Source organism: Pseudorca crassidens, chromosome 14, assembly GCF_039906515.1.
Source record: "Pseudorca crassidens isolate mPseCra1 chromosome 14, mPseCra1.hap1, whole genome shotgun sequence".
Taxonomy (NCBI): Eukaryota; Metazoa; Chordata; class Mammalia; order Artiodactyla; family Delphinidae; genus Pseudorca; species Pseudorca crassidens.
Window position 1 is genome coordinate 11,938,753 of NC_090309.1, and position 60,759 is coordinate 11,999,511.

At 49.4% G+C, this 60,759-nt stretch overlaps 1 protein-coding gene across 1 annotated transcript; it reads left to right on the forward strand.

Annotated features, from left to right (window-relative positions):
• The first annotated feature begins 754 nt into the window (after positions 1-754).
• Positions 755-49,663, forward strand: FBLN7 (fibulin 7). The gene is made up of 8 exons (XM_067704383.1): positions 755-1,252; positions 23,365-23,524; positions 28,152-28,322; positions 40,451-40,576; positions 42,634-42,771; positions 43,782-43,919; positions 44,649-44,787; positions 46,195-49,663. Exons 1-8 carry the CDS (start codon positions 770-772, stop codon positions 46,565-46,567), a joined length of 1,728 nt encoding a protein of 575 aa, XP_067560484.1. The 5' UTR covers positions 755-769; the 3' UTR covers positions 46,568-49,663.
• Positions 49,664-60,759: the final 11,096 nt, after the last annotated feature.

The window sequence follows — 60,759 nt, forward strand, 5'->3', positions numbered from 1 at the left end:
GGCTGAGGCCATCTGGTTCCTCCCACAGCCCCTGGATGCTCAGACTGCTCATGTCTGCCCTTCCCAGCGGCATTTCCCACCCGACCTTAGCAAAGCATCCAGTGTTCCCATAACCCGGCCTCCAGTCCAAACTGAGTTTCTCCTTCCGTTTGGGGAGTGGAGGACAGCAAATGAGGAGGGCTGTCGATTCTGAGTCACCGTGCGTGTGTGTTCTTGTACCCCGATAGCATTGTTTAAAAAGACACTAGTCTGGGCTTCCCTGGTGGCGCAGTGGTTGAGAGTCCGCCTGCCGGTGCAGGGGACGCGGGTTCGTGCCCCGGTCCGGGAGGGTCCCGCCTGCCGCGGGGCGGCTGGGCCCATGAGCCATGGCCGCTGAGCCTGCGCGTCCGGAGCCTGCGCGTCCGGAGCCTGTGCTTCGCAACGGGAGAGGCCACAGCAGTGAGAGGCCCGCGTACCGCAAAAAACAAAAAACAAACAAAAAAAAGACACTAGTCTACTCGGGTGGAGAACTTGGTCTGAGTTCATGAAGCCCATCTCCTGGCCAATCTAGTCCTGTCTTCCGAGGGCCGTGGAGGAAGATGTCCTCACGTGAGCTCTGAAGTTGGACACACCTGGGTTTGAAGCTCCACTTTCTGCTGGGTGATGTCAGCCTCAGTATCCCCAGCCGGGAAAGGGGCGGGTCAGGAGCGGCCCGGCGCGGGGTGGGCTCCCGGGATCCCGCACGCACGTGCGCGCCGCCTCGGCTGCCTCCCCCGCCAGGGCGCTGAAGATGCCCGCGCTCGTCCTCGGCGTCGCGCCCGGCCTCCTCGGGGAGCCGCGCGGGTTGGGCGCGCTCCCAGGCGCATTCCTGGCCGGGCAGCCCCTCCTCCTCGGCCTTGGCCAAGGGACTGGCGCCTCCCCGCCTCGCTGCGATTGTCTCGTGCGGGCGGCTGCGGACGCTCCTGGACGCTGCGGCTGCAGGTCTGCGCGCGGCGCACCTGGACCCGGGACTGCGCCTCCCGAGCGCGGCGGGCCCGGCTGCGCTCCGGGGCTCCCGCCTCCCTCCCTGCCCGAGCCGCTCGGGGCCGCGCGGAGCCCCGCTCCCCGCAGGGGCGGCTGCGGCATCGGCTTGGGACAACCTCGGCAGGGAAGGCAAAGTTATTTCCCCTTCCCAAGCAGAAAGGTTCCGATTGGCAAGATGGTGCCCAACTGTCCCCGCGCGCTCTTCCTCCTGCTGCTTTTCCTCGCCTGCCCCGAATCGCGGGCTTCCCAGGTCAGTGTCCCTCCCGCCCCTCCCCTGTCCCGCTTGCAGGGGAGGCCACGCCAAGGCCGGAGGACCTGGGCTCGCCACATTCCACCGGAATGCTCGGGCTGGGGGCTTGGAGCGAGGCTGGAGCTGGGGTTCAGTTTTAAGAGGGAAGCGTGAGATCCCCCCCATCTGTCATCGGATGCATCGCGGGCCGGGCGTCTGGGAGAACCCGGGCTGGTCTAGCCGAGCAGTTTGTGCGAAAGCCTCGGTCCGCTGGGGGGAGGGAGAGAGAGGGCTCCGCGTGAGAACCGTGCCTTGCAGAAAGATTGCCCTGGGATTTATGAGACATTGGTCTTCCTCAGGTCTCCAGAAGAGTTCCCTGCTCGCCCAATTAGGGTAGAGGTTGTCCCCTCCCCTCCAACTTCCAACATTTAAATTTCTAACTGAAATATCATTCTTACCACCACCAACTTTTAAATTTATTTATTTAATTTATTTTTGGCTGCGTTGGGTCTTCGTTGCTGCGCACGGGCTTTCTCTAGTTGTGGCGAGCAGGGGCTACTCTTCGTTGCGGTGCGCAGGCTTCTCATTGCGGTGGCTTCTCTTGTTGCGGAGCACGGGCTCTAGGCGCACGGGCTTCAGTAGATGCGGCGGTGGGCTCAGTAGTTGTGGCTCACGGGCTGTATAGCGCAGGCTCAGTAGTTGTGGCTCACGGGCTTAGGTGCTCCCTCGGCATGCGGGATCGTCCCAGACCAGGGCTCGAACCCGTGTCCCCTGCATTGGCAGGCGGATTCTAAACCACTGCGCCACCGGGGAAGCCCCACCACCAACTTTTAAAGGCTCAGAACTTTCTTAGCAGTTCGCCGCGTTTCCCAGGCAGACAGGTGGGAGGGTTCTGAAGCAGCCTCACCTGAGCCTAGGGGACCTTAGATTTGGGACTGCATTTCTTTCCCACACTTGCAGGCAGCTCGCCGTTTAATTTTTCTCTCCCTGACGTTTGTGTCTGTTGGAGTCCCACTGGATTTATGTGCTTGACCAGGTTCATTTTACATTAAGCAGTAAAAACTCATGGTTAAAATTAAGATAAGAATGCAGATAAAAATGTGTCTTCCAAAGGTGAGACTGGAATTGCTCGATTCAGAACCAGCTATCACCAGACTGGCTCTGGAAACTGGAGACCCCTCCCTCTGCGATGGCGTGTCCCGTGGGCTGTGGGGCAGCTACCCCAAGAATACCGTCCATAACAATAATAGTAACGGCAGACGGAAAGAAAGCTCACTGAGTGATGAGTGCTGTATTCTTTGCTAAGCATCTTGCAGGCTCTTTATTCTCAGAGCAGCGCTGTGAGTCGGGAACTATTGTCATCCCCATTTTGCAGATGAGGGAGCTGAGACCCAGGGAGATTCTGACTTACTCAAGTTTCACATGGCCAGGAAGGAGTGGAGTAAATTTAATCTCTCTCCTTGGTCTCCAAGCCTTTTCCCTTCCCCACAGACTCTCACCTATGGACTGAATACCTGACAGGCACAACCGTGGCCACCTAGAAGCCCTTGGGGCACAGGAAGGGGTTCCAGGCAGGGAGAACTCAGTTCAGACCAAACACGGCCCGTGTGAGTGCAGAATGCGGTGAGTTGCCACTGCAGGAAGTCACTCAGCCACCAGGCAGCAGAAGCCTGGTCTAGGGCCACAATCAACCCACCCAACAGAACAGTGGGGTGCCCCACCCACGATGCAGGTTACATAACAGAACCTGAGGCCCAGAGCTCAAAGCCAGAAGCACAGGTAGGTGCATCCCTAAGCCGGCTCCCCACCCAGGCCAGGAGAGGGGGCAGGGTGGATAGGAAGTACCAGAGGAAGCTGAGGGGCTCTGCACTGCCATTATCCGATCTCTGACGGTTACCTGGAAAAGTGGTGACACCTTGGCAGTTCTCAGATGTCTGCAGCTGCTGTTCAAGCAGGGAAGTAAGCTCTCTCAGGCTCTGTTCCTGGGGGAGATCTGGGTCCCATGCCTGCCCTGCCACGTCCAGGCTTTCTCAAATTCCTTCTCCTCTAAACCTTGGTTTCTTTACCTGCGAGAGCACCTGCCTCACTGGGCTTTGTGAAGGGGAAAGGGAGCAGAAGGGATTCTCCATAGAAGTTAGTTTAAAAATTCTAGTGAAACTGTCCTTCACCCAAAGTCCTATGTAGTCGGGGGAATCTCACCCCTAATCCTTGTCTGACTTTTCAGCACATCTGTCCTGGGTCACTTTGCAAGATTTCTGTGACCTGCTGTTGGAGAGCCAGTGGTCCTGGGGAAGGAGGGGAGGTTGAGCAATGTGGGGATCCCGTAAGTGGGAGCCCTTTCCCAACACTACTGCCCACTCTGTGTGGCCTTCCCCCAGGAAAAGAAACAGCCTTGCTGGGGAGACAGGAAAGGGAGAACATTTAACACACCCCACGCCTCACCCTCTTCCCCCACAATGGCTCTCGGCCTCCTCGTTGCCTGTGGGGAGGGGGGGCTATGGTATTTCAGAACGTTTCCCCTTCTCCAAAACCTCTCCTTGTGATCACATGTCACAGGGTTCCAAATTCCACCATTAGAGATTCATTCTTTTGGTTGTCTACTCCCAGTTGATACATTGCTTTTTACAGTGTAATAGGAAAGAAATGTTTTTGGTGTACATTTCCATGATTTTAACCATAGAACTATGTTCTATATGTGGTACTCACCACCACAGTCAGGAGACAGAAGAGTTCCACCACCCCAAAATGACATCATCATGCCCTATGTAGTCACACCCTCGGGCACCCTAGCGCCTGGCAACACTGATCCGTTCTTCATCATTATGGTTTTTTCATCTTCACAGTGTAATATAAATGGAAGCAAAAAGTACATAGACTTTTGACTCTTCTTTAACTTAGCATAAAGCATTTAAGATTCTTCCATGTCGTTCTGGGGATGCACAGTTCCTTCCTATTGCTGGGTAGTATTCCATTGTGTGGACGTATCACAGCTTTTTTTTTAATCAATTCAGCCACTGAACTGAATGACACCCATGGTATCAGTTCCAGTTTTTGGTGATTATGACTAGAGCTGCCGTAAACATTCCCATACAGCTTTTGTGTGAGTGTAAAAACACTCATTTCTCTTGGGTAAATATCTAGGAGTGGGATTGCTGGGTTATATGGTAAGTGTATCTTTAACTTTGTCAGAAGCAGCCAAACTGTATTCCATATCAGTTGTATCATTTTGCATTCCCACCAGCAATACATAAAAGACCCAGTTGCCCTGCATCCTCACCAGCACTTAATATTATCGGGTTTGTCTGTTTGTTTCTAAGTCACTCTAATAAGTATGGAATGGTATCTCATTGTGGTTTTAATTTCCATTTCTCTAATAACTGATAATATTGACATCTTTTCATGTGCTTATTTGCCATTTGAATAGTTTACTGGGTGAAGTGTCTGTTCAGGCCCTCTGCCCATTTTCCAAATGGGTGATTTGTTTTCTTATTGTTAAGTTTTGAGTATTCTTTATACATTCTAAATAGAAATCCCTTATCAGATGTGTGAGTTGCCAATATTTTCTCCCTATCTGCAGCTTGTCTTTAAAAAAGTTTTTTTTATTTTATATTGGAGTATAGTTGATTTACAATGTTGTGTTAGTTTCAGGTGTACAGCAAAGTGAGTTAGTTATACATATTCCTATATCTATTCTTTTTCAGATTCTTTTCCCATATAGGTTATTACAGAGTATTGAGTATAGTTCCCTGTGCTCTACAGTAGATCCTTGTTGATTATCTATTTTATATATAGTAGTGTGTATATGTTAATCCCAAACTTGTAATTTATTCTTCTCCCTACCCCACCTTTCCCCTTTGGTAACCATAAATTTGTTTTCTAAGCCTGTGAGTCTATTTCTGTTTTGTAAATAGGTTCATTTGTATCATTATTTTTTAGATTCCACATAAGTGATGTCATATGATGTTTGTCTTTCTCTGACTTACTTTGACTATCTCCAGGTCCATCCACGTGGCTGCAAATGGCAGGATTTCACTCACTGCAGCTTGTCTAAGCAGTGTCTTTCCCAGACCAAAGATTTTAAATTTTGATGAAGTCCAATTGATCGATTTTTTATTTTTATAGATCGTGGTTTTGGTGTCAAGTCTAAGAACTCTTTGACCCCAGATCATGAAAATTTTCTTGTATGTTTTCTTCTAAAATTTTTGTAGTTTTGCATTTTTGCATTTTGATCTGTAATTTATTTTGAGTTAATTTTTGTGTGAAGTGTGAGGTTTATGTTGAGATAAACACTTTGCATGTAGATATCCACTTGTTCCAACAGCATTTGTAGAAAAGACTGTTGAATTGCCGTTGAATTGTCTGAGCAACTTTGTCAAAAATCAGTGCGTCATATGGGTTTATTTCTGCCAGTAACACACTATCTTGATTACTGTAATTTTATTTATTTATTTAGTTAGTTAGTTATTTGGCTGCATTGGGTCTTCGTTGCACACGGGCTTTCTCTAGTTGTGGCGAGCAGGCGTCTACTCTTTGTTACCATGCACGGGCTTCTCATTGCAGTGGCCTTTCGTTGCAGAGCACGAGCTCTAGGTGCACGGGCTTCAGTGGTTGTAGTGCGCGGGCTCAGTAGTTGTGGTTTGCGGGCTCTAGAGCGCAGACTCAGCAGTTGTGGCACACGGGCTTAGTTGCTCCAGAGGCATGTGGGATCTTCCCAGACCAGGGATCGAACCCGTGTCCCCTGCATTGGCAGGCGGATTCTTAACCACTGCACCACCAGGGAAGTCCCGTTACTGTAATTTTATATAAGACTTAAAATTGGATAGATTTTGAGACTTTATTATTCTTTTTCAAAATTGTTTCGGTTATTATAGCTTGTATTTCCATTAAAATTTTAGAATCGGCTTGTCCCTATCCACAGAATTCCACTGGAATTTTGATTGGAACTGCATTAAACCTACTGATCAATTAGGGGCGAATTGGCATCTTAACAATATTGAGTCTTCCAATCTGTGAAAACAATATGTCTTTCCATTTATTTAGATCTTCCTTGATTTCCCTCATCAGCATTTTTTAGTTACCAACAGAAACATGTTTTGTTAGATTTATATCTAAGTATTTCATTTTTGGAGCTATTTTAAGTGGTATTAGGTTTTAAATTTTTTCATTTCCAATGCTATATTCCTTGTATATGGAAATTCAGTGGGCTTTTCTGTGTTGACATGGTGTCCTATGACTTTGTGGAACACACTTATTAGTTATAGGGCTTTTTTTTTTTTGTAGATTCCCTCAGATTTTTTTTACATAAACAATCATGTTATCTGTGAATAGGGGCAATTTTATTTCTTCCTTTCTAATCCATGCGCCATTTATTTATTTATTTAGCCTTATTACACTTATTAAAACTTCCAGTACTGTGTTGAGTAAGAGAGTGGACATTCTTGCCTTGTTCTAGAACTTGCGAAGAATGCATTCCGTTTTTTAATATTAAGTGGGATGCTAGGTTGTGGGTTTTTGCAGATGCCATTTGTCAGGTTAAGGTTCTCTTCTAGCCATAGTTTGATGGAGCATTCATTATGAATGGATGTTGAATTTTATCACATGCTTTTTCTGCTTTCATTGATGTGATCCTGTGGTTTTTCTTCAGTCTGTTATTAAAGTGGATGACTTTGACTGAATTTTTAAATTTAATTTTTTAGAATTGAAGTACAGTTGATTTACAATGCTGTGTGATTGATTTTCTAATTTTGAAACCAGCCTTGCATTCCCAGATAAACCCTAATTGATTATGGCATCGTATACGTCATCTATATTTCTGGATTCTACTTGCTGTTTTGTGAGAATTCTTGTATCTTGTTCATGAGGGATATTGGTGTATAGCAGGGGTCAGCAAACTATGGTCCGTGACCCACATCCAGTACACTGCTGGTCAAATCTGTCCACACTGATTACTTACATGTCATCCATACCTGCCTTTTGCACTGCAATTGCGGAGGTGAGCAGTTGCAACAGAGACCCTATGGGCTGCAAAGATGAAAAATTTGACTCTCTGGCCCTCTTTCTACAGACACAGTTTGCTATCCCTCATTTATGGATTTCTTCTACTGTCTTTACTTGGTTTTGTTACCAGGGTAATACTGGCTTCCTAAAATGAGTTGTGAGCTGTCCCCTTCTCTTCTGTTTTCTGGATGAAACTGTGTAGAGGTGGTGTCAGTTCCCCTTATAATGTTTGGTAGAATTGACCAGCGAAACCCTGTGGGCTTGGAGATTTCTTTTCTGGAAGGTTTTTAACTATGAATTCAATTTCTCTGACAGATACAGAACTACTTAGGGTAGCCTTTTTCCTTTGGGTGACTTTTGGTAGCTTGTGGCTTTCAAGAAATTGTTCCACAGTCCTCACTGTCTCTTGAGGTAACTGATTTTAAATGCCCTGGAAATTACTCCCCATTTCTCAACAATTGATCTCCTGTAACGACAGATGAGTACTTTGTTCCATTGTTCACTGCAGAGCCAAATAGTCTACTATGATTAATTTCCTTTCTTGTGTAACTTTTTGGTTTTCCTCAAGATTTTTCACTTTTGCCCGGTTCGTCCTCTACATAAGCACAGTTGTTTCCAATAATCTCTTTCCTAGTCCATATTCTGTCGGGCTGCTTTCCCCCTGGATCCCAGTCATGCTGACCTTCTCTGGGCTCATGGCCCTGTGGCTACCCAGGGACTTTGGCCTGCGCTGGAGTTTATGTTTTCTAGATCATATGTCTTCCTCTTTCTTGGCTTATTCCCTTGTTTTTTTGAACACGTTCTCAGGAAAAATGATGTTTTAATCTGCGATCCTTAGCCCTTCCCAGATCACTTTCCTATTGTAGATGTCACCATTTTTCTACCCTGAAACTTTAAAGCAGGCAACGGTAGCACCATTATCCCCACGCTGGAGATGGGGAGCCTGATGTGCCTGAGGAAGTGGCAGCTGAATCCTCATACTGGGAACAAAGCCAGAGGAAGGAGCGGGGGGGGGGGGGGAAATGCCCCCATCCAGTGTCCCCCCAACTGACTGAGTCGGGAGGGAAGGAGGTGGAGAGGGTTTGAGACCTATTCCCTGGTCTGAGAACAAATGAGATGAAGAAGGGTGGAAATATGAAAACCCAAGTATGTTCCTTGCCGGTGTAGTATCGTCAGCTTATCGATGTCAATTCTACTGCCAGTTTCGATGGAGTGGCTGGACTCCAGGTTGAGATGGATTGCTGTTTGCTTGAGAACTCAGCACAAAAGGATACCATGCTCGATTAAAGGTATCTGCCGTGCTCGCAGCACCAGGAGTATTTGCTACCCTGCAGCAGGGTTTTATACACCGGCGCCTGTATTATAAGAATACATGGGGGTGAGCGGAAGCTACGGGGACATGGGAATCATCCATTTTGAAAATGGGGCATTTCATCAAACAAATATTTGCTGACTGCCATGGCCCAGGCCGGGAACAAAACAGACAAGGACCGTGCATTTGGTTTTGAAAGGGCCGCTCTAGATCTGGAGTTGGCTGATCAGGGTGGCAGTCTGAGCTGGGCTCAGCTCGACTGTTCTGCTCAATGGCTCCAGGCTCCGCTTTTCGGGTCTGGGCTCCTCTTCACCTGTGGACGGCTGCCAGGTTAGCTGCGGCTGGTTGGTCCAGGGTGGCTCTGCTCCATGCAGCCTCTCATCCTCCAGCAGGCTAGCTGGGTTTTTCACATGGTAGAAAGTGGTCAAGGGCCAGGACGAGCAGAATGCCCAAGACTTCTTGAGATGCTGTTCTAAAATGAAGCTGGGATTTTGGCGTCCTCCAAGTGTGGTGAGGCCAACAGATCAGGAGACACTGCCGGAAAAGATAGTGTGTTACTCCCACTATCGAGGAGGGAGACTGTCATACCAAGTTGGGCTACAGAGAGAACAGCAGGCAGGAAGAGAGGGAGGGAAACTTCTGGAAAGCCTTTACTGGAGGTTTTGAGGGAAGAAATGGGTGAGACAGGTTAAGGGGACTAACCGGGTTAAGATTGGCTAGTTGGGATAATTGTAGCAGGATGGTGGTATAGGGCTGCCCCTAGTCGTCTGATGCCGAACCCCAGGTTTGTTGGTGGGGACTGGGCGGGTGTTAGTGTCTCACAAGCTTCGGAGCCAGATAAGCAGGCGGATGGGCTCTGGTTCAGTTGGTTTGCTACCAAAGGTGTGCTGGGCATGGGCAGGGAGGGTGTTGTGTTGTTTGCTGTCTCTAGGAATTTGCTGGCCCTGCCACAGAGGGGCAGTCTGTGCCAAGTCAGCGTGGCCCCAGATGTCAAAACATCACATACAGAAACTAGACAATGTGGTTAATCCAGAGCCAGCCTTGGAACTGGTATATCGCTTCCAGTGCATTCTGTTGGCCAAAGCAAGTCACAAGACCCGCCCATATCCGGAGATGGGAAAACAGACCTCCCTCTGGATGGGAAGACTGGCAGAGCCTCCTTGCAGATGGCGTGGGTGTGGGGAGGAAGAGATTGCCATTCTGCAAACCTTCATCAGTAGTGATCCAGGGCTTTACTGCCCCCAGAGACAGTGTTCAGATGGATGGGTGGGGTCAGGGTGAGGATGGGTGACCGGGAAGCTGTGTGGCATCTTCCACTTTCTCCAGCAGCCTCCACCTTTCCCTGGCAACTTCAGGAGGGGGACTCTTTCCAAGTCCTGTCGAGGACGGCCCTGATTACAGAGAAGAGTGGAGACCCCTTTGCTCCGTGGGGCAGTTTCTGGCCCCCGGGGGCGTTGGGCAACGAGTGCTGAGGGTGTGGACTGGATGTGAACAGCTGGGGAAGGAGGCAGTGCCCTGGGTTCTCGGGTTGGCCTGGAGTCTTTCAGGCAGGAACTGATGCCCTCCCAGGCCTGCTCCCCCCTGGAGGATTCTGTTTGACACTGGACTTGATTCCAGGCAGACCAAGCCAGATGCCTGTGGAGCTGCTCACCCCACCATCTGGGCACCGGCCCCTCCCTCCATGCGCCCACCTCCACCTGCCTCCCAGCCAGCTGCCCCAGGAGGAGTGTCCATCCCCTGACTGTTGACAGAGGCCTGACGGTGCCCCCGATCTATAGGGGCAATGGTGGGCTGCCATGCTTCTACCAACTTTCCCAAGGCTTGTGCAGCCCTGGGGCCCTGGGGACAACGGGGCAGACTCCCTGAGTGGGCAGAACTTTCTATGTCCTCTCAAACCCTCTACCTGAGTCTTCCCTGCTTCTCTGGAGTTGCCTGGCACCTAAAATAAGGATGTCACAGACATCTTCATTTAAGAAAACAATAGGCACCTACAATTTGACAGGACCCAAACCTACCCATTTCAGTAAGTAAACCTCTATCTCGAGGAAGTAACCATTGATTTTCCCTGTATGCGGGAAAACACGTGTCCCTCTGGCAGTCTGGGCGCCAGACTCTGCAGAGGGAAGCAGCTTAAATGGGAAGCAAAGCCCAGGGAGCTCACCTTGGGGCTGCGTTTCCAGGTAAGACTGAGACGTGACATCATTCACATCAAAGACTGGAGGTGTGGGGGTGGGATGGCAACTCCAGGGACTCAGGAGACCCTAGGCTGCCCCCTGACCTCGCCGTTGTCACCTGGTTGGCTCCTGACTCAGACATGTCTCTTTATGCCGGGGATCAGGTTACCTCTAGATCCTCAACAGAAGGGGCGCGCTGCCGGCTCAGGAGATGCCCTTCCCTCTGCTCCCCTAGGCTGGGCTTCTCGTCTCTGCGGGAGGGGTTGGGGGCAGAGTGTGATCAGTAACTGGGTGCGCGGCCCAGGGAGCCGAGAGAATCAGAGGATTCTTGACTGATCTGAAGAAAGGGAAAGCGCCGGGGGTGTCTGTAGGCAAAAAAAGACAAAAAGAAAAGCTTCTTCCAGGGAAGCATCAGACACCATCAGTCATTTACACTGTGGTGTGAAAAACATACAGACTTGTTGGTATTACCTCCCAGCGCCTTCTCTGATGGCATAATTAAAGATTTTATCTTCCCAGAAGGAATCTAACTAGCAAGGTTAGATTCTACAACTATTCTGCAACTATGTCCTGAGAGCCTTTCCTGCCAGGTGATTCTCTGGGTCTGGTGAGGCAGCAGGGCCCGAGGCAGTGTAGCAAGTGGAGCAGACCCTGAGTGCCTGGTCTGTGTTCCGGCTCTGATGCTTCCCGGCTGAGTGACCCGGGGCAAGTTCCTGCCTCTGTGAGTCAGTCTCCTCCTCTGAGATGCCTGTCTCGTGGGGTTGTAGGAAGGAGAAGATGAGTGACATTCAGAGAACAGGTCCAAAATAAGGGCTCAGTACGTGTTAGGGTAGAGAACGATGAGGTGGACACAGACCCTGTTGTCACGTGGCTCACCAAGCAGGCAGAGAAAAACAAGACAAACCTGAACGTATCTGGAGGCAGAGCGTGGAAGTGGGGTGTTGTGTTGGAGGGTGGCCAGGAGGCTGCTTAGTACTCAGTAGGCAGGTAAGGGCTCTTTGAGAAGGGGTTTTCTAAATGAAAATGGAAAGACAAGAGCCTGGCTTTCAAGGACCAGGGGCAGAATCTGGGCAGAGGAAACAGCCAGTGCAAAGGCCCTGAGGTAGAAGTAATCTTGCTGAGGTGTGTGGAGAAACACAGAGGAGGTCTGAATATTGGGACACAGAAGGTGCCTGATCTGGACACAGTTGGAGGTGGCAGGGCTTGATCACATACGGCTCTGTAAGCAGAATAATGCCCTCCGCCCAAAGATATCTATGTTCTTATCCCAGAAACCTGAGACTCTTACCCTGATTTTAGCCCAGTGTGTCCTGTGTTGGGGTTCTGACCTCTGTCTTTTGGGAAGCTTCGATTGCAGGAGGGCCCGGGAGGATGCAGGGAGAGCAGGTGGCACGCAGGTGCAGGTGCAGGACAGGGTAGTTCCTGTCGCACCGTTGCCTGCTCACGGAGAAACGCTTGGGATTTGTCGCTAGAGAAGGTAGGAAGATCTGAAAGTGTACCACGTGTGTCATTCAGCCTTCACAACCATCCAGGTGAGTTACTTTAAGAGTAAGGACTCACAAGGCTCCACCTCTCATGCATGGCCATGCCTACCGCACTCACCTCATCAGTCCCCTTCATTCCGCCCACGCTGCCCGCCAGGACCGGGCCCCCCAGCGCCCTCCGCCTCCTTGGCGTCAGCCCCAGGAGACCCGGTCAGATCCAGATGTCCACTTTCACAAGTCGCAGAAATCTTGGATCATGTGTGAATGTGCACACGTGTGGGCTGACGTTCCCTGAAGGGTCCATGCGTGTGTTGGGGGGGACAGTGGGGGGACTGAGAGGGTCGGCTAGCAAACTGGGGCCTCTGAGCCCCTCATCCTGGTTCCCTCGGGCTGAAGAGAGAAGAAGAATGTACTTTCCCAGTGGGTGGACTGGGCACAGTGTGAGTGGTAAGGTAGCCTTGCCATTGACCAACCAGATGCCCTGAGCCTCAGTTTCTCTAGCTGTGAAATGGGGATAACCATGCCTGCCTAGGGGGGCTGCAAGGAGGACTAAATGAGATAATGATGGCTCCGTTTCTTACGTCAGTACCTGGCACAAAGTAGGATGCTTAGTGAATATTTGTGGAATAATGAATAAATGAATGAATTATGGAATCATTCTGTTGTACATGTGAAACTAACAGAATGTTGTATGTCGATTATACCGCAATAAAAAATGTAATATAAAAAAGAAGAAAAATCAAACAAAAAATGAGTAAGTGAGGAGAAGATGCGATATACTAAGTTTCTTTTTCCTCTTCTTTTCCTCTTTATTTTCTCAACTTCCTCTCTCCTTCTCTACTCATATTGGGTCAAGTCCCAAAAGGAAGTAAGCAAAACATGCCCCATTTCTGCAGCCAGGAGGTCCTCAAGTTATGGAGAGAGGTGAGGGGAAGGCCCAGTACCAGGGGGCTCCACAGGGGACTGTGGCTGGTTTTATATGTGTGTGTGTATGTGTGTATGTGGTATGTATATGTGTATTGTGTGTATGTGGTATGTGTGTGTGTATATGTGTATTGTGTATGTGTGTGTGTGCACGGAGCTCCCCACTGGGCTGGGCATTAGGGGAGATATTTGCTGGACGTAAAGTGATAGTGTTAAGGGCACAACCAAGTCTGCAGGTGAATGTGGCCACGGGAAGCTTGGCTGGGCAGCAAGCAGGTGAAAGAATATGGTGGATTTGGGGAGTAAGATGAGGAAGACTGCCCTGGGCTCACACTTACATCTTCCTTCGCTCCTCATTCATCTGTTTTGTTGGTTCGCTCAAATGAGCATCTCGTGTGTACTCAGGTCCTGTCCTCAGTGATGAGGATTCCAAGTTGCCTGTAACTTGTTCTCCGCCCTCAGGCATGCAAAGGGGCCAGGAGAGAGGTGACCAGAGCTGCCTGTCAAGGGGGTGCTAGAAAAGGAGAGGAGTCGGGGGATGGACAGAGGAGGGCTCCTGGGGGGTCTCCATGGACCCCTCTCTGAAGTTTCACATCAGGGTCTGGAGGAGGCCTGCTGGGATTTCAAAACTGGATGTGTCACTGTGGCCAAGTGACTGCTTGGCTTCCTTGCCTGTAAAGTGGGTGTAATAATGGTGCCCATATCCCGGGGCTGTCGTGAGCATCTAACGAGTTCGCTTGTGTGCAGTGTGGTGGCGGTGTTGCCTCTTGGCTTCCACTGTTGTCATTGTTCCCGTGGCCATTTCAAAAAGTAGACAAGAATTGAGTTGGGGCGAAAATATAGAATTTTGGGCAGCCGGCATCGTAAGAAACCAAAATGCCCTGAGTACACAAAGGGAGACTCTGCTGGAGGGTTGTGATAGCTAATTTTATTTGTCCACTTGGCTAGACCAGATATTTAGTGAAACACCAGTCTCGATGTTGCTGTGAAGGTTTTTTTTTTTTGGCCACACGGTGCGGCATGCAGGATCTTAGTTCCCTGACCAGGGATTGAACCTGCGGCCCTGCAGTAGAAGCATGGAGTCTTAACCACTGGATTGTCAGGGAAGTCTCTGTGAAGGTATTTTTTTAGACTTGATTAGCATTAAATGGTAGACTTTGAGTAAAGCAGGTTGCTATCCATAATGTGGGTGGGCTTCATCCCAAAGACTGAGGTCCCCAAAGAAGGAGAGCTTTATGCCTCCAGACGGTCTTTGGAGCTACAATGCCAACTCTTCCCTGGGTCTCCAGCCCACACTTTGCATGAGCCAATTCCTTAAAATAAATCTCTCTCCTTCTCTCTCTCTCTTTCTACAGGGTGTGTACAGATACAATTGGTTCTTCTTGGTTCTGTTTCTCTGGAGAACCCTAAAACAAGGGCCTTGGGCACCTCCCCAAGTAAAATTCCCTCACTTCCCCCAGAAGTGTCCTTCCTTTACTCTTCTGTGTGGGTGCTGGGTCAAGGTCACTGGAATGAGAGAAGTTGAGGAGTTCTAACCCGCTTCTGATTTGGCCTAAAATTAAAAAAACAAAACAGAACAAAACAAAAAAACTTTCGGAGAAAAAAAATCTTGTGCAAATTCTACATGACTCAGATGCAGAGAGCCTCGAGCCTTGGCTAGCAGGCACACACTTGGCAAGTGTGCTCCGTCCTTTCATAGATCTAAAGGCATCAAAACATCTGTGTTCCCATTAACAACATGCTGACATGACACATAGCTGTGGCTTAGAAGAAACCAGCGTGAGAGGGCCCTTCCGAGGTCCAAGGGGTCATCCGTGGCTGCCTGGAGGGGTCTGGGGCTCTATTATCCTTGAGGTAGCTCTCAGAAATAGCCACTGTGCCAAGACTGTCGCTGTCAGGATGACCGTCGAGCCAGGTCACGTGAGAATGGAGCCTCCAGGACCCCCCATCCTTGTGCCCCCCCATGCCTGGGCCCTTCAGGGCTTTGAGAGCTGGGCTTCACTTGTAAACGGAGCCCAGATGGCAAGGAAGCCTGGCTGGGGTGGGAAGGTCCGCCTACCGGGTTCTGGCACGGGCATGGGGTGAGCTGGGGGACACACATCATCTTTGTCTGTGTCCACCCCTGGGCCAGCAGGTGGGGTCTCGGGAGCTGGTCAGCCTCCCAGGAAGAGGGCCGTTGTCAGCCCCGAGGCGTCTCCATTAGATCCATGTGAGAGGGTGGGTTGGAGAGAAGATGGACAAGACTTGCCCTGGAGGAGCGGTGGGGTGGCTGGAGGGTAGTTCTGTGACCTCCTTGCTCCCAGGAGCCTGACCTCATCCCAGCTCAGGAAGAGCTGGCTGGGGTGACTGCTGTTGCTACTTCTGTCTCTGCTTCTGCTCGTCTCTGCAAACACTGCCCTTGGTGTTGAGTTCAGGGAAGCGACCAGCCCTCTGCGGCAGAGTTTGATACCAGAAGCGATAAATCTTGATCTTTTTCCTACTCAAGGATGGAAGAGTTTCACTGCATGTCTTTTCTTGATTCCATTACAAATACGTTATTAACTCTAAGAAATGGAAACGAATTTTCATTATTTATTGTCAATGGCGTAGCCAGGTTTGGAGCCAGGTATTGAAAGGATGCAAACTTAGACCATTTGAGGGTTTCTTCTTTGAGAAAAATATTAAAAATGAGAGTCCTGGAAGGGACTTCCATGGGGGCACAGTGGTTAAGAATCTGCCTGCGAATGCAGGGGACACAGGTTCGAGCCCTGGTCCGGGAGGATCCCAAGTGCCGCGGAGCAACTAAGCCCGTGTGCCACAATTACTGAGCCTGCACTCTAGAGCCCGTGAGCCACAACTACTGAGCCTGCGTGCCACAACTACTGAGCCCGCGTGCCACAACTACTGAGCCCGCGTGCCACAACTGCTGAAGCCCATGTGCCACAACTACTGAAGCCCACATGCCTATGGGCTTGTGGAGCCCATGCTCCACAACAAGAGAAGCCACCGCAACGAGAAGCCCGCGCACTGCAATGAAGAGTAGCCCCTGCTCACCGCAACTACAGAAAGCCCGTGCGCAGCAACGAAGACCCGATGCAGCCAAAAATAAATTAATTCATTAATTTTAAAAAGAGTCCTGGAAGAGACCTTGGCAGGTGGGGGCCCTGGTTTGGCAGCTTCCTCTGAGATACGCCTTCCTTCCCCCTGGTATGGAGACTTCCTCTTCCCAGCCCTTCCCCCCACCTCCCCCCCCCACCCCCCTGCATGGATTTGACCTTTGCCCAGTCACAGCCTTTGTGAGCCTTCCTGCCCAAGTGGACAGTTGCTTTTTACAGTTGGGGTCTGGGACCCTGAGATGGGAATCCAGCTTTCACTGTGGCAGGGCCAGGCTGAAATTCAGATGGGTGACACCTGAGGGTCCAGGCTGTTTCCTGTCCCCCAGCCTCTGAGACCCTGGCAGCCCCTCAAAGCCCCCTCAGGCCGACCTCATTGACGAGCTATGTTTATAAAGAAGGAAATGATCCGTTCCCATGTGTGGCTTCTCTTGGCCCAGAGCAGATGGTGGGTGTGGGAGGAGAAGTGGGCAGACGAATGGAGGGGGGCAAGGAGACCCCCTTCTTGGACAGAAAAGAACACAGAGGAACAGAACTGAAATTGAGGCTCAGGGTCCAACTTTTGCTCTGCTCACTGACATGGAAATGATGCCACAACCCAGAGTGGAGAGTAAAGAGTTAATGTAGGACCTACGTCCCTTGGTCCAGCACCTGCAAGGTGATGCCTGTGTGTGTGTGTGCATGTGTATCTAATCCAAAAGTTAAAACCTCACAAAAAATGAACAGTGGTTGTCTTTGGTCATGGGACTTGTCCTTTGTTCTGATGTGTTTTTCTGCGTTTGGAATGGTTTTGCAGGAAGCATGCTTTATTTTTATGATCAAGCAAAACGATAAAGCTTTCTCAGTTTGAAAAGGGCAAACACTTGGGTTCTCAGTCCCCCTCCTATGACGTGATTTGTCTCCATGATGCCCCCTAATGTCCCCAAGGTGCAAGACCTCTTGAGCATTTGACTTGGTGCGAAGCTTTCTAGCCTGTCATCCATCTCTGCAGATAAACTCAGTTATGCCTCTGAGGCATAAGCTGAGGTCCACTGCAGGTGATGGATTCTGAGCGTGGCTCCTGGGGACTCCATTTCCAGCACTTTGGGATCAAGGGGCTGCCCTGTTAGTAGCAGCTGCTGCACAGACCCATCAAACCTCATGTCGAGAGGCAGTCATTCTTTTCACTGCCCTGGCACCCTGGCTCTGCCCCGCCATGCTGACTTGCCAGGAAGACAAGGATCTTCCTTTTTTTTTTTTCCTTGCAAACTTTATGTCTCCCCCCCACTGAGTTTTATTGAGATATAATTGTATAATATAATATAAATGTGTAATAGCCTTGTATTAGTCCAAGGTATACAACATAGTGATTTGCTCTATGTATATATTGTGAAACGATCACCACAGTAAGTTTAGTTAACATCCATCAACTCACACAGTTGCAATTTTTTTCTCGTGATGAGAACTTTTAAAATCTACTCTCTTGGGCTTCCCTGGTGGCGCAGTGGTTGAGAGTCTGCCTGCCGATGCAGGGAACACCGGTTCGTGCCCCGGTCTGGGAAGATCCCACATGCCGCGGAGCGGCTGGGCCCGTGAGCCATGGCCGCTGAGCCTGCGCGTCCGGAGCCTGTGCTCCGCAACAGGAGAGACCACAGCAGTGAGAGGCCCGCATACCACAAAAAAAAAAAAAATCTACTCTCTTAGCAACTCTTACATATGCAATATATTGTTGTTAACTATAGTCACCATGCTGTACATTACATGCCCAGACTTATTTAACCTAAAACCAAAAGTTTTTTTTTTTATAAATTTATTAATTTAATTTATTTATTTTTGGCTGTGTTGGGTCTTCATTGCTGTGCATGGGCTTTCTCTAGTTGTGGCGAGTGGGAGCTACTCTTCATTGTGGTGCGTGGGCTTCTCATTGTGGTGGCTTCTCTTTGTTGTGGAGCATGGACTCTAGGAGCATGGGCTTCAGTAGTTGTGGCACGCAGGCTCAGTAGTTGTGGCTCGCTGGCTGTAGAGCGCAGGCTCAGTAGTTGTGGCACGCAGGCTCAGTAGTTGTGGCTCACTGGCTGTAGAGCGCAGGCTCAGTAGTTGTGGCACGCGGGCTCAGTAGTTGTGGCTCGCTGGCTGTAGAGCGCAGGCTCAGTAGTTGTGGCACAAGGGCTTAGTTGCTCCGTGGCATGTGGGATCTTCCCGGACCAGGGCTTGAACCCATGTCCCCTGCATTGGTGGATTCTTAACCACTGCACCACCAGGGAAGCCCCTAACCAAAAGTTTTGACCTTTTGACCCCCTTCACTCACTTCTCTAACCCCCCGACCCCCTGCCTCTGGCAACCACCAATCTGTTCTCTGTATCTATGTGTTGGGGTTTTTTTCAGATTCCATATATAACTGAGATCATACAGTGCTCACCTTTCTCTGTCTGACTTATTTCACTCAGCATGATGTCCTCAAGGTCCATCCTGTTGTCACACATGGCAGGATTTAATTCTTTTTTATGGCTTTTCCTACATTTTCTTTTTGCATTCATCCATCAGTAGACGTTTAGGTGGTTTCCATGTCTTAGCTATTGAAAATAACGCTGTAGTGAGCATGGGGGTGCATATATCTTTTCGAGATATGATTTTGTTTCCTTTGGAATTGCTAGACCATATGGTAGTTCTATTTTTAATTTTTTGAGTAAACTCCAATCCGTTTTCCATAGTGTCTGCACCAATTTACATTCCTACCAACAGTGCACGAGGGTTCCCTTTTCTCCACATCTTCACCAACACTTGTTATTTCTTGTCTTTTCTATAATAGCCATTCTAACAGGTGTGAGATGATACCTATTGTTGTTTTGATTTGCATTTCTCTGATGATTAGTGATGTTGAGCATCTTTTCATGTACCTGTTGGCCATCTTTGGAATATCTTCTTTCGAAAAATGTCTATTCAGATCCTCTGCCAATTTTTTTTCTTTTTTTTTTTTGCCGTACGTGGGCCTCTCACTGCTGTGGCCTCTCCCGTTGTGGAGCACAGGCTCCGGACGCGCAGGCTCAGCGGCCATGGCTCACAGACCCAGCCGCTCCGAGGCACGTGGGATCTTCCCGGACCGGGGCACGAACCCACGTCCCCTGCATCGGCAGGCGGACTCTCAACCACTGCACCACCAGGGAAGCCCTTCTGCCCATTTTTTTTTTTTTAATTTTTAATAGAACCTCCTCATAAGTAAACTCGAATTCACATGTACTCTTTTTGTTGTTGTTGTTGGGGGTAGGAGTTTATTAATTTATTTATTTATTTTTGCTATGTTGGGTCTTCGTTTCTCTGTGAGGGCTTTCTCTAGTTGTGGCAAGCGGGGACCACTCTTCATTGCAGGTGCGCGGGCCTCTCACCGTTGCGGCCTCTCTTGTTGCGGAGTACAGGCTCCAGACGCGCAGGCTCAGTAGTTGTGGCTCACGGGCCTAGTTGCTCCATGGCATGTGGGATCCTCCCAGACCAGGGCTCGAACCCGTGTCCCCTGCATTAGCAGGCAGATTCTCAACCACTGCGCCACCAGGGAAGCCCCTCTGCCCATTTTTAAATCAGATTTTTGTTTGTTTGTTTGTTTCTTATTTTTTGTTATCGAGTTGTATGAGTTCTTTGTATATTTTTAGATATTAACCCCTTATCAGATATTTTGCAGATGACTTGCAAATATTTTCTCCCATTCTGTAGGTTGCCTTTTCATTTTGCTGATGGTTTCCTTCGCTATATAGAAGCTTTTCAGTTTGATTTAGTTTCACTTGTTTATTTTCTCTTTTGTTGCCTTTGCTCTTGGTGTCAAATCCAAAAAATCATTGCCAAGACTGAAGTCAGAGATCTTACTGCCTATGTTTTCTTCTAGGAGTTTTATGGTTTCAGGTCTTATGTTCAAGTCTTCCATCTAATTTGAGTGGATTTTTGTATGATGTTAAGAGAGAGGTCTAGTTCCATTCTTTTGCCCGTTACTGTCCACTTTTTCCCAGCACCATTTATTGAAGAGACTGTCCTTTTGCCACTGTATATTCTTGGCTCCTTGGTCATAAATTAATTGACCATATATGCATGGGTTTTTTTCTGGGCTCACAAGGATTTTCTAACACTTTGTTCGGTTAGAATCACTCCAGTGAGGTCAGAGGCAAGGACGGAGATCTCCTGACTTTCCCTCAGCAAGTCCGCCCACCCCCCTTCCCCCTCCTTTCCCGCCTGCATGTGGCCTTAGTGTGCTTCGTCTGGAAGGTTTTTCCACTGTGATTGGAGAGATGAGCACATCTCACCTGTAACGAGCACCTTGAGGAAAAGCCACTGGTGCCTGCCATCCACGGTGCAGGGCTAAGGGGGGCTCGGGGGCAGTGCCACCACACGCAGAAGACAGTTTGCCCAGACCCAGAAGCTCTGGGGTTCGACTCACTTGACTGCCCAGAGGCCCCATTCACTCCACTCCCGCTGCCCTTCTTTCTGTGCTGACTGGAGCCTCATGTCCCCAACCCCAGGTTCCCGGCAGAGGCCTCGGCATTGATCTCTTGTCCCCTACTTCAAAACTCAGCCCTTCCCTGTCCCCTGGAACAGCCCTCTCCCAGCTATCACACCCTGGGGGCAACTGCTGGCCTGGTTCAGTGTGTGAGATTGTCTCCTCCACCCCTCCCCGCTTCCTGTCCCCACTGCCCTTGCTCCCCGACCTGAGGTCTGGACGGGAGTTAGAAACCCACTCCTGTGGGATATTTTGCTTGGGTCACAGAGTTATCAGTCCCTAGTGCAGATTAATCAAGAAGACCATTCACCACACAGGGGCGTTTGTGAAATGCGCTAGGGCATAAGGCAGCCACTGGGGCAAGGACTGCTTGGGGGGGCACTGGGGCGGTAGTCAGCAGGCCCCCAGCCTGGCTCTACCGCTCATGAGCCACATGCTTTGGGACAAGTCACCTGACTCTCAGCCTCTGTATCTTGACTGTGAAATAGAGACAGTCCCAGGCCTTCACGCAGGGTTGCTGCGAGCCAGTAGTCCTCTTAGAAGTAGGAAGTAGCTTTCTAAACTATGAGGAACTGCAGAAATGTGAATCACACATGAGCCACGAAGCCATCTCTGAAAGCGGCTCTTTTTTTTTTTTTTTTTTTTTTTAATTTAAGGGAAGGGAGGGCACTTCCCTGGCGGTCCAGTGGTTAAGACTTCACCTTCCAATGCAGGGGGTGCGGGTTCAATTCCTGGTCAGGGAGGTAAGACCCCACATGCCTCGTGGCCAGAAAACCAAAACATAAAACAGAAGCAATATTGTAACAAATTCAATAAAGACTTGAAAAATAGTCCACATCAAAAAAAAAAAAAGGAATCTTTAAAAAAGAATTAAATAAATAAAGGGAAGGGAGATGGGTGTGGGAAATCAGGACTGGGTGGATGGCTGTGCTGGGCAGGTAGGGGACTGCAGGAGGTCACTACCCAGGTGCCCAGAACCTGTGTGGGAAGGGCCACAACAAGGGAAGGAGAAGGAAAACAAACAGAACTTCCCAGAAATGGCGTTCGGGGCCAGGCGCAGTCAGGCCCTGCTTAGGGTGGAGGCCAAGGAGCCCCCATGGATTAACGAGCTCCAGGGGCAACTGGGGATTCAGCTTTGTCAAAAGCATCCATTGAACCAGGCCAGTGAGTCATCTGTTTGGTGAAATCTCCAAGGTGCAGCGGCCTGGCAGCCTCCCTGGGAGAGAGGCTGCAGCTCTGTTTCCACCGCGGTGGCAGCGCTCCATTGGCGAAGCTGGAAGCCACCCAGGCTGCGGAGGCCACATGCCTGCCTGCCGCCTGCTGACTTTTAGACATTTTTTTCTAATTATAAAACTAATAATCGTTGTAGAAAAACATAAGTATAAAAAATAAAATGAAAAGCGATCCACAAGCCTATCCCTAGAGAAAGCCATCATTCTGCTCTCCTTTGTTCCGTGCAGGTCGTATGAGTCAGGTTGGAACAGGCTATGCTGAGGTAACACACAGCGCCCGTGTGAGCCACGGCCATGGTCCTATAACTGCCCACTGTATTCATCTCTCCTTTCCTCCTGTTCACTCCCTGGCTCTTAAAGGCAATTAGGATCAGAAACCTTCAGATTTTTATCACTCCGCACGATGCTGGGTATTGCTTTAAGTTAGTCTTTATCGGAATAAACACAAGCCTCCTTTTTCTATTTTTTAAGGTTTTTAAAAATTGTCAGAACTCGGTGTTGACTTCTAGTGAATGCTTCTTTAACTCTATTGGGTTTTTTCTTATTTGCCCTGTTAGATTTTTGAAAGTATAAGAACCACTGGGGGGCTTCCCTGGTGGCGCAATGGTTAAGAATCCGCCTGCCAGTGCAGGGGACACGGGTTCGAGCCCTGGTCCGGGAAGATCCCACATGCCAGGGAGCAACTAAGCCCCTGCGTTACAACTACTGAGCTTGCGCTCTAGAGCCCGCGAGCCACAACTACTGAGCCTGTGTGCCACAACTATTGAAGCCCACGCACCTAGAGCCCGTGCTCCACAACAAGAGAAGCCACCGCAATGAGAAGCCTGCGCACCGCAACGAAGAGTAGCCCCCACTTGCCACAACTAGAGAAAGCCCGCGTAGCAACGAAGACCTAACGCAGCCAAAAATAAAATAATAAATAAATAAATGTATATATAAAAGAACCATTGGGGATCCCTGTTTTGCCTGTTTTATACGTTTTATCATCCATCTGCTGTTAAAAATACCCAAGGGAGAAAAAAAAAAATTCAAGGGAGAAAGAAAGCAAAGGTTCCCTGAGGCCCAGATTTCAGAGCATTAACTTAGAGTGAAGAATTGGGGGGGGCGCTGGGGGTTCTTTGGGGTACGACCGCTGATACAAGGCACATTTGCGTTCAGGTAACTGTTCCACCACCCAATCACTTAGACTCATCGCTTCTGCCCTGCGCCCTGAAAACGGGACTTTTGTTTTCGCTGAGGGGTGAACTGGGCCTCCGTTAACGTGCACTTGAGGCCGCCTTTTGGTGACCTAACCCGACAGATGTCGGGACGCCTGCTGGGGCCACTTTTACCTTGTGCTCAGTGACCCTCCAGGGTATTTGGGCCCAAGGGTCGGGTGATTTCTGGAAGCCCACGGGAGGAGGATGGGACTGAACCAGCCCCCATACTGCTGGTGGTGGTGATTTTTTTCTCTCCCCAGAACTGTCTCAACAAACAGCAGCTCCTCTCCGCCATCCGCCAGCTGCAGCAGCTGCTCAAGGGCCAGGAGACACGCTTCGCCGAGGGCGTCCGTCACATGAAGAGCCGGCTGGTGGCGCTGCAGAGCTCTGTGAGCAGAGCGGGCCCGGACACGCCCCCAGGTGGGTCCCCAAGTCACCACCCCGGGCCCCGGGGGCCTCTCCCCGCCCTGATCTCCCTTGCCTGGCCAGGGTTCACAGTGGATTGAGTCGCGGGCCTTCCCCTGCCTCCCCTTCTGTCTGGGGCTGGACGGTAGGAGTGTGTGAAGACGGCATCTGTCAGCCGTCTCCCCTCATCATCTGAGTGGTACCCATTTCCTCTTAGACCTCTTCATTCCAGGCTCAGCAACCCTCACATCTGCATAGCGTCTCCAGAGAATTGTCGAAAGGTACCACTTTCAGAGCATCAGCTGCTCTCCCTTCCCTGTCCCTATGCAGGTGGACCCTAGGTAGTTCCTTTCTTTTTTTTTTTTAATTTAATAGACTATTTTTTTGAGCAGTTGTCAGTTCATGGCAACACTGAATGCAAAGCACAGAGAGGTCCCACATACACCCTCCCGAACACACACGGCCTTCCCACCATCAACACCCTGCACTCGTGTGACCCTCGGGTACAGCCTGTGAACCAACATTGGCTTCCGTTTTCCAGGCATGAAAACAAGTCCTCGCTCCTCCATGAGTCCCCCGTTAGTGCAGTGGGGTGGGATGGAGGGGCTGCTGAGGGCAAGTCCCGTTTGTCTGGTGAGGTTACTGGGGACCCCCCAGACCCCTTCCCCTGGGGGGTAGGACACTGACAGACACTGGGCCTTTTCCTGGTTGTCCCAGTGACAAGCTTCCATGCTGTCAAGGTGCGGGGGTGGGGGGCTGGATTTCCTCTGGCCTCTCCTCAGGATGATTGATGGGGGTCAGGGGGAAGGTTGTATGTTTGTTCTGAGTCGTGAACCTATGGAATATCTGACATCATTTACTCACTTAAGACACATTTCTCAAGGGCCTTCTTTGTGGTGTGAGATGAAGTTTCCTGAGCTGGATTTCCTACCTTTTCAGAGACTGTGGTAGCAGATCCAGAGTCACCACAGCCCTGAGTTGACTCCTGTTTTCCTTGGCCCCAGGGGTGCAGAACTAGACCCGCCGGCCAAACCCCTCACACTTTCCAAGGCGCCGAGAGGCCCCAGCCTTTGGTGGGGCTCATCACAGCCGGACTCCGAGAGGCAGGCAGGGCATCCTTCCCTTCTCCTGCAGATGGGGAAACTGAGGCCAAGAGAAGTGAGTTAGCAGTAGTGGGTCCCAGCTCTGGTGATTTTGTTTTCTGCTAGAGGTTCACCCACACAGACCCTTTCGGTTTTCATGGGATCAGAGCTCCTGCCGTTTCTGGGAGTTTCCAAGAAGAACCTGCAGGAGATAATTTCTACAACTGCTCTGTCCATGTTAGAGGTCCCTGTCCACGAGTGTATACAGAAAGGTAGCTATGGTTAAATTGCTAATCCTCTTGTCACCAGGTTCAAGGTCTTTCTCCTCTGAACCATACAAGATTTTTCAAAGTGGCCAATTCTCTTTTTAAAGAGTTGCTGTCATGCGTTCTGTCTCTTTTGTGTTGGACATGGGGCTGGCAGCCGTCAGGACTGCCTGCAGGGGAGGGGGGTGCCACACAGGTGACGGGGGAAGGCAGAAGCTTGCTCCAGATCAAACTGCACATAGTGGGAAAATTATCTTTTCCTTTTTTTTAGAAGGGCATTTGCAGGCAGTCAGGAAGAGTAATTTCTAGTCCTGGAAAATCCTTGGCCTTCCTCTTTCTGGCTTGTGTTCTAAGTATCTCCCTCCTGTTTTCCTAAGAACATCACAATCCATCAGCTTTAGGGCTTATCTCGGCCCCTCCTTCCAATCATGTTCCCAAATCACCAGTCATTTAACCATAGCTACCTTCACTGCCAAGCTCATTCTTACATGTTATCCTCCTTCGGGAAGGTGTAGGCAGCTTCCCTGTGGCCCTGCAGACTCACCAAGACACCATCATGATGAAATGAACCAGCCAAGGGGCACGTCTTTCCACCCGACAGAAACCTTTGGCTCCCATTTGGGAAGTCCTTGCTATTCTTTTTTTTAAGACTTTTTGATGTGGACCATTTTTAAAGTCTTTATTGAATTTGTTACGATACTGCTTCTGTTTTATGTTTGGGGTTTTTTTGGCCACGAGGCACGTGGGATCTTAGCTCCCCGACCAGGAATCAAACCCACACGCCCTGCATTGGAAGGCGAAGTCTTAACCACTGGACTGCCAGGGAAGTCCCTGCAAATTGATTTTTAATTAATATGTAACCATTCATTAAGTCTACTGACATTTATGGAGCTGTGTGGAGATAACTGACTCCATCCAGTCTGGTACCATTTACCTGTGAGTTGCTCCAGCAGGTAGGTTTTCTTTTTTGAGGGTTTTAAAGATTTCTCTTCCCCAAAGAGACCCTACTCCTTTCCCCCAAAGCATTTTGAATCCTTTTCAGCACAATGCAGTAGTAGATTTTTCAGAGAGAAATATAAAGTTGTGTATTTACAGGGACTGAGACAGCGAGCTGGGAGCGCCCAAGCATTGGGTTGTGGGCTCATCCTGGCTTCCTGCTCACAAGGTCATTACCACGGGTGCCCACTTGGAGGTTCATAAAGGAAGGTGACAGCATGGTCAGGTGTTCCCCACTAACCGAAGGGCACTGAGAGTCCTCGGGGGATGGGCCAGCTCCTGCCCTTCTCCCGGGACACAGGTGGGATTTGGGGCAGAGCAGCAGGTGGCTGCCCAGTGTCCCCAGAGTGACGTGTGGGCAGGTGCTCCCCTCGAGGGAGATGCTGAGCGATTCTCCATCACGCACTACAACCTACACAGCTGAAGCAATAGCTTCATTTTCATCTGTCTAAAACCCTGAAAATATTTTTACAAATGACACTTGGAACCTACTTTAAAACGTGTTAGAAGTGGCTCTGAATTTCCAGCTCAGCTAAATCCAAACCCAACCTGTCACAACTCGGGACACTCCTTTTAGACAGGCGTGGACCAAGCATGGCACTCTGCTGCAGGTGGAGGAAGAACGGGGAGCGTCTCCCCTCTCTCTCCAGCCCACGGTGGTCCTTCAGGAAATCCGGTTGCTTCTGCCTTCACAGCACAGCCAGGGTTGAAGCCATCGCTCCTGGCTCCCTGCTCCCACCCTGGGCTGAGCCACCTTCATCCTGCCCCTGGCTTTACCTCCCTCTCTGTCCTCTCTCGCACTGGACATTGCACTCAATCTGCAGCCAGAGTGATGCTGTTCGCGTACAGGTCGGTCACTTCCCGCCTCTCCTCAGACCCTCCAGCGGCCCCACCTCATGCCAAGAGCCAGTTACGTGGCCTTTTCTTTCCTTTTCTGTGCCATGTGACACTGCTCTGTGTCGCTCCCTGACGCTTCTCTGGCTTCATCCCCAGCTACTGTCCAGCTCATCCTCTCCACGGCAGCCACGGTGGTCTCCTGGACATTCCTCAGACCTGCCAGGCACACACCCACCTCAGGGCCTTTGCACCGGCTTGATCCCTCGGTCCTCCGCAGATATCTGCGTGGTCATGCCTTCACCTCATTCAACTTTTTGTCCCAGGGAGACCTCCCCGGCCACCATACCCAAATTGAGCCGTCCTCTGGCATCTCCAGCACTATTCCCTACTTCATTTTCTACATGACACTTGTCACCTCTTGTCACTCCTTGCTATTTGCTTGTAGATCTTGCTTATCACGTGTCTCCCCTGCTAGAAGGGCGCTTCCCGAGAGCTGGGTTTCATCTGTTTCGTTCACTAAGTGTCAGACTCCTAATATGGTGCCTGGCAGATGGTAGGAACCCAGTAGACAATTTTTCACTCATTCATTTGGTCAAGAATTATTTACTGGGCACTCATTATGTGCCAGACACTGGGCTGGTGCCGGGATACAGCAGGGACAGGAGGCTGGGCAAGGTCCCTGCCCTCTGGAGCTGCGTTCTGAGGGAGAAACTGACAACAACTGTGGAAACAAACGCGTCAATGAGATAACGCCAACAGTTACACATGCTAGAAGAAAGCAAAGTGAGCTCACAGGGGAGGTTTTAGCAGAACGTGGTGGTTCGAGAACACTCTGGGAGGTGGAGGGCATTCAGGTCAAGACTTGGAGAGTGAGAAGCAGCCAGAGATGGGCAGCTCTGGGGAAAGAACATTCCAGGCAGAGAGAAGGGCTAAAGCCAAGGCCTGGAGGTGGGGCTGAGCCCAGGCTGTTCAGGAGAACCAAGGAAACCCCGGGTACGGCTGGGGCTCTGAGAGAGCAGAGCGAGAGGGTGGGCCCTGTGCGGGGGGCGGGGGGGGGTCCCAGCTCCCACCCTCCCAGGCTGCCAGGCCCTGCCCACGACCCTGGGAGTCTCTGAGCTGCGGTCTCCTCATCTTTCACCAAGCGGGCATGCGTTACCTGTGCCCAAGAGTGCTTGGGGGGTTCGGTGACACGTGGTATGTAAAATGTGCAGCCCAGGGAATTCCCTGCAGTTCACTGGTTAGGACTCTGTGCTTCCACTGCTGAGGGCCCGGGTTCGATCCCTGCTTGGGGAACTAAGATCCCGCCAGCCGCGCGGTGCAGCCAGAAAATAAGAAAAAATGAGATGTGCGGCCCAGTGCACAGCCCGGAGCAGGCACTCGACCTCAGGGCGCTGCGGGTGAGAAGCCTTGTAATCCAGAGTGATGTCTAAACGGCCGTGGGCCTTCTTTTCTTCCTTACAGTCTCCTGCCCTGCTCTGAGCACCCCTCCAGACGGCAGAAAGTTTGGGAGCAAGTACTTAGTGGATCACGAAGTCCATTTTACCTGCAACGCTGGCTTCCGGCTGGTTGGGCCCAGCAGCGTGGTGTGTCTTCCCAACGGCACCTGGACGGGAGAGCAGCCCCGCTGTAGAGGTACGGTCCTTCCTTCCCAGGGGCCTGCCAGATGGGAAGGGTCATTCCGGGGGACACTTTTCTGCCTGATTCCTCAACCGCAGAAGAGCAGCCAGCTTGTCTGATGACCACAGCCTGGCTTGGGCCGGCATCTATCTACATAAGCCCTCGCCAGACCCTCCCAACGATTGAGTCTTCTTATTTTGCACATGGGGAAATGGAGGCACAGAGAGGTGAAGGAACTTGCCCAAGGCCACACAGCTGGGGGACAGGCTGAACTGATTCATACCATACACTCTGACCCCAGAGTTGGGGCAAGAAGTCTTCTGTGGGTTAGGGGAGGGGCAAGAAGAGGTACTACAGGGAAATGTGCCTCCTTTGGGCTGCTTTGTTCTGGGGCTGTAGTTTACTGGCGAGCCTCTTGGTGATCTGTAGGGTGGAGGAAATTTCTCAGGTGTCCTTTGTGACTGCTTTGGGACTTGGTGTAGACAGGCTCCAGGAGAGACCACTGGGATGAGAGGGGGGCATGAAAAGGCTTCTTTTCTCTGTGCTAAGCTTGAAAACAGTACTTTCTGGGCACGCATAATTTGTTGGTTTTTTAAAAGTGTGTGGTCAAAATATCACGGATATCCTGTTCGTTTTCAGAACAGGATTCACGGGACATCTGCTGGGGCAGAATGTCCATGATTTTAGCCCAAGCATTGAAGGGGAAAATGCAAATATTACATAAATAAGTCCGTTGTCAAGAGTAGAATGGAGAGGACTTCAAATGCATAAATAACTTGAAAATATAAAGGAACATCAGAAAACAGACTTCCCTCGTGGTGCAGTGGTTAAGACTCCACGCTCCCAAGGCACGGGGCCCGAGTTCGTTCCCCGGTCAGGGAACTAGATCCCACATGCATGCTGTACCTAAGAGTGCACATGCCGCGACGAAGGAGCCCGCCTGCTGCAACTAAGACCTGGGCCAGCCAAATAAATAAATAAATAAAATATTTTTTTAAATGTTAAAAAAAAAAAAGAGGCCATCTCTGAAGACGAGTGTAGGTTGACATGAGAGGCACAGGGCAACCAGCACCACATTCGTGGACCTAGACTTCTGTTTCCCCCTCCTGGGAAGAACAGTGATTCAGAGGTTGACGACAGGTACCAGCTCTCAGACTTACCTGGGAGCCAGCCAGGAAATGAAGCCACATGACCTGCAAACACACCGGGGGAAATGCCAGTATCTGGATTTACCCTTGACCCTGAAAGATCTCCATCCAGGAAAAGCACCTTATGTGTGCTAAAAACTATGGTAGCAGAGGTGGGACCACAACAGCATTTCATTGTCATTGCTTTGGGTGTCTGTATTTTTAACTTACAGATTGAGTTACTGACCCCAGTTGGTTTCTTCCTCCGAGCAGCCAGGTGCCTCTGATGGCCCCACCAACTTCCATGAGGTGCGGGCGCATCTCACCTGTTGGTACTCCTGTCGTGGACACCCAGATGGTCCTCTCCCCACCACCACCACAAACAGTGCTGACAAGGTCTTCTGATCCCCTCTCTTTGTCTCCGGGCCCTGTATATGGGGCTGGAGTTGGGGGGCAGTTGGTTGCACGCTCACTTCCTTTGCACCGAGTGCTGCCATGCTGCTCTACCCAAGGGCGGCACCAGCCCATGCTCCCCCGGCAGTGCTGTGGGCAAGCACATTTTACCCAAGTGCAAGTTTTCTTTCTTGCTCAGGTCTTATCCATATTCAGCCCACAGTGGTGATACGATTTACAGTGAGCATCCTGTGGTTTAAATGAAAAGATGGGTTTGAAGGAGAAGACAGCTGAAAAATGCATATTTAGGCAGATAAGGAAGAAACACCAGAGGCTCAGGAACAAAGGAATACGTTGTTGCTTGACAAAGTTGGGACCCAAAGCAGCCCAGTGTCATCTTACCAGCCTGACTAGGATGCCTTCCCAGAGGATCCTGGGCGTGTCTGCCAGCTGCCCTGTTGACCTTGCACGTGTTAATTATGTATTAGCACCTCACCTCCCTGCAGCAGGACCCCCTTAATGGAAAACAGAGCCCTACTGCATTGTGGCCTGTGTGCTGTGGTTCCCAAACTTTCAGATGCTCCAGAGTCACCCAGAAAGCTTGTACAACACAGGCTCTGAGGCCTCAACAGGTCTACCGAGTTGGGTGAGATCTTTATGGATGAGACTTGGGAAATCTGCATTTTTCTTACAATTCTGACGTGAACCGGATTTTGAGACACACCACTTTATTGGGTTTTGCCACTGCCAGAAACAAAAAAGGATATTGAACGTTTTGAAGCACTGATGTATTGGGGCCCTAACCAATCAGAAGGGCTGCCAGGTGTGAGCCAACAGTAGGGCATGACCAGGTGAGACACCTTCACCAGCACTGACATTTTGGGAAGGTCGAGCCAGCCCTGACAAACATTAGGGCACACAGTCTCACTGAGCAGTCCCTCTCCTGAGATGTGGAGGTCACCTTCCCTGGAGGACCACTGCCAAGCGTGACCAGCAAGTCTACTGATCTTTCCCATTGTCCAGCACGGTGCTCCTCATTCACATGGAACTTCCCAGCTCATTCCAGATTCGCCGTGTGTTCTTGGTCTCCCCTCTCCCCCAGCCTCCTCTCTGCCCACTGGTCCTTCTTCCCTGACCTCCGTGCCGGAGGACGGCTTGCTGTAGCCCACCCTGGACTTCTACGAGGGCCACGTCTACTATCTAAAACCCTGAGAAGCACGGGCTCAGGGAACAAGGCGGTGGCCAGTCCACACCGAGATCTTAGAGGGATGTTTTTCATCTTACAGTTTAAGTGTAAACTGGGCATGGAGTTCACCCTCGCGTGGTGATGAAACAAAAACACTCATATGTCACGACCAAGGTGCCCAACCAGCTGTTGGACATGACCCCTCTCCAAGTGAGTGGACGGTGCCTGACTGACAGTTCTGTTCTGGGCAGGAATTTATTCGATTAATGGAGGCTGTCTCTAGCAGGAACCTCAAAGGGGGGGGGGCACCCAAGCCTGTCAAGAAGGAGAAAGAAGTAGGGGCTTCCCTGGTGGCGCAGTGGTTGGGAGTCCGCCTGCCGATGCAGGGGACACGGGTGCGTGCCCCGGTCCGGGAGGATCCCACATGCCGCGGAGCGGCTGGGCGCGTGAGCCATGGCCGCTGAGCCTGCGCGTCCGGAGCCTGTGCTCCGCAGTGGGAGAGGCCACAGCAGTGAGAGGCCTGCGTACCACAAAAAAAAAAAAAACGCAGTGGGCAGAGGTAGGCTCCAGAACTCCAGGATGGAAAACAGCCATTTAGCTTCCTGGATTAGTTCCCTTTTTCCCTTCTTACTCAGAAGAGCAGGTTTTTAAGATTTGAAGCTTCCTGAATTGAGGAAATCATAGCCACAGACCTTGTCCCTTTGACAACATGGGTAACCAAAAAACAACACGAGAGAAATAAATACCCTTGTCCCTTACCGCCATGCTGGGAAAAAAGAATTGTTTTCATTCGTCATCCCCACCCTCCCTTTTTTTAAACCTTCATTCATCCATTCATTCAACCAGTTTTCACTGGGTACCAGCTATGCACAAAGCATCGTGTTAGGGATTCAATGCTGAATCTAACAGACACTGCCCAACCTCGCAGGGCTCACACTCCAAGGTGTAGGCAAGACAGGTCACCAAACACAAAGGTCAACAAATTGACATTTGTGGTCGGTGCTTGGAAGGGATCTAACAAGGAACTGGGAGTAAATCCCATGGGGTGAGGGACAGTTGAGGGTCACTCTAAGGCGGTGACAGAAACTGAAAGGATGAGCGGGACACAGCCACGTGATGATGGTGACTAACGGGTGGCATGAGGAGGATGCCGTTCCAGGAAGAGGGAGTAACACATGCAAAGGCCCTGACAAAGGGAAGAATTTGGCATGTTTGAGGAAACAAAAATATAAAATATAGAACCTTGTTGCTGGAGCAGCGTGTGAGCTGAGAGTGAGTGAGTCCAGGTGGAGAGACTCGTAAGCCAGCTCTTGTAGCCATAGGGGCCGTGCTGTTGGTGGGGTTTTAGATCTGAGCACAATAAGCAGGTTTAAGAAGAGGGGTGTGCGGATTGGATGGGCACGTTGCTGTTGTGTAGACATGCACTGGAGGTGACTAGAAGAGATGGACGCTGGGAAACCACTTAGGTGGCTGTTAGCAGGTGCAGGGGAGAGATACAGCAGGGGAGACTGAAAGTAAACTTGGAGACAGAACTGATGGAACTTATCCCACGTGGGATGTGAGCAGGAAAGGAAGGTGAGGCTCCCAGACAGGGTGCATGAGACAATGAAGACCCAGCGACGCATGTAGGTTTGTTTTTGGTTGTTGTGTTTATTTCACTATAGTTGATTTATAATACTGTGCTGGTTTCAGATGTACGGCTTCAGATTCTTTTCCGTTACAGGTTATTGCAAGGTACTGAATATAGTTCCCTGTGTTACACAGTAAATCCTTCTTGTTTATCTATTTTATATATACTAATGTGTATCTGCTAAGCCCAAATTCCTCATTTATCCCTTTCCTTCCCGTATCCGCTTTCGTAATCATAATTTTGTTTTCTATGTCTGTGAGTCTCTTTCTGTTTTGTGAGTTGATTTGTATTATCCTTTCAGATTCCACATATAAGTGATATCATGTGATATTGGTCTTTGTCTGACTAACTTCACTTTGTATGATCATCTCTAGGTCCATCCATGTGGCTGCAACTGGCATTATTTCATTCTTTTTTCTCTGGGTGGGAATGTAAATTAGTAGGTTTGTTTTAAACAACCTGTGTGTGGGTCGTTGACCCGAATTCCATTTTGGTCATGTTAACATGTCTGTGCAACATCCCAGTAGAGATCCGTACATTCAACCCACAGAGACCATCGGGCACAGTACCGTGCCCTGGTCACCAGTCCCAGTGAGGCTCCAAGCACATTCTGCCCACTGCATCTCGGTGTTGGTATCGCCAAGGAAAACACAAAGCAGTCGGGCCCTGGCTGGAGCAACGCTGTCCTCACACAGAGCAGACAGAGCAAGATGAGCTCCAGCCGTGGGCGTCCGTCGCCCAGGGCGGGTGGGTCTCTCTCAGCAGCAGTTGCACGGGGCAGCTCACCTGCATGCAGTGGAAGGACCCTCCTCCCCGCCCCTCCACTTCCCCAAGGAAGCTGAAACACTGGAGCTGAGGGCGTGCCTGAGGGCCATCGACATACAACTTCAGCAGAACAAAAGAGCACTTGTGGAGCAGGAAGCACGGAAAGATATGGCCACACAAGGTGGTAAACCCAGCACAGGCCGTGGGGATGCTTTATCTCATGTTGAGGGAGTGTGCCAGGCCCAGTAGGGGGCCAAAGACTTCCTTTCCCAATAGAGTTAGGTGGACAGTTGGATGTAAAGTCTGGTGTCAAGGGCAAAGGAGGGTCAGAGAGACGCAGTTGGGAAATGTTAGCATAACGATGGTGTTTAAATCCATGGACAGTGATAAGAGCACCCAGAGAAGAGGGTAGAGAGAGAAAAGAAGTAGCTCAGGGGACTTCCCTGGTGGTACAGTGGTTAAGAATCCACCTGCCAATGCAGGGGACATGGATTCGAGCCCTGGTCCGGGAAGATCCCACGTGCCACGGAGCAACTAAGCCCGTGCGCCACAACTACGGAGCCTGTGCTCTAGAGCCCACAAGCCACAACTACTGAGCCCATGTGCCACAACTACTGAAGCCCACGTGCCTAGAGCCCATGCTCCGCAACAAGAGAAGCCACCACAATGAGAAGCCTGCGCACTGCAACAAAGAGTAGACCCCGCTCGCCACAACTAGAGAAAGCCCGTGTGCAGCAATGAAGACCCAACGCAGCCAAAAATAAATAAATAAATAAACTCATATCAGATCCTGCCTCTCCAAAAAAACAAAGAAGAAGTAGCTCAGGACCCAGACAAAGGAGGGCAAAGGAGACAGGAAGAGCCTGTAGGGGCAAACCACAGGGAGACTGCGGAAAAGCAGGGTCGTGCACTGGATTTGGTGTCTGGAAGGTTATCTTGGAGTCAGAATAGAGCACAGCTTCAGTTCCCTTGCCTTCATATCATGAGGCCCTTCCTCAGAGACCTTTAAACAGCAATTGAAAGACCTTTGATACAGTAGCCACTTGATAATTAGTTACTGTGAAACTGACTGGCTGGCTGATTTACCGAATGCGTGAGTGAGTGAATGAATGAATGGGGGGTTATATTTAGAAACTATGAATTTCCTTCCAGACTTTTATCTAAGCAGATATATGCAAAGTTTACATATTCAACATCTTCTGTGGGTAGATATTAACACAAGTTAATCTCCATTAACTCTTCTTTCTAAACATAACTTTTTTTTTTTTCTAAACATAACTTTTAATGATTATGAAGCATTTCCTCATAAGGGCTATTCTATACTTAACTATTCCTCTGTTGCTTCTATAATCATAACCAATGCTGAGACAAGCAAGCTTTTTTCTTTTCCATTATGGTTTATTACAGGATATTGAATATAGTTCCCTGTGCTCTACAGTAGGACCATGTTGTTTATCCCTTCTATATGTAATAGTTTGCATCTGCTAATTCCAACCTCTCATTCCATCCCCGCCACCGCCCTGCCACAGTGTGGTATTTGCCTTTCTCTGTCTGACTTACTTCCCTTAGTGTGATAATCTCTGGGTCCATCCATGTAGCTGCAAATGGCATTATTTCATTCTTTTTCATGGTTGAGTAATATTCCATTGTGTGCATATATATGTACCACATCTTCTTTATCCATTCATCAAGACAAGCAATCTTAAAGCATTTTTCATTATGAAAAAATTCAAACATTCAAAAGTAGAAAGAATAGTTTCATGGTTCTCAGCTACTCATAGCCCAGTAATTATCAACACGGCAAATCCCTTAATATCTTAAAATATCTAGTCAGGGTAAACGTTTCTCCAATTGTCTCTCATATTTTTAACACTTTGTTTGAACCAGGGTCCAAATAAGTTCCATACATTGCAGTTGGTTGATGTGTCTCCTGCACCTCTTTTAATCCATAGTCGTCTTGAAGAAGACCACTGCTCTTCCCCGTCTCCCATTCCTTTGCAGTTTACTTGTTGAAGAAAATGGGTTGTTTCCCACAGCCTTGATCTTGCGCACTGCATCCCTGTAGGGTCGTTTAACATGACCTGCATTTCTTTTGTCTGTGTGTCCGGTTTTACTGAGATATAATGACATAGAGCACTGTGTAAGTTTAAGGTGTACAACATAACTACTTGACTTCCATATATTGTGAAATGATTACCACAAGAAGTTTAGTTAACATTCATCATCTCCTACAGATACAAAAGAAAATGTGTTTTTTTTTTCCCTTGTGATGAGAACTCTTAGGGTTTACTGCCTTTCAAATACACTACACAGCAGAGTTAACCACAGTCATCACGTTGTACATTATATGCCTGGTACCTATCTTATGACTGGAAGTGTGTAAGTTTTTGGTCTCTGTATTTCTTATAAACTGGTAGCTAACTCCAGAGGCTTGATCAGATTCTGGTGAGATTTTTGTACTGCTTGGGCAGAGCGGCGGTACATACTTGTGCTGGGAAGTCCCTGCTGTCCGTCATCTCTCTTCCATCACTGCCCTCATGCTGACCTCTCTCCAGTAGTTCCTTGAAGAGGGACTCAGGGGGGGCAATTCCCCGAGTTCTTACACTTTCAAAAAGTGTACAGCTTTACCAGCCAACGACTGTTGGACTGGACATAAAATACCTGTCTCACATTTTCTTGAGTATCTTAATGTGTTCTTCCACGTCTCCTGTTTTAACTGATACTGTTGTTGCTATCATAAGTCTTTGTGCCTGGATGCCCAAAGGATTTTTAAATTTTTCTTGAAAATCCAATAATTGTATTGGGATCCGGGTCAGTACTGGCCTTTCTGGGTCAATTTTCTCAGGTGTGGGGTTTATCTTTGCATTAACAAGTTGCAGTGGCTGGAGCAATCTGGCCCCGAGGATCTCTGGAAACTTCTCACGACAAAGCTCCAGTGTGGAGGAGACTCGAATAGGAGGAGAATCCAAATTGAGCCCAAAAAGGAAAATCGGCGCAAAAAAATGAAAGGGATGGTCCAGGTGAAAGTAAGAGAGAGGATGGGGCAGAGCAGAGAAGGCATGAGCCACCCTGAGAAGCAACTAAAGGGGGAGATTAAGAGTCAGGAAGTCAGAAAAGCTATGTGGGAAAACTTATTTCCCCTCAGTATGAGTAACAGAAAAGGACTCTTGCCAAATTCCATACAAATTATTATAAGAAAACAGAGAATAAACTCTCTACAGTCAATGAGGAAATCCCAGAAAGACATGACCATAAAAAAAGATGAAAACTGTAACCTAGTATTTCCAAACAAGTGGAAAGAAACTTTAAAAAGATAAAAACTATGAAAGGACAATGTAAGTAAAAATCAGAAAACCTTAGAAATGAGGTGATTGGAGAAATGGAAAATCTGAAGCAAGATGATAAAACAACAGGAAACCGAAATCAAAGAGGAAAGATCAGCTCATGCATGTAAAACACTTAGCTTAGTTCCAGGGAAACAGTAAGTGCTCAGTAAACAGATTAAAATGGAATTATCATCCATGCTTTTGGCTTTCCAGCCTCTCCATAGTCTCTGCCAGTACCCTCTTTTTTTTTAAATTGAAGTAGGGTTGATTTACAATATTGTATTAGTTTCAGGTGTGCAGCAAAGTGATTCGGATATATATATATGTATATATATACATATATACATATACTTTTTCAGATTCTTTTCCATTATAGCTTATTACAAGATATTGAGTATAGTTCCCCTGTGCTATACAGAAGGGCTTTGTTGTTTATCTATTTTATACATAGTAGTGTGTCTCCGTTAATCCCAAACTCCTAATTTATCCCTCCTCTGTCCCTTTCCCCTTTGGTAACCATAATTTTGTTTTCTATGTCTGTGAGTCTGTTTCTGTTTTGTAAATGAGTTGATGTGTATTATTTTTTTAGATTCCACATATAAATGATATCCTATAATGTTTGTCTTTTTCTGACTTACTTCACTTAGTATGATAATCTCTAGGTCCATCCATATTGCTGCAAATGGCAATATTTCATTCTTTATGGTTGAGTAATACTCCATTGTTTATATACCACATGTTCTTGATCAGTTCATCTGTTGATGGACATTTAGGTTGTTTCCATGCCTTGGCTTTTGTCAATAGTGCTGTTATGGGGACTTCCCTGGTGGCACAGTGGTTGGGAATCCTCCTGCCAATGCACGGGACACGGGTTCGAGCCCTGCTCTGGGTAGATCCCACATGCCGCGGAGCAACTAAGCCCGTGAGCCACAACTACTGAGCCTGTGCTGTAGAGCCTGTGCGCCACAACTACTGAGCCTGCACACCACAACTACTGAAGCCTGCGCGCGTAGAGCCCGTGCTCCGCAACAAGAGAAGCCACCACAATGAGAAGGCTGCGCACGGCAACGAAGAGTAGCCCACGCTCACCACAACTAGAGAAAGCCCGCGTGCAGCAACAGAGACCCGACGCAGCCAAAAATTTTAAAAGTAAAAATAAATTAAAAAAAAATAGTGCTGCTGTGAACATTGGGGTGCATGTATCTTGACAAATTAGAGTTTTCATCCAGGAGTGGGATAGCTGATCATCTAACTGTACCATAAGGAACCTCCATACTGTTTTCCGTAACGGCTTCACCAATTTACATTCCCACCAAAAGTATAGGAGGGTTCGCTTTTCTCCACACCCTCTCAAACATTTGTTATTTGTAGACTTTTTTGTTTGTTTGTTTGTTTGTTTTGCTGTACACGGGCCTCTCACTGTTGTGGCCTCTCCCATTGCGGAGCACAGGCTCCGGACGCGCAGGCTCAGCGGCCGCGGCTCACGGGCCCAGCCGCTCCGCGGCATGTGGGATCTTCCCGGACCGGGGCACGACCCGCGTCCCCCGTATCGGCAGGCGGACTCTCAACCACTGCGCCACCAGGGAAGCCCCTGTAGGCTTTTTAATGATGGCCGTTCTGACCGGTGTGAGGTGGGATCTCATGGTAGTTTTGATCTGCATTTCTCTAATTATTAGCGATGTTGAACACCTTTTCACGTGCCTGTTGGCCATCTGTATGCTTTCCTTGGAGAAATGTCTATTTAGGTCTGCCAGTGCCCTCTTTATAGCTCTGACATGCATTTGGCTAAATGCCACAGCTCGGACAGATAAGAATGTGATGACAACTGTACCTCAATCAGGTCACAGATGGGGCGCCAGAACTGGACATCAGACCATGGAATGCCTGACATTGTATCAAGATAAGAAATAAAGAGAGTCGAATGGAGCCTGTCTAGAAATGAAAATCCTGGGGAACAAGATCCAGACGGGAGCGGGGCACCTCTGCATTTCTCTGTCAAGCCAATGATTCCATCCCACCCTACGCACACCCACATCCACACCAGCCAGGTGCAGCTAGACTCAGTGCCTTCCACTGGAAGCCCAGCAGGGGACAGGCAATGGCGCTGGGCTCCGCCCCGGGCCAAACCGAAAGATTCTCCGGTTCACAGTGTTTGGCTCTCTGCCCGTAACTTCCCAGCCTAGTGATCTGCCCACTTTCAGACTTTGCTGGGGAGCAATGATGGTGCTGGACAATGGACAGAAAGAGGAATTCCAAGCTCTGGGGCATCTGTGTCGTTCCAGACACATTCCTGGAAACCGGTCATCTGAAAACAGAACATAGAGGGGGCGATCGCTGAGTTTCCCCTCCCCAGCCTGAGGTTACTGCGGAATCGGAATGGCTCCTTCTCCAGGGATAAGCAGCATTTGGATGGTCTGGGTCCTTTCACGATTAATAGAATCCATGGAATCGTCTACATAACATCCCAATTACGAGGAGGCTGAAGAGAAGCCAAAGTCCCTGCCAACCCACCCACAGGAAGGCTGTTGTTCTCATCAGGAGCAAAGCACCTTTTCCTCCCTCTTGATAGACACAGCAGGAAAGGATGCTCTTATGCCAACAAGAAGGTGCTTCCAGTTTTCTTTCCCAAGATACTGTGGTCCAGTCAGTGAACTGACAAACCTTTCCTCTCTGGTGGAAACAGCCTGTGCTCTGTGCATTAAAACTGGGCTTAAGGAACTCACAACAAGCAGGTGTGGGCCGAGGGTCTTAAAAAATCATTTTTTCTCATTAGAAAATTTATTGTGGAAAGACGGAAGAGTATAAAAAATTGTCAGTAAGCAAAAATTACCTGTAATCTACCACACAGAGAAAAATCTATTAAAACCTATTAAACCTATTAAATTTTTATTTTATTATCATATTTTTTGGCCACGCCACTCGGCTTGCAGGATCCTAGTTCCCCGACCAGGGATTGAACCTGGGCCCCCGTCAGTGAAAGCGACGAGTCCTAACCACTGGACCGCCAGGGAAGTCCCTAAACCTATTAAAATTTTAAACACGTTTAATATATCTCTCTCTATATTGTCCACAGGACCATTGTGTATATAAGCAAAGAACATTTCCCTTTTCTGACATTAAGGAAACGTCAAGGTTAAGATTAACTCCTCCCTGGTCGCACAGGAAATAATGAGCACAGGAAGGGTCCGGGTGGGAATTTGGAAAGAGTTCATTTTCCCCATCTCTGGATATTCTGATGGGCCACCCCTCCCTCTTATAAGCCTCTGTATTGAGTTCTTGTTCAGAAGGTGTTCTACCTGGGTGCTGGTTGATAGGGGCAGAGTTGCGGGGCTGTAAGGCTCGACGCAAAGGCAATGTGGGCACAGGCCACAGGTAGTTGCCTCTGCCCCGCTACAGCGTCTACACTGCAAATTAGAAAATGGTGCCTCTGGGTGGAACACAGCTGGGTGATGGGCCAGCTCCCACAGGTAGAGCTCCAGGTGGGCGCAGCGTGTGCCAGGGTCCATGGCCTGCTGAATGGAGGGTAGGCTACATCTCAGCCCCACTGGCCCCCTCCCAGCTCTTGCTCTTGCTGGGAGGGGCCGTGGCATGGGCAGAGTGGGCAGGCCACAAACTGGAATCATCCTGCCATGGAAAGAGAGTGACCCCATCTTTGTTTTCTGTTTGTTCATTTTAGAACTCACATACCTGTATTTGAAACTTATTTATTTTCCTAGATATCAGCGAATGCTCCAGCCAGCCTTGTCAGAATGGTGGCACATGTGTGGAAGGTGTCAACCAGTACAAATGCATTTGTCCTCCGGGAAGGACGGGGAGCCGCTGTCAGCATCACGCCCAGACTGGTACGTAGCAGCTGTGGGGCTGGGGGAGGACGGTCTGCTGCAGAGAGAGAAGTAGGACCCTGGTCATGGGTCACCAAAGGCAGACCAGGCGGGATGTCCTCTCTTTTACATCCAAGGATCCCTCTGGTTCCCTGAAGTGGTTATTTGGGATGGCATTTAGTTCTTTTGTGGAACCAGAGTTTTGATCCTTCTTATGGAAGAAAATGCAAGTGGAAGGATTGACCCCACCCTGAAAACCCTCCAGATTGGGAACTTGGCCTGAGAAGCTTTCTTGCTGCCACCTTCACATGGTTGACTTTTCCTCTGCACGTCAGCAAAACAGCTTCTCCTGCAGATGCTCTCATCACATCCTGCAAAATTCGTAGTTACTGACACAGGCCAAAGCGTTTTCAGAGCTGGATGAACTAGACGTTCGACTGGTGATGAGGTTGTGATCCACACTTGAGTCTGTTTGTCCAGCCTGAAGGTCTGGCTGTCACACTGTGGCTGTTTTTGCAGGTGCCAAGAAAATCCAGTGATAAGGAATCTATGGCGGATGGGGGGCGGTTCTACACTATGCTGCAGCCAACATTTCTTACATAAGAAAATCAAAACCAGGACTTCCCTGGCGGTCCAGCGGTTGAGACTCCATGCTTCCACTTCAGGGGGTGCAGGTTCGATCCCTGGTCAGGGAACTAAGAGCCTGCATGCCATGAAGTAAAAAAAGTCAAAACCTAAAGATGTCTTATTCCTTTGCCAGAAAAGCCTGAAGTGTCCTGTCTGACCGTCTTGATTTCTGAGTGGAATCTTGGTTGGGGGGGTAGGAATTGGTGTCCAGAGAGCACAAGCTTTGTCAATACTTGATATCCTTGCATTGGACCCAGCTCAAGGTCAGGTTTAAATGTTGTGTGCTACCATCACCACCATTCACCTCCAGAACTCTTTTCATCTTGCAAAACTGAAACTCTGTGCCCGTGAAACAATAACTCCTCCCCTCCCTTCCCCCAACAATTGTCTGTCTGGATGATTCTGACCACTAAGAACCTCATGTAAGTGGGATCACACAGGAAGAGTCCTCTTGTGCGTCACATTACATTTACCACCGATTCCTTTGCAGTCTCTTCTGACCATATGAGAGCTCTCAATCCTTTGAAAACTTTCAAAAACTAACACTTTCTTTCTGATAAGAAAATTGATTTATGTCCTTAGTTACAACAAACAAAAAGCTGAGACTTTAGGAAAGTATTTTAAAAATACAAAAAAGAACCCTTTAAAAGAAGTAGTGTTTTAAGCTCCATAGTTTTTTTTTTTTAATTTTTACTGGAGTGTAGTTGATTTACAATGTTGTGTTAGTTTCTGCTGTACAGCAAACTGAATCAGTTATACATATACATATATCCATCTTTTTTAGATTCTTTTCCCATATAGGCCATTACAGAGTATTGAGTAGAGTTTCCTGTGCTGTACAGTAGGTCCTTATTAGTTATCTATTTTATATATAGTAGTGTGTATATGTTAATCCCAATCTCCCAGTTTATCCCTCCCTCGTACCCCCTTGGTAACCAGAAGTTTGTTTTCTACGTCTGTCACTCTATTTCTGTTTTGTAAATAAGTTCATTTGCACCCTTATTTTAGACTCCACATATAAGCGATACCATATGATATTTGTCTCTCGGTGTCTGACTTACTTCACTCAGTATGACAATCTCGAGGTCCATCCGTGTGGCTGCAAATGGCATTATTTCGATAAGCTGCATAGTTTTAAACTACAGTGATCACGGCTAGAATTTTGGTGTTTTAAGCCTTTGTAAGTGAAACGCGGATTTAACGTCACGGTGGTCCTCAGGGTGCAGTTGTGTGGCCTGCTTTTCGTGCGTCGTTCTATTCGGGTGCGTCCCCTGTCCTTCGCCCCTTCCGGTGGGCCCTGGACCGACGGCTGGGTTTCGGTTAATTCCGTGCCTTTCCTTTCCCTACTCCAGAGTAAGCTCTGAGAAGGGGCCACGCCCCGATCTCGGGGCTCCTCCAAGGTCAGGCCCAGGTGCGCCGGGCCCGGCCCTAAGGGTGTCTTCTCCCCGCAGTCGCCCTCGAGGGCAGCGAAGCGGGGGACCCTGCCTTCAGCCGCGCGCCGCGATGCGCGCAGGTGGAGCGGACGCAGCACTGCAGCTGCGAGGCCGGATTCCACCTGAGCGGCGCCGCCGGGGACAGCGTCTGCCAGGGTAGGCGCGGGCTCGGCCGGGGGAGGGAGGCGGAGCGGGGGACGCTGGGGTTGCGGGGAGAGGGGCTCCAACCTGCAGTCCCCCCGGGCGCTCCCCGTCCCCGCCCAGGGGCCGGGTGCGCGCGGGCGAGCGGCTTCCTGGGCACGTGGTCTCAGAAAGGCCCGCCCACCCTGCGGCTTAGGTTAGTGTGGCGCAGATGGTTGCTAGGATACAGCTAGTGCGGAGACATCAGGGGCGGTCCTAAGAAAGCCAGACTGTAGAGAAAGCAGCCAGGGGTCCCCGGTCTCCCCCCAGTCACGCACACTCGTCTAGGAGAGGCTTCAGGCCCCTTATCCGCTCCCTCTTGGCTGGGATCGCAGGGCAGGTGGCAGGGAGGAGCTAGAGTCGCTGTGACCGTAGACAGACCCTCGCTCCCCGCACTCCGCCCCCCGGAGCTGTGCAGGGGCCTGGGCTCATTCTCTGGTCCCTTCTCGGTTTAGCTTTACTGACTGGCCCACTTTTGCAAATCTCTCCCGATTATTGAAGTTCCTTCTGAAAACAACTCAAACCATTGGTTCAAACCTAAGAACTGGCCGTTTCGTGCTAACAGCCTCATTTTAGAGCAGCAGAAACCCTCTTACACCACTCCTAAAGATGAGGAGGGTTAAGGTGGGGCTGGGAACCAGGGTGGGAGTCTGGGTCTGCAGCCCCACGCCTTCCTCCCTGGGCTGCTGGGCCTGACTTGACAGCCTCTGCAGGGTCTCCCCAGGTAGGCATCAGCCTTAGGGGAGCTGGCCTAAGGTCGACCACATCAGACCCCCGACTCCTCCCTTCAGCCCTCGGGGTCCTTGGCTTGGGAGAAAGGGGAGCGCTCCTGCATGCTCTGCCGGGGGTAGGGCTTGGTGGCCACACCCCACCCAGCCAGTTAGCCACAGCTGCCAGAGATGGTGACACAGCAGTCATCCTGGGTCACTGTTAGTGGCCACCCACCTGGTGGTTCCTGGAGTCATACTGGGCACTTCTGTCCCCAGATGTGAATGAATGCGAGCTCTACGGACAGGAGGGGCGCTCCCGTCTCTGCATGCACGCCTGCGTGAACACCCCCGGCTCCTACCGCTGTGCCTGCCCCAGCGGATACCGGACCCTGGCCGATGGCAAGAGCTGTGAGGGTGAGTGAGGTCGTGGCAGAGGCAGGTGGTCCCAGACGATGGCTCTGAACTACTGGGGGAGGAGGAGAGGGCAGAGGGCTCCTCCATGGGCTGACATGGAACCTGAGAGAACAGGCAGCTCCCCAGTGACGTCGTAGTGGGGCTCCACTGCGGGGCTCAGAGGAGTGGGTCACCTGGGACTAGAGGGAGAAAGCATCCAGACAGCCATCACCCATCATCCATCCATCCATCCATCCATCCATCCATCCTTCCATCCCACAAGTATTCACGAAGGCCCGCGTAGGATTATGCGGAGGCTGGGAAGAAACCCAGGCTCCAGCCCGGGAACTCATGTGTGAAGGGAGCAGAGAACATATAAAGGGCATGATATGAGCCATGGAGGGCAGACTCCTGGGCCCTCTGGCTGAGGAGGCAGGTCTGAGAGAAGTGTTGTGACCAGTAACACTCGTCCGTGCCCTCCAGCACCTCTGTAACCTGTCATGGCGGGGGGAGGATGGGATCCAGGGAGGGGAGTTCCCCAGCACTTCCACCAGATCTGGATTTCAAACAGATTTCAAACGGTTAAGGACGACCGGGCTTCCAGTTTTAAGAATCAGCATTGGGTATTTGGAAAGTTCACTGCGTGTGGAGCATCTCATTCCAGTGCCCGTCGGGCCATTCATGTAGTCCCGTCAGTGATGGAGGGGGTGTCGGGGGATCTTCACCCTCACTGGGTGTCCGGTATTTCAGATGTCGATGAGTGTGTGAGCCCGCAGCACGTGTGCCCCCGGGGTACCGTGTGCATCAACACGGGTGGAGGCTTCCAGTGCGTCAGCCCCGAGTGCCCCGAGGGCAGCGGCAACGTGAGCTACGTGAAGACCTCTCCGTTGTGAGTATAGCCAGGGCCACCCATGGCTGAGCACGTACATCCCTCACCCAGGCCTCCTGGGGGCTGGGCTGCATTCTTCCTTCTGCGTTCTTGGGAGAAGGTACAGTTATGTCTGATGAAAGGCATGGAGCTGGGAGTCTGGCTTCTCAGAGCTCCCATCTCCCTTTAGAGGTTGCATTGAATGCACTGCGCACTTACGAATGATGTTCTGAGCACTCCCCTGCTGACAGGGAGGCCACTGGACGGAAGAGGGCCATGATGAGGTGGCCAGGAGGCAGGTATATGTTACACAGGTTCAGGAGAAGATCATTTCCTGTGTTCACATGGTAACTGTACATTCTGCAATATATTACTCTGCTTTTCCACTGCTACTAGGAAGTTCGATTTCTAGTAACCTCAGCACCTAACAGACTTTTTTTTTTTCCAAAAGGTGGGAGACAGGCTTTTAAGGAGAATAACTGCAGCTATCACAAAGTACACGTTTTCTTCTGAGAAAGAGATCACAGGAGCCTTAGATTGTCTTTAGAATGCACTGACCTCGCTCGTTTAGCTGCCTGAATTGCTTTTAAGGCTAAAGCAGATGAGAACCAGCAAGAAAGTCGGTGGCGCTGAAGAGTGGCAGCTACTCACTGAGAGTGTCACGTAGTGAAGGGACAGAGAGACCTGTATGTCAGAGCCTTTGGGGACATCCCCGATTAACATCTGGAAGGGCTATCTGACCTCCTTAACGGTGACGATCTGAGTCACCAAAATCGCTAAATTGCATCTGTCTCTTGCGTTGGACAAGGTAGAAAACTATCAAAGCACTTCCACACCACCCCTGGCTCCACATGCCTGAGGAAGACAGGGTGTCCTGCTTTAAGAGTGAACAGTGGGGGAACTCCCTGGTGGTCCAGGGGTTAGGACTTGGCGCTTTCACTACCGTGACCCGGGTTTGATCCCTGGTCAGGGAGCTAAGATCCCAAAAGCCCTGGGGCGCGCCCCCCCCAAAAAAAGAACAGACACTGGGTGTTTAGAAAGCCCACCACATGTGGAGAACCACATTCCAGGATGTTGCCGGCTAACTGCTAGGGTCTCAGCACGTGTAGAAGGGGCACCTGCTTTGAATGCCAGCACCGTTGTTATTTAATCTTCCCCGGCTTTATTTTTCTGTAAAAACGGTAGTAATGGCATATATAAACATGCATGCACACCCGGACGTACATATACAGGTGAGTCATGGCCAGGCCTGACGCCAGCCACACTCACTGGCCTGTGGCTCTGGAGCGCCCGTGGCGAGGGACCCGTGGCTGGGTCACTCTGGTGGCCTCTGCAGGAGGGCGGGTGGGCAGACAAGCCCGGTCAGAGCAGCCCCTCCTGACTTCCCCCAAGGCTGACGGCTCCCTACATTTTGCCTCTCTGCTCCAGCCAGTGTGAACGGAACCCCTGCCCCATGGACAGCAGGCCCTGCCGCCACATGCCCAAGACCATCTCCTTCCATTACCTCTCTCTGCCCTCCAACCTGAAGACGCCCATCACGCTCTTCCGCATGGCCACGGCCTCGGCCCCCGGCCGGCCTGGACCCAACAGCCTGCGATTTGGGATCGTGGGTGGGAACAGCCGCGGCCACTTTGTAATGCAGCGCTCGGACCGCCAGACAGGGGAGCTGATCCTGGTCCAGACCCTGGAGGGACCTCAGACACTGGAGGTGGATGTTGACATGTCCGAATACCTGGACCGCTCCTTCCAGGCCAACCACGTGTCCAAGGTCACCATCTTTGTGTCCCCTTATGACTTCTGAGGGTGCCATGGGGTCACGGTGTGCAGCAGTCTGGGCTCATTTCTCTTCCTCAAAGACTCAGCTGCGGGCGTTGACTGCGACAGACATCTCTCCCCACCCTGCCCACCGCCCATCTGCCTGTCCCCCACGTTCCTAGGGCAGCGCCGCACTCTGTCCCAGGAAGTGGCACCAAAGCGCAGCCCCAAACCCAAGCTACTGCCATCACACGTTTTTCTGCTTTAAGGCCCTCGCCTTAGGTTATGCACTTTCGCAGTTGTTTTTTTTTTTTTTTTACAGAGGAATGGGCAGCTTTTCAAAATGCTGTGTTGAGTGGCATTGTGAGCTTGAACTAGCTAGGGAGGGAAGAGCTTACGGCATGTGTCTGAGATGACTGTCCAGCCTCCTGTATTGTTATAGTCAAGCCTTGTTATGAAGTAGTTCTGGTCATGCTGAGGGTCAAATCATGCCCCTGTGCACGTGGCATGGGATGGGGGGCAGGGTTCCCTTCCACGACCCAGCACGTTCTTGTCTGCATTCCCCTCTGTGACACGCCTGCCAGCCTTCTCATCAGAGGGCCGTGGCAGGGCCTGGTCCCCAGTGCAGATTCATCCACATCAAGGAACCAATGTTCACGTGTAGATTTTGCCTGAATTAATTCCCTTTCGAGAAATCATATCTCAAAACGTAACCTGCTATTATAACTGAAGAAGTAAGTCTGTGGCTCATCCCTGCCCACCTGGCCTGTCCCTGACCATGAGCTAGCCCAGTTCCTCCTAGGAGGGGGTACCTGGTCCTCTTCCTGTCTAGGCTGGACCCACTGGGATAAATGAATAAGAAAACACAGCCCTTTCCAAGGAATACAGTTTCATGTTATTTGGCAAGGGGCTTCCAAAACTTTTTATAAGGTAGCACTGCAAACACATAGCGAAGTACAGACAATAGAAGGAACCCCACGTCCAAATCACCAGCTTCAACAATCACCTCACGGCCAATCTTGCTTCATCTCTGCTCTCACCCCACCCCACGATGATTCTGAAGCAGATCCTGGACCTCACGTCATTTCATCCGTAAATATTTCAGCATTATCTCTAAACCATAAGAACTTTAAAAAAGCATAACCTCAATATCAATGACACCTAAAAAATCAGCAATAATTCCTTAATACCTTCAAGTATTTAGTCATGGTTCAAGTTTCTGAGTGGCTCGTGATTTTTTTTGTTTGAATTAGGTCCATGCTCTGTAATTTGTTGATTCACTTCTTAAATCTCTAATCTGTAGCGGTGGTTCTCACACTTTAAAATATATTGAGACAACCTGGAGGCTTGTTGGAAGAAGCCTCCTTTGTCCTTGTTAGAAGGTCCTTTGTCCTGTAGAATTTCTCACAGTCTGGGTTTTCCTGAGTCTGTCTCTGTAGTGTCTTCTTTTTTTTTTTTTTAACATCTTTATTGGAGTATAATTGCTTTACATTGTCTGTAGTGTCTTTGAACATGGTCCTCTGTCCTATTTATTTCTTATATATCAGTAGTTATATCTAGAAATTCAATCAGACTCCAGTTAGGTTTATTTTCGCAAGACTACTTTATTGGTGGTGATAGGTTCTTCCAGGGGGAGCTGTTGCACAGCTAGCCCACCCACCTGTCCTGGACTTCATCTCTAGTTGCCTCTCTTTTCTGATGTTAACAACTATTGATGATTATTCCATAGATCCCACTACTTCTTTAGGGGTTGCAAATAGTATTCTAGTGCTACTGTTTCTTCGTTTATTAGCTGGCATACCTCATAAGGAGAAACTTCCTTTCATCAGTTATTTGGTTGCCCTGAGGTTTGGTTTGTACAGGAAAGACTGGATACATTTTTTACTTCTTCCCCTTTGTCAGTTTCCAAGGTGGTTCCCTGGCATCTTTCCAAGCTGTCCAGGGAGAGTTGTTTTCTTACTGGAAACATTACATTACATTATGAACTCATGGTTTAAACATATTTGATATGTACGTTTCAATCCATTGCAGTTCTTATCTTTCCTGTCACTCAGATTGTCCTCTTTGGCTCTTGTGAACTGCTTCAAGTTGGCTGATTCTTTTTGACATGACCCTAGTGGTCTCTAATAAGAGCTTTGTAGTTATCTTGTATGACAAGACGTTTCAAGCTCATCTTGTACATGCTCCAGCCCTGAAGTTATCGATTTTTTTACCCAGGGATCCCTGGTTCCTTTCAGTGGGGAATGGTCATTAGAGATCAAAATCTGAGTGTAAGGAGGGCTCATTGGTAGTGGTTTGGTCATTGTTTCTTGGTTTCAGTGGAAAGAGCTAGGAAATAAGTACTATTCATTTTGTTTTAAGAAGAAACACTACATGAGTTTATACTCCAACCCAGCTTCCAACCCAGCTCAGGAGTACAGGGTTTGTCATGTAACCTCATTGATCTTACATCTGCTCTTCTCTCTCTCATTCTGAAGACCTCCTTCTCAAAATCACCAAAATAATTATACATTGTTTTAAATCCTCAGAATAACAATGCAATGATAACAAAATTATCATCCAAAAATTACTGAAAACAGTTAAGATTTTTCTTTCTCAGTTCTTTTTGTCCTTAGGGTTTATGCTATTAGGGACATACAATCAAATAACTTGGAATAGTTCCTCTCTCTGTGGTTATGCCCCAAGCTTGAATCAGGGTTATGGTTATTCACTTTGTTTTGCTTAAATTTTTAGAGATTGCTTTTTTATTTTAATTTTTAAAAGTAATTGTGTAAACTGTTTACATGGTTCCAAAGTCAAATTCACAAAATGAGCTGTAATCAGAGAAGTCTATATACTAACCCAGTCCCCTCCACCCTACGTCCTCCTTCTACCATAGATAATCAAGTTTTTTCCATTTTACCCTTCCATTTAAAAACATATAAACACATGATAAATGATAGCATACTAATTCATTTCACACTTTCCTTGATCTTGCTTTTTTTCCTTAACAATATATTGAATATTATCCCATAGAACCAGATAGAATGTTCTCCTATAAAATGCTCCATTATGAGGACATACCATTGTTTATTCAACCAGTCACCCTTGATTGACATTTGGGTTGTTTCCGGTCCTTTGCTATTAAAATACTGCAACGATATGCACTTGCCTTTTTGCATTTTTGACTCTCTATCTCTAGGGCCAATTTTTCCTCCATAAGGATTATACTACTTTCTATCCCCACGAACAGTGTATGAAAGTTTGTGTCCCTAAAACCAAAGAAGGCCCCAGTGGTGTCCCCAGTTCTCACATCTATGCATCCACCAGACTCTGCTTTGGAAGGACGGAGAAGCCTGAATGGAGGGCTGTTCCACAGCTAGCCCACCCACCGGTCCTGGACTTCTGAGTAGCAATCAGCATTCACTAGGAAGACAAGAGGGACAAGCCAACTGGATCACAGGCTCCTGAGGGATGGAAGGTTAGCTAGGTTTAAAAAAATCATCTTATTTTGAAAATGTCATACTTACAACACTAGCAAACTAAAAGGAAAATAAGCTGAAAACAGAATATCACTGCATGGTCACAATAAACTGCATGGTCATGGTCACTGCTTGGTTTATTGGGCATCTGAGCACGTGCCCCAAGGAGAGACATGGTCAGCCTTGAATGGGTCCACCAGCCACTGACTCAGCTTTCACCAAGCTCACAGTGCAGGGAGAGAAAAGTGGACTTCTACGACTTTTACCTTGAACAATGAAAATCTGTATGTGTTTATAAGCTGCATAAATATTCCTGGATATCTACAGTGTTCCAGGCACTGTTTTAGTTGTTCAGAATACAATGGATGAGAAGATGGACAGAGACCCTGACCTCATGGTACCCTTACACTACAGCAAGCGAGAAGATAATATAGATACACAAGAAAAGTGTGTGATTTCAAAGAGAGATGGGTGCTATGAAAATAAAGGCAGCAAAAGAGGGTGGTCAGTATATACTAACTGTATGCATAAGTACACATAGATATATCATCCACGTAGCCTAGGTGTTGCAAACACTGTGATCGTGTGTGGTGACAATCAGATTTCATTTCCTGGTGTTTGGAATTAGGACTCAGAATCTCAAGGGTCTGAAGGAAGTCGTGATGTAAAGCAAGGCCTGGGATGACCACCTTGGGCTCACCTACACAGAGAGGACGACGATGCTACGTGGGCAGAAAGGAAACTTGCAGGCAGGGAGCCTAGTTTTGTGTTCTGGTTATTACTGCTGTATAACATATCCCCAAACTGAGCAGCTTAAAACAATTACTTTATCATGCTCATAAATTCTGTGGGTCAGGAATTCAGAGAGAGCACAGTGGGGTGGTTTATATTTACTCCACAATGTCTGTGCCTCCCTCAGCTGGGAAGACTCCTTGGCTGGGGGCTGGGCTTACCTGAAGGGGTCATTCACTCACTTGCATGTCTGGCCTGGGCTGGGATGACAATGGGAAAACTATCCTTGGACTCTCCTTGTGGGTTGGCTTTCTCAGAGCATGGTGGCCTCAGAGTCGGCAGACTTCTGACATGGCGGCTCAGGGCTCTTAGAGTGCATGTCCCAGAAAACAAGGTAGAAGCTGCATGGCCTTTATGCCCCAGCCTCGGAAGTCACGTAGGGTCACCTCCGCCACACTGTTGGCTGACACAGTCACAGGCAGCCACTGGGTCAAGGGAAGTGGACATGGGCCCGGGACCTCACGGAGTTGAGTTGAACTGAGAGGTTTCAAAGGATTTTAGGGCCGTGTTCTAACCGTGCCACTCCTGCTTTCCTGCTTAGGGCTCCAGTGCCTCCGGAAATCTGGCTTCTGACCTGTGGGTTTCATCAGACAGCCCTGTTGGGTGTTCTTTGCAAACAGATGATCCCTGCGTAAGACAGGGTTTATACTCAGGCTGGGAGATGAGATCTTCACATATCTCACCAGGGACAATGGGAGAAACAGAGTTAAAGTCCCCATGCGTGGTGCTGCAGGTTCACCAAGCTCAGAGGTCGAGGGAAGGGCTGGGACCAGTTCATGGAGGAGCTGGCATTGAAATGGTTCTTACTAGGGAACTCTAGTGGGACATGCAAGCCATCTCCTGGTATACTCACTCTCACAAGGAGCATTTCCAACAAAATCCAGCATCAGCAAAGCCATGGCAAGGTCAGCTGACATGCACACAGGAGAGTATGACTTGGTGAAAACTGGGTTTGGGCTGACAGAAGTTTCTGAGTCTCACCACCACCTCCAGATGAAAAATCAGATTTTCTCCATCTAGTTCTTTACCTCCAGGAAGCTCTTTAGATATACTTTTTAGAGGAAAAACAGGCTCCATGGTATGTATACCTTCCTGACCTGAGCCAGGATCCACAACCATCATGTGGTGGCACTTGGACAATATCTCGCCTTCCTTCCCTTTACAGTTGGCCGAGTGGTCACACGTGCTGGAGATAAAGATCTCTGTTTCTTAGACTCATCTGTCCTCCCCACCCAAGCCATCAAGTTCCATCACAGGGAGAGTTTGTTTTGCTCCTCACCCCTTGCCAGAGTCCTGTGGGCTAAGATGAGCTATGCACTCAGTCCTCCCTTCCTGCCTTCAGCTGGCAGGCAGTGCCAAACTTGGTTGGGGACTGGGCCTGGGAAGCTGGAGAAAGGGCACCATCCTCTAAGGGGTCTTTCTCACTCCAATGCTGGCTGTACAGTGGTTTGGAGTCTGCCCACGGGACAGATGTATCTCTGCAGAGTCACTTGGCCACGTGGAAATTCAACACACTCCATGTTCAGTCATGACCACTGTTTCCCTGAGTGCAGCCGGACCTTAGTGGGCAACCCCAAATCCCAGAGCCCTGAGTGAGCTGGCCCCCGCCGACCTCCTGGACCCCTGCTTGGGATGCTACCAAATGCACCAGCCTCCTTCCTTGCCCTGGACTCTGCCAAGCTCCTTCCTACCCTGGGGCTTCTGGATCTGCCGTTTCCTGCTTGCTCTGCCCCTTATTCTGTTCTCCACTTGGGTGGGTTCAAAAGTCCCCTCCCCAGAGCGGCCGTCCCAGCTGCCCTTGCCAATGCTGCTACCCATCTGCCATCCCTCTTGATTACCTTTCCCTGTTTCGCTTTCCTCAGAAGTACTTTTCACTATCTGAAATGCTATTTGTTTACTGTTTTCTGTCTCTCCCCATAGCATGAAGCCTGTTGGATGCCCATCCAATATCCATTTCCCTTTTCCACCTTCCATAAAGAAAACTGTTTTGCTCAGAGCCCCTTCCCTCCTTGTTATGAGCTGAACTGTGTACCCACACCCCAATTCTGATGTTGAAATCCTAACCCCTAGTACCTCAATGTGACTGTATTGGGAAATAGGGTCTTTAAAGAGGTAATTAAGTTTAAATGACGCCATTAGGGTGGGCTCTAATCCAACAGGACTGGTGTCTTTATAAAAAGAGATTAGGCAACAGACACACACAGAGGGAAGACCGTGTGAAGACCCAGGGAGGAGAAGACAGCCATCTGCAAGCCAAGGAGAGAGGCCACAGAACTCAGCCTTGCTGACACCTTGATCTCAGACTTCTAGCCTCCGTAATTGTGTCTTGGGTCCTTCGTGATGGCAGCCCTAGTAAACCAATACACTCCTCATTCCAGCCTGTGACTCGGGTAGGCGATCACCCACCACCCACCCTCCAGGCTCCAAGGCAACCACAGTGAATGAAGGGAACGGCTTTCTTATTACATGGTTGGAAAGGTCTCTATCTTTTCCACTGAATAAGAGGGAATATGTCATCATGGTTGCTGCTGGAAACCATTTTACGGACAATGAAAGAAGCTAGTATAAGGAAAAAGCCTCCTGGTGAAAGGCAGAGCCAGATGGAGCTGGGGTCCCAATCGAAATACCCCTGGAAACTTTCCTGCCTCTGGACTTCCTGTTACATATGATAATGGGGTTATGGTTTAAATGGATTTGAGATGGAATTCTTGTTGTTTGTAGCCCAAAGCATCCTGGATCTAACTGGCTGGAATCCCAGCTCCATGAGAGCAGGCATCTTTTTTTTTGGCCGCACTGGGTCTTTGTTCCAGCATGAATGCTTCTCTACTTGTGGTGCGTGGGCTCCAGAGCACACGGGCTCGGTAGTTGCGGCTCGAGGGCTTAGCTGCCCCGCGGCATGTGGGATCTCAGTACCCCGACCAGGGCTGCAACCTGCGTTCCCTGCGTTGGAAGGTGAATTCTTAACCACTGGACCACCAGGGAAGTCTCGAGAGAGCAGGCATCTTGTCTGCACACCTGCTGATGTAGCCCCAGCACCTGCTCTCCCCGGCAGGTGCTCAACACTTGCCTAGAGACTGATGACTGGAGAACCTTAAATCATGAGGACCAACGTGAACGCATTAAGAGGGGCCACCCATCGCACCCACAAACAACTTGGCTTTAATTTAGTTTGTAAAGATCAGGGCCCTGAGGCAGTGGGTTGGGGAAGGGACTATTAGAAAGATGAGTAGGAGGGAAACAGTAGTGAGAGCCTCCTCAAGATGGAAATCCTTAATGGAAACCCATGGACAAGGTGACAGACAAGCCGCAAAATGTTGGGTTGGCCAAAAAGTTCATTCCACTTTTTCCCAATTGGCCAACCCAATAAAAGAGCTGGCGATCAGGGCAAACACTGGCAAATCTGGCCAAATCGCTCCTATTCTCCCACCTCTGGGCACCTCTGCCCCCTTGTGGTTCGGTCACACTATTGCAGAGTTCTTTCCCTTCCCTGATGGCATCTGGCCCCACTCAGGTGGAGGCTGCGCTGACAGCTTAGGTGCCTACCTGTGTGACACAGTGAACTGCTGGCCCACGATGTGCGCAGCATGAGCAAAATATCATCCTTGGCTGTTTCAAGCCACAGAGATTTGAGAGCTGTTTGTCACTCCAGCATAACTATCCTGACTGACGCAGGGCAGAAAGGGAAAAAAATAAAATAAGGGAGAATCCCTCCATCACTGACGATGAGATCGTGCTACGGACTGAGGGGTGGGATGAACTCAACTCCTTATACGTGCTTAACACCAAACAAACAAAAAAGCCACATACACAAGTGATACCTTAAATTGCAAAACTGGGCTACGGTGGTATGTCTCAAAGGCTGAGGTAGGCTTCCCAGCAACACGGAGGAGTTTTAGGAGGCCCCAAAGGCCCAACCTCAGTTCTACTGCAACCTCTTGCCTCGGGAGCAGAACAGGCCTTGTGTTTTGGCGGGACTGTGTCCGCCAAAAAGGTATGTTCGAGTCCTAACACCTGGTACCTGTGAATGTGACCTTGCTTGGAAATAGGGATTTTGCAGATGTAAATAGTTCATTAAAATGAGGTCATACTGGATTGGGGTGGGCCTTAACCCAATGTCCAGTATCCTCATAAGAAGAGAAAACAGATGCAGACATACACAGGGAGAGAAGACAGAGGTAGAGATTGGAGTTAGGCTGTCACAGCCAAGAAACGCCAAGGATCGCCAGTCACCACCAGAAACTAGATAGAGGCAAGGAAGGACCATCCCTTAGAGCCTTCAGAGTGTGGCCATGCCTACCCCTTGACTTTAGACTTCTAGCCTCCAGAACTGAGAGAATACATTTCCATTGTTCTAGGTACTGAGTTTGTGGTCCTCTGTTACAGCAAATGAACACACCTTGTATCCTGGCCTCCTCTGCAGAGCATCTGCTGAGGGTCACCCATCCCACCTCACTGAGGGAGGGGGCACCTCCATTCTGGGGAACTTGGACAGCCACCCAGTGCCAAGCACACTCTTCTCTTCAAAAGCCCACATCCCAGCCTGGTCATCCTTTTCTTTGTCAATAACCTTGGAGCACTTAAAAGTGATAAAAACACAATCACCTTATTTGTGTAAATCCTGCTCAGTTGAGAGTCAGAGAAGACCATTTTGCAATGAGTGCAGAGTCACGTTGGGGACATTCAGGAGGCTAATTTTCAAACATTGTGGCCTTTTTTCTTTTTTTTGAAAGAGAAGTTGACTAATTTTATAACCAGCAGTGACATAATTCTACTTATTTCAGCAGTAAGAGCTGAAACAAGGGGCTCAATCAGCATATTTCATAAAGAGATTCACTGAGTCCAGGGATAAGGAAGGACTTATGGACTCTTAATCCCAACCCTGGATTATGAGCCTAGAAGACTGGACATGAAATCAAAACCATTCTCCCCTCAGGGTCTGCAGGATCAAAAGCTTCCTCTCGCAGGGCTCCTCCCCTCCCCACAGCCCCTACCCTGGGTCCCCCGCACCCCTACCATCTCTCCAGCAACATTCCTGCAGCAGCAGGAGATGCGGCTCTCCCCCCTCCACCCACCAGGACAGTGCAGCCTCAGAAGTCCCCTCCCCCATGGTCTACAGTGTATGAAACTGCTGTCGTTCACAGCAGGGGACATCGTGGAGCAAGTGAAGTACCAGATAAAGTCAGGTTCTGCCCTAAAAACCGGAATGCAAGGCCTGCATTTCCTTTTCCTCTGACACACACAGAAGGGGAACACAATTTATAAGCTAGATCAATAGTGAGTCAAGGGACTTCCCTGCCGGTCCAGTGGTCAGGACTCTGCACTAACACTGCAGGAAGCACTGGTTCCATCCCTGGTGGGGGAACTAAGATCTCCCATGCGGTGGGACGCGGCCAAAAAAAAAAAATTGAGTCAAAAGAAATGGACAGGGGACTTCCCTGGTGGCGCAGTGGTTGAGAATCTGCCTGCCAATGCAGGGGACACGGGTTTGAGCCCTGGTCCGGGAAGATCCCACATGCCGCGGAGCAACTAATCCCGTGCACCACAACTACTGAGCCTGTGCTCTAGAGCCCGCGAGCCACAACTACTGAGCCCGTGCACCACAACTACTGAGCCTGTGCTCTAGAGCCCGCGAGCCACAACTACTGAGCCCGTGCACCACAACTACTGAGCCTGCGCTCTAGAGCCCGCGAGCCACAACTACTGAGCCCGTGCACCACAACTACTGAGCCTGCGCCCTAGAGCCCGCGAGCCACAACTACTGAACCTGTGTACCACAACTACTGAAGCCTGCGCACCTAGAGCCCGTGCTCCACAGCGAGAGGAGCCACCGCAGTGAGAAGCCCGCTCACCGCAACGAAGAGCAGCCCCCCCCCACCCCGACTTGTGTAGAAATCAGCGATTTTTTAGAACATGGCTGCTCTCATCTGCCGATGCTGGACTTCAGCTGCAACATGTCCAGCCTCCAGCCAACCCTGCTCGCTTCAGACTGGCCCCCACAATTTGAATTGGCCCTGGCCAGTCCATCCTGTTACTGAAGGCAGTGGTTTTTGGATACTGACAGGCTCTCTCGGTTTGTCTCAAGTCTGAAGTCAAGGGGAGATTCTATTGGCAACCAAGGACCTCTGTGCAGTCCTGAATGGCGGGTTTTTCCTCCAGTTCCAGGGCTTGTTCCTATACTTGGTGCTCCAAAGCGTATAGTTATCCCGCCCCTTAGATTGTCTAGTTGGTGAATATATTGTGCAGTGTTAAGTACATCGCACCCTTAAAGCTGTTTGCCCATTTTGTCTTTATTTCAAAAATCTGAACAAATGACTAGCATATGCTTGAACTCTTGGTGAAATTTAAATGTTAATAAAATAGTATACACCCCCCCCAAAAAAAGAGTAGCCCCCGCTTGCCGGAAATAGAGAAAGCCCACGCACAGCAACAAAGACCCAACACAGCCAAAAATTATATATATATATATATATATATATATATATATATATATATATATATATATAAAATAAATAAATTTATAAAAAAAAAGGACAGGAATTCCGCAGAAGTTCCTTCAGAGTCGGGGCCTTTCCTGAATCTGAGAAACCATCCTGCCGTGTCCTCGGGCATCATGCACGCAACGCCCTCCCACTGCTGGACAGGAAGGTCATTTCCTAGCATCCCTCCATCTCTTACTTGCCACACTTTGATAAGAGCGAAAAACTGCTCGGCTGCCAGCCAACCTTAGGGGGAAACCGAAAATTGAAACAGAAGCCACAGCATTTCAAAACAGGCTGCTCTGGGACTCACACCACCCAGAAACTGCACCCATTCAGAGTGTGAGCGCCGCAAACTCTTAAGTGTAAACTCCTAACACCAGCTCGCTCACAGGGACAAGACCACCGGCTCTTCCAGCACCTCTGTACTTGACAAATTCTGCCCCACTCCCGCCAAGGCCATCCCAGGACTGACTCAAAAACTCTGTTTATCTTTCCCTCACTCCCTCCTGTTGAGCTGCCCCCAGTCCCCAGAAATGCAATCTCTGTCTTGATGCAGCAAATTATAAACCTGCTTTGTGGACCCTAAGGGGGTGCCGGGTGGTCTCTGACTGATGGGCACCAACCTCCAACGTGAGCAACCAGGGATCCACCTGCTCCCCAGATCCACACACACCGGTAGGCGGTGACCAGCTGGGAGGCGTGTGCGAGGTAGCTGGCGGCTGGTACTAGTTAAGAGGCCCAAGTGTGGAAATGAGAAGGAACCGTGCCAAGCGTGGAGGGCCCCTCACCCGTGCACACACACATGCGAATGTCACACAGAGGGAGGTGTGTGCACGCCGGGCTGACACACACGGGAACCTTGCTGTCAGCCACCCGCCTTCCTTTCTGCCTGTCTGGGGATTTACTTGAGCAGAAGGACCCATCATCCCCATCTGCGCTGCTTTATGGTTTGGCCTCTACCACTTCAAGTCTTAAACATTTTAAGAAATCACTTTCATTCTTTTCACCTAAAGGGCCACCCTTCTTCCTATGGTTGGGGGAAATATTTTAATGATTAACGGCTAGTGAGTGAGGGCCTTTTATGTGCCTGACCCTTGCAGGGAGTACAGCCTTCAACAAGACAGAGACACCGCACACCCCCTGTAACAGTTCCAGAATATCAGGGAGGGCAATTTAAGGGGTGTGAGGGCTGCTGAGCCCAACGGAGGGTGGAGGGCGAGGGATGCCCTTGCCTTAAGTTCGCTAAAGCTGCCCCTGGCACAGAGAAAATGTGGGTGAGGCCTCAGAGGAAAGAGGGAAGGCCAGTGAGGGCCTGAGGCCATGGACACAACTGCTGGCCTGAACCCCCATTCCCCACTCCTGTAATTTGACCTGGACGGTTCTGAACAGACCCTCGCTAATTCGTGGGTGGGCCCAGGAGGCCGGTTCCACGGTCCTTCATGCAGCTGCAGCACCTCAGCCACGGCATCTTGCTGAAATTTGACAGAACAAAGGCCGAGGGCAGCAGCAGTGTCTCCCCGTCTGCTCCTCCTTCCCCTCTTGCCTTCTGAACCCCCAGCTGGAGGGGCCCGCACATCCCATTCGAAAGTCAAGGTCATTTTCCCCCTTCTTTTTTCTGGTGCAGATCTAGCTGGAAGGCGCATCCCCAAGAGCACAGCCCTGCAGAGCTGCTGGCGGTCTTGAGGGAGGCTGGGCGGCTTCTGTTTCCTGAGGGGCGGCTCGCATCACCTCCCCAGCTTGGGAAGAACATAGAACCCTTCACAGCTGCACAAGGACAGCCATTCAGCCCCCGAGACAATCAGGAATTCACTGGGACCAGGTTTTCCTTCTTCATGGACTGAAATGACTGTTTTATGTGCCTCTGGCTGAAATAAGGAGCATTTCTGTTGATTCCGGGTTCACCTAACTGAGCTCAGCTCCACGAGGAAGTTGAAGTTGGCTTGCAGTTCTCAGGCACACAGAAGGCTGAAAGAGCTGGTGTGTCAGCAGATATGGGCTGAATCACAAATCTGTTCAGGAAGTCCAAGATTAAAGTCCAGTTTATATTATTATGTAACAAATTTACCTGCCAAGCAACACATCCAGGCAAATAAATTGGAAATATTTTTGCGCAGGATACAGCTGGGATACAAAACTCGTATTTATTTAAGACTTATGTGAACGGTAAATAAGGCCACTTCTGTGGAACCCCTGAAAAAGGCAGTTTAAACATTTGGAGCAGGAACGAAGGCCCTAAATACTCAGGAATGAGGAGCATCCTGCCAGGAAGATGAGTTCCTGGACCGCCAGGCAGGAAAGGGGGATTCTGAAATAAAAGGACTAGGAAAATGGCACACAGTCAGTCTTCATATCAAAGATAAATATTTCTAAAGTACAGGCATGAAAAAAAAAAAGTCAAATACTTAAAAGTGAACTGTTGGGGCTTCCCTGGTGGCGCAGTGGTTGAGAATCTGCCTGCTAACGCAGGAGACACGGGTTTGAGCCCTGGTCTGGGAGGATCCCACATGCCGTGGAGCGACTAGGCCCGTGAGCCACAACTACTGAGCCTGCGCGTCCGGAGCCTGTGCTCCGCAACAAGAGAGGCCGCGATAGTGAGTGGCCCCCGCTTGCCACAACTAGAGAAAGCCCTCGCACAGAAACGAAGACCCAACACAGCAAAAATAAATAAATTAATTAATAAACTCCTACCCCCAACGTCTTCTTTAAAAAAAAAAAGTGAACTGTTGTTACCACTTCTGGAATGACAGACTAAGAATCTCTGAAACCTACTACTCCATAAAAGGCATGAGAGAACACTGGCAAAAACAGTGAAAATCAACTTTTGCAGAATTCTGGAAATTAAAGCCTTACAACAATTCAAAGAGAATTTACTCATGAAAAACAGCTGCATCTGGGTAAAACGCCTCGTGACAATGACTTGCCCTAATCTCATTCTCCTCTCCCCAGCTCCACAGCAGCCTTGAACATCAAGAGCCCCAAAATGACAACTGAAAACCAGGACCCATAGTCCCCCAGACCAGGCAGAAGAGATGGGGAGCTCCTCAAAACCCAAATCCACTCCTCCCTAAATTGTCTTTGATTTGTATGACGGTTCACACTACATCCTCAGGGCCTGTCTTCAGCTGACCAGACTCAAAAGCAATAAGCACATCCAGCACCCAGATCCTGGATTGTAACTACTACATTTTCCTCGACTTACGATGGGGTTCCGTCTCAATAAACCCACTGTAAGCTGAAAATATCATAAGCTGAAAATGCATTTAATACACCTAACCTACTGAACATCGTAGCTTAGCCTAGTTTACCTGAAATGTCTCAGAACATTTACATTAGCCTATAGTTAGTTGGGCAAAATCATCTAACGTAAAGCCTAATCTATAATCAAGTGTTGACTATCTCATGTAATGTACTGAATACTGTACTGAAAGTGAAAAACAGGAGGTTGTCTGGGTACAGAATGGTCGTTAAGCTCTCGGTTGTTTAGTCTCATGTTGCAGGGCTGCCCA

Bases quoted from the DNA above. Each gene is read 5' to 3' on its own strand.
- FBLN7 (XM_067704383.1), top strand. From the start codon at position 770: ATGCCCGCGCTCGTCCTCGGCGTCGCGCCCGGCCTCCTCGGGGAGCCG. The intron at 40,577-42,633 runs GTACGTAGCAGC...TTCTCCCCGCAG, and splicing joins TCAGCATCACGCCCAGACTG to TCGCCCTCGAGGGCAGCGAA. The intron at 43,920-44,648 runs GTGAGTGAGGTC...CCGGTATTTCAG, and splicing joins CGATGGCAAGAGCTGTGAGG to ATGTCGATGAGTGTGTGAGC.